We start from the raw sequence: 71,574 nt of genomic DNA, 5'->3' as shown, positions 1-71,574 counted from the left end.
GGGAAACAGAATTCATGGATATGGTCTTAATGTTGATCAACACCAGCTCATTGACCAAGCCAATGTGTTTTTTGTGAAACAAATCCATAATTTTGATCAGGTGATGGATCTACCGAAGTCTCAGTGTGGGTTAATAACACTGGTTACAAGATCATCAACCCAATTCGCCCAAGGTGCACCTCTGGGCTTTAGTGGCTGTTGGGGAGCTTTCTCCTAAAAACTAGTGGAATATAAAATACTTGAGAGAGAGAGAGAAAGAGAGAGAGAAAGATGGCACTAAAAAGTAAAAAACGAATATATATAATCTGAGAGTAAATGCAATATTCAAACACCAAGAGCACTATCGCCCAATCCTCATCATGGTGTGTACAAAAATGGAAGAAGAGGAGCAAAACAAAAGCACCTTTTCCACGAAACGGGGCTCTTGTCATCCTAAGAAGCAACATGGATAGGATTCCACGAGAACAATTGAGAGATATTTCACCCATACTTGCCCAATTTTCTCAAATTGGCATGACATGTCTCTGCCAAGGGGGAGCCAATCTCCTTCACACATGCCTCTTTCATGGTTGCTTTATCGATTTTCTCTACAAAACTCCATTAGCACACCGACCTCTCAAATTGACTCCTATCTGGGCCCATCAGATATGTCCCATATAAATCCATATATTCACTACCTTTAAATTAAATGCACATAGCTTCTTCTTTTCCCTTTCTCAAGTTCTTTTTTACTAAATGACACTAAACTGTGTTTTCATTCCCATTTCTGAAATGAGTGATTCCAATTTCTGATCTGCCAGCTATTCAAATTTTACCCCCCCCCCCAATGAGTCCAAAAAATAAACCGAACCAAATAACCAACCAGATATCTATGGAAGATGTTTATTTTGCATGGTATCATGTGGAAATCACTGTCATTCATAGGAGAAGTGAGAAACCTCAACCACAAATATCATGGGACCCCGTGTTATTACGGGGAATGCATACCAATATATAAGGGGGTTACGGGGAATGCATACCAGTATTTGCCTTTTGTGTATGTACAAACTTTTATATAAAACTAACTTGCTATATTTGACATCAAAAACATGAATGCTTTTGTTTTCATTTGTTTTTAAAATCGCAACATTAGAAAAAAAAAATGAAGACATGTTATTAAAATCTATTTTTGTTTTAGAAGATGGAAACACTTAAGGGATTTACTAGCTTTCAAAGACCAATACAAGATGCCCTATATCAGGCATCTTGTGTTGATATTTTTAAGGGAAAATTATAGGAAACTACAAGCCACACTGTATTTGGGGGTCATAATACTTAAGCTGTGTTTGGTTTGAAAGAAACTAAAGGAAATGGAAGGGATATCAAACAACACCCTTAAGGGCCCGAACTTTCACTTGCAACAGAGAAATATCATGTACTTTCAAATTCCAACACTCGAGTTCAGCCATTAGCAATCCCTCAGATAAGTGATGCCATGTGCATTTTCGAACATTTCTAAATCCTAAACTATCCTTATTTTTGGAGATCATTTTTGCCATCTTCCTTCAATCTCTATCTAATAAAATCCAAATTCTGAGCGTTCATCGTTTTTTCTCGCACTTACACAAACAGAGAATGGACAAAACATGGAACCCCAGTTATGCTGTTTAAAATCAGAAACGTGGGGTTCCATGTTCTGTCCAAACAGTATATTGATGGGCTTCAGTTATCCATGGCCATACTTTTTGAAGAGATTCTCCGTTTCCTGATTATTAGGGATTTTTCATCATTTTCTATTGTTATTCCCTTGTTCAGTTCGTGGGTGTTTGAGAAATTTAGGTACAGTGAACAGAAAATGAGAAAAATCACTAATTTGCTATAAATTGAGAAAGATCTTTACATTTAAATGGATATTCCTCTGTTTTCTTTTGGGATGATCACGATGTTTTCTATCTATGAGAAAGATCTCACGTCATTTACCTTATGGATGATAGGAATACGAGTTTATATTACAAAATACAAACTTGAAAAAGATTTCTTGGTTTGTATGTCCTATCTATGAGAGACATGCCAACAAGAACAATGTAAAGTGCACTCCTACTATCACATTTAATCAAACATCAATAGGCATTAAGCGATTAATGGAAAAGGAGCATAGTGTTCGAGTCTTTAAGCATTGGATACTTCTCGGTCACAAGTAAAAGATCGGTTCTTTTTTAAGTATCACTACCCCCTATTTTTTTCCCTTGACATCAACCACTTTCATTTTAAATGTAATTATGCACATCGGGCGGTTGACATATTATGTTCAAATAACTTGTTGATTTCTGATTTCTATAATAAGGATAGCAAAACTGTATTTCACAATGTACAGAACGAGCGAGGCGAAAAAGGTACCAGTATTGTATTAATAGCACCAAATTTACAATTTACATTGAGTTTGGAAAGGGCAACAGCCCAGAGAAGCAATAGTCATTCGGAATACCAGACCCTTCCTCAGCTAGCTACTGCTACCACCACATCATATATATTCCCAGAAGCAACCCAACCCCCCTTCCCCCTCCCAAAGAAAAAGAAAAAAAAAAAAAAGATGCAACTTCCCATAAAAAGTCTGATAACCCATATCATGGGCTCATGGCCATGGCCTCCAAGAAAATCGGAAGAAAAATCATAGGACTGCAAAGTTTTGAAAGCACCCAACACCTCTTCCAAGATCCAAGGGAGCCAAGTGTGATCTATTCAATCGCAGCTCCAGCAGCCCAACAATAATACACAATTACGACTGTACACGTAACCAATAAGCTTCCCTCTGGCATCTCTTTTGATCACCAGTAAACAGCTCCCAGTCCGCAAAAGACGCATGCACGCCTGAAAAATGAAAATGAAAGCCAGCAATTAATTCGATACTTACCATGCTGGCTTTCCATCTGACCACCATATACTTCTAAAGCACCTTTGATCAGCTCAGCATCGGTTCTTCAAGCTGTAGACGTCAAACTCAACCTGCCATAAATAACCAGACAAACGACCAAAACCGGACAGTATAAAGACAACACAGTACAAACACTCCCACCCCTCCCCCCCCCCCCCAAAAAAAAAAAAAAAAAAAAAATTATAGAGTTCAGGAATGCATGCCTTATCACCGATTTTGGCACAGGTTCTGAATTATTAACACCACTCCGAGCTTTTAGCACCATTCCAAGTGCAGCATTTGGCTTCAAGCAGAATGCAAGAGGAGCAATCAAAAGTCCACATGTCAGTACAGGGCAAAATTGTGTGCTTTCTATAAAATGCTAGGGCTTGAGGATTTATGGGGAACTGTGATAAGAATAAATTTTCGAATGGAGAAATGATGGTTGGAGTAGAGAGAGAATCCAAAACCTCCAGCTCCTCTGTCAAACTATTCTGAAATATCCCACTCCCGTCTAGGCACCCATTGTCCAAAAGTGATTCTGAGCCTGCCCCACATGGATCAACCTGCAAAGAGCCGTAGTTGTCACTTCCTTCAAAGCCCCAGTAGCAGTGCTCTCACCGCTACCTGCTACAGATTCTGATTGGACTTCCTCAGAGGAACTAACCTCACGTGCAGCATTTGGGATGCTATTATCTCCTAAACCAGCACCATCAGCATTTTCAGTGGCCAGTGATTGCTGCTCAAGTCTAACCATCTCCCTTTCATCCACAACGTCACCCCCTGCCCATGTAAGCCTTCTGCATACAGAATTAGCCTCACCATCCATTTGACATAAATCTTCTGTGGAAGGGGTAAGCGATTCCTGCCTTGAAATAGCTGAAACCTGTTTGTCCAAAATGTTGAGCTTCACATCCTTATTCTCTAGCGGCCTTCTGTTAGAACCAACAAGAGCAATCTCCATGTCACCTACCAATCCATTCCCACTGACCCCATCGCAGTTGGATTGATATGTTATGCCAGGTTTACTGTTCTCTTCACACGTGGGATGATGATCAGTCAGAAACGAAGACGAATTATCCATTGAGACTGGCTGCACATCATCCTGTGCAGTGTCCTTTTTTGTCCCCAACTTTCGGTCTGAAGATCCAGGGTGAGCATTCTTATCCAGAATTCCTGTTGTCAGAAACTCCACTCGACACTCAATAGTGCTGGACTGAGATGCTCCACCAGATCTGCTTCTACTAATTTCTGGAGAAAGAGAATCATGCCTTTGTGGGCTTAAGGAAGCCCGTTTATCTGGCTTTACACCACCATCTTCAAGATCTTTTTTCCTCTTGAGCCCTCTCTCCATTGATCCAGCCCTGGTCTCATCATCATCCCGAGATGATTTATCAGCCAACTGGCTTGAAATCCTAGATGGCCGAGGACGCCTATACCCATCTGGAAACACATATGAAGGAATCTGTTTTCTACGAACATGTGAAACATATATCTCCATCCCTGGTTTCCAAAACATGTACATGTTTACTGAATGCCTAAACTCGTCTACTGTCCCACGTATGTCAAATTGTTGGCCTTCTTGGACTCTCACCCCTTGTTTCCTTTGCAACCCCATAAAGAAAGCACAGTGCGAGCACTGTTTGGAAGTGTCAACATACTCATTTGGATACGGGTGACACTGCAACATCCCATATGTGTCCCGCTCTATCTGCAAGTGCAAATAATACATGGAGAACAAAGATGAGGAAAAAAACCTTCATTTCTTTCAACAAGTTCTTAATAATACTTCTGGGTCAACATTTATAATAATCCCTTGGTTCACAGTAAAGTTTCAGAAGATAGTATACCTTTAAAGTCAGCTGTCTCAGCCGAGACTCTACCCAACCTTTCCAAGTACGCAAATCATCCGCATCAGCTGCAACTATGTCAACCTGCAGATAGTTTTTATATGTTTCAAAGAAAAGATATGGTTCAAACAATGCACTCCACTGGGCTTTATTTAGCTCAATCTCCTGCACACAGAGCACCACAAGAAAATGGTATGAACAAACCGTTTGCACAACTAGAATGCACCAAACTAATTATTTTCTTACCTCACAGATCTTGTTACCAGTCTGAAATTGCTCCATCATAACTCGGAGGGTACTTGTTGAGACATTGTAGCTAGAGTTCATGCAAGGGTATGCAGGTGTAATAATTGGCATATGATGAGTACGATCACGAGGATTTTTACGAGGATCCCACACAGGAAACCCAAGTTCATCCTCCTCTATCGGGCACAGCATCACAGGATTTGGCCAACGCCATTGGGTATAAACCCTGAAAAAACGGGAAACCAGCATACTAGGAATTGCATTAGGATAGAGCTGGCAAACGCGGGCAACTAAAAGAGCCCAGTTCACACCACCAAGAAATCCAGTGACCTGAAGATTGCAGACAATAATGAACGATAAATCATAATTCATAAACTGATATATTGATAACAAGAAAAGCTGAAACAAAACCACTCACATTTGAATAAACCCCACGCCTTTTAGCCCACAATTTTAAACATCTTAGTGTGGTACGAAAATGCTACAGATTAGAAAAGAAGGCAGTTAGATAAGGAATAGAGTGCCTGCAAATTAGATTCCATGGACAAACAGCTGAAATTTTCACCTCAATATTTGGAACCAGGCGTAGAATCTGGTCTGCCACCCTGCAGCCATTGAGGCTTCGGACAGTTGGTTCATCAACATTGTATAACACTGATCTGTGTGAGATGTCCAAGTCCTGTACAAACAGTTAGTTCAACAAAAAATTGTACATCATCTATCTAACCTGTGAATCAAATATGTCCACAAATCAATTCCAGTTTATCACGGCATATCACCAATATCTAAACATACTGGGGTGACATTTGGAAGTCTGAAACATCGCCGCTTGTCTAAAACTAATTGGTTAAGTGGTTACCCCTCATTTAGTTTATTTTGTTTACTTTTGGTAGGCCTACTTATTCTGAAATTCTGCAATTATTAACAAGTGATCAGATTATCACTGATTAGTTGTTCTTTTTTTTCTTGATTAGTTTGTTCATAAAAGTGCTCATCCTGTGCTCCCATAATCTTAATCATTACTTATAAAAATGACAAGAATACCCCTCAACCGAAGTTCAAACAGAAACTACACCTGCCATTTTACAGTTTACTCAAGAACTCAACAAGTCTGACAAGATAATTAGAATGCAGAGATGTTTAAATTGTTTAACTTGTGGTGTTATATTACAAGAGAAGTTGTGCCAAGCACCTCATAATTCACATTAGGTTATTTTAGCAACCTAACCTTTTTTCTTAAAAGATAAAATAAAATCTATCAGAGAGAGAAAAGAATGAGTACAAGAAATGTGAAAATGGGCAGAAGTACCATCAAGGTTCAAAGTATCGATACAGGGTGATACGCCGGTAGGGCGTATAGGCCTGTATCAGTACTCCTTTTTTTAATTTTTTTCGAATCTGGTTCAGAGGGGCTGGTTTAAGGCTGGGCTACCCCCTGAACCACTTGCCGACCCAAAACACCCCCGAAAAACTCACCAAGATGTATATAAATTATTAGATATGCTCTTAAGAACGACAAACTATTCCAGGACACAAAATTGGCATCAGTGAAATTGAGGAATGCAAGGTGAGGTTAAGTTATAATCAGATTGCAGATAACAGATTCCAATTGCAAAAAGAGACATCACACATTTTAGTGGATACTAAGCATGCCCCATACCAAATAACTATGAGCATCCAAATGCAAAAAAAAGAAGTATTGCATGCAATAGGAATGTCGCTACGCATTGAAGTGATGCATAACAGACTGGCTCAAGATACCAAGCATGTCCTTTGCTAATAACAATGTGAATCCTGACATGAAAAAATAGTGCAAACATTTTTCTGAGAAAAAAAGATATTAATATATATATAAACAAATTTAAAATATAATACATATAAAACCAGTCACTAAAAGAAAGCAAAACATGGATGAAAATAGAGAGGGACATCTCTGTTTTTTTCTTTCTGAACCTTTCTTTTTCTTCACTTTCTTCTGAATTCATGCTATATGGAGAACCTATACCTTCCCTGGTCTAGAAGGCTATTAGAACAAAAGATGGCTAAGAATTTTAAAATTACTAGGCACTGTTTCATGACTGCAACAATTGAAATTAATAGCTTATCAGTTTGTCTTTTAGTGGCTAAAATGGTCATATAAAGAAATATTCAGAGGGTAGGTAAGTAGCAACCAAAACATGCCATTCAGCAATTAAAAAGCTAGAACCCTATTTTATGGATTATTCACCAAAAGATAAACTGATAGGCAATTCAGTCCAGCCTATTCAGCCATTATGAATAGGTACCTAAAGCTTTGTTAAAATAAAAATAAACAGTGAACAATAATAGAATATTACAGATTTGCATACACACACTAGTGCAAGGGGACGTGCTATGCATGTGTGCATGTGCAAGTAAATGGTGAAGTTAAAAATTGACACTATAATCAAATCTAACTTTTATGACTTGCACCAAAACCAGGAACTTGATTTCACATTCTAAAGGGAACTCAAACTATAAGTAACTTGATTTAGCTTTCTAAAGGGAGACAATGCAGGCCTTCCTCCAATGTTATGTCACATTTTTCTCCAAACCCAACTATGGAACTGAAACACCATCTTCAAGCTTCCAAAGACCATTACAATTCAAAAATTATTAATGAATTTCAAAGACCTAGATACTTTATACAGAACCAGGAAGGACAACATGGAAAAGAAAGAAAAAAGAAACAACAATTATCAAAAAAAAAGAAGAAACAACATAAGCATACAGAAAGACTAGTTCAGACTTACTTCTGGAACAACCAGACAAGAGATACTTGCATAAAGAAGATCGATTGAAATTCCTCGGAATTTGAATTTCATTACAGGGACATGAGCATCCGGAACCGGTTGCAGTTCAGTTACTTCTTCCATTCCAGCAAGGATACCATGCAAAATAATGAAGAAATCTTCCTGAAATAAGCAATACAACATTTAGTGCATTTCAAATCACCCAAAACAATGCCAGGATTCAACAAAACAAACAAACTAAAGATCAATAAGTTTATGACTAACCTCTCGATTGACATAAGATGGTCCTACACACAGTGTGTCTATGTCAGCCCCAGGACCATGTACCTACCATCATGGTAGAAAGAACATATTCATGAATACACAAGTTAAGCACAAGAAAGAACATCAATGTAAGAAAATAACAGTGTTAAATACTATGGCAGTTTTTGGCAGTGAAGCAACTGAGTGCCTAGAGACAGAAGCACGACTGAGTCAATATGAACTTTGTTATCCTACAATGAAAAACAAAGAAACGGAAGAAAATTTTGCTTGTATATAAAAACAGAATACATTATCATATATGTATGACAAGGAAAACATAAACACCAAAATACTAAAAGATTACACAAAAATAAAAGAAAACATAGAAAGAAAACCACTGCTGAGACAAAATCTTTGTCCCCAATTGTGCCCTATTCTTTTGGGGTTGTCTTTCTCCAATACCACTGCAATATCAAAATTGCCACCCCAGCTAACTTCCCCAGTTTCTCTTCTTGCCCTCAAACACTTATATAGGATAAGTCAGCACCATCTCTTTTTTACCAATAACAGAAAGTTTGTTGAATGATTAATAATGGTAATAACATCTCATCTTCCAACAGCTTTTCAAATAAAAAGATCTCATCTTCCAACAGTCCTAGGAAGTAGGAGCAAAGGACTGAGAGGTTACAAACAGCCAAAGGATGACATACAAACTCAAAAAGACCAAGACACAACGGTTGCATAATGGCACCTGGGCGGCTGGGCCTAACAATCCCCAGTCTAATTCAGGTTTATTGGTCCCTATTTTTGTTACGATATCTGCTGAACTGTTGGCAGACCTGGATATCCATTAGAACAAGCAGTTTAGATTGGCAACTAAAATTTATGCTTCTCTTAAAGGAAATATACTCCCAACGCCCTCAGAAGTAGAATGGGTCCAACCTAGAACCACTTTGCAGTCACTTTAAACCAACGTTTAAAATTTCGATACGTATCGGACCATATTGGCCAATACATGTTGTATCGGGGGCTTCCCGATATGCCCCTACAGGGAGTGTTTTGGGTCAGATCATGGTTCAGAGGGCAGACAGGCCTTAAACCGACCCCTCTGAACCAGATTTAAAAAAAAAAAAAAACTAAAAAAAGGGACAATGACCCTCTTGCTATAAACAAAAAACCCATACCATCCTCTTCTACAGGTCAGTTTTTTGCTCTCGTAGATTTGCTAAGAGCTCATCTCTTAATGAATTAGCCCCGCTGGACCAGAATAGCTCATCAAAAATTCAACATCATGATCTCTTAAACCCCCCCCACCAAAACACCAGATTGACCAGAGCGATAAGTCAAAACTATTTAGAGTATTATAAGTTTGAAGATAAATCAAACTACTTAGAATACTTAAAATGTAACTTCCTTATCACTCTTAGATATAGTTTATTTATGAATATCAATCTTAGTTACAGTTTTATGCAACAATTCAGCAAACCTATAGCATTTTATAGGTTTTCAAATTTGGAATCAAACAATCTAGTGCCATTGCAACTGACAATCAATTCACTGAAGATAGGCACAACCATAAAACATTTTTATAAGTGGGGTATGTGGTTTCTTAGTATGGTTTAACGCTAACATGTTTCATCATCAAAACACAAATAAATGAGCAATGCATGATTCAATTAGTTTCAAAAGCTAAACGCCAAGGGTGGGTAATGAAGGACTTTTTATTTAAACATGCATTCCAAATCATCATTTCTTAGGAAAGATGGCATCCCATTTGGTTTAACAGCTCAGGTTTACCGCATCATCCCTCAGCAAGGTGAAAACATTGCAGGTCATGTAGGGAAGTTCCCGATTTGGCCCAACCGGGGAACCTTTTTCTACTACAAAAATAAGAGTAAAATGTTAAGAATATAAAGATGTGTTGAATTCAATTTTATTACATAATAGTGTAATACTACAAACTTGTTACATCACCATCACCAACATAAAGATTCTCAGCCCAACTTGTTAAGATAACAAATTAGCAATAAATACATTATATGGAACCGAGTGGATGACTAGTGAACCTGCAAAAGTGAAAAGCACTAAAAGTACATTACATGACATTCATAACATATTAAAGCTACTGATACTTGTCATACAGAGGAGTTTTCTTCCATTTCAACTTCCCACTTTCAAATGAATCAGTCATTTGGCAATGCCAAGAGAACAAGCTGGCAGACTCACCTGCACACTCTGTCAAACTGAAAACCATCCAATGAGAGTATGCAAATCCCCCATCTAAATTCAAAAATACATCTACACTATCTATCTCTCAGTTTCTCCATCTCTTTTTTCATTAAGAACTCAGCTTTCAAGGGTTAAGTAAAGATCAAAATCAGGAAACAAAGGATAAATTGACTACCTAAATAATAGCTGATTTCTTCTCAGAATGATGGCTTCAAACTGAAATTTCAGAATAAAATATGTTGTCTAACAATGATACAAGATATACAACTGAAAAATCACAAGAAACACAAAACTTAAGATATAAGAATTAAACAAAAAAAAGTTCAGAACTAGTAATCCCCAACAACACAGTGTGAATATCACGGGTGTGCAGTTCCACTTTTGAAACATGAGGTTTACATGAACCATTGACAGTGCATTTTAGATGCTTCTACGTAAAACATATATAAATCTCATTCTTACCCCTAATCGATAAGACCCAAAAGTAAATATGACAGCATTTGCCTCTTCCACCATTTGATCTGTATAGCCCCTCTGGCGAGTTAATTGCTTCACCCAACCTTTTACAATCTAAAACGCAGGGGGGGAAACCATCACAAAAAAAATAAGCTACAATAGATTACAAGAAGGACAATATATCACTAAAAATTATGCAAAAGTGAATAAAAAATGCTGCAAGGAGAGAGAATAATATGTTAAGGCACTGTGAGAAATTTTTTGCATTCAAAACCTTTGCCCATGTCATATTTATAACATTTTACCATTTTCTGCCTTTTATTAATGAAAAAATAAATATTCTAACAAGTAAACTGTTTTTATCCCTTTCGATTAATTCACCTAACATTTTTCTCGTATTCTTTGGCCCTTTATCCACTTCCAGTTTTTCCACCTGACTAAACAAAACAATATTTCTTCCTTCAACAGAAAAATTAGCAATAAGAGTATAACATTACTACCCTTTATAGGTTATAGCTAAGAAACATTAGCAATAAGATATCTTCTTAAAAGGCAATTAAAATTATAAAATCGTTATTTTTTGTGTGAGAATTAAGAATTTAAGACCCGAACATGGACTTGCTTGGTCTTGCCTCAAGGGCCATGGCACAAAGGCAAGTCGTAAAATCAGGAATGTAATATGTTTTACATCACATTAGCTACTTGAAGTAATGCAATTGAGGAAAAAAAAAGATTGTGGGCTTTACATGCTTGAAAATGTTTTATATGTTTGATTTTATTTTTAAATTTTCATTTGAATATGCTTTACATGTTATATTTATGTATTTTAATTTTAGATAATAGGTTTTTAAACCATTAATTTTAAAATTTAAGTTCATACTTCTTATTAATATTATGTTTATTTTTTTATTTTTTGGCAATTTTTTGAATTTTCTGACCTTTATTTTATTTTTTTGGCAATTTTTTGTATTTATGTGCCTTGCTTCAAAAAGGCATGCGCCTCGCATTGCGCCTCGCACCTCGGGCGTAAGTTGGCCCTTACGCCTTGCGCTTTTAAAACACCGGAGGAAACATAGAACTTAGGTTATTTCTGTCATCTCACAACAGAAACACCGCATTTTCCCAAATCCTCACTGTTTAGAGATTGTTTTCACATTACCATCATTACTCTATTTTATCAAATCTCTCACTCTAGTACTGTTAGCTGAACCTGTGGATACATCTGATGGTCATTTTTCCATGACAGTCATTAGTTGCATTTTCTCACTTTTATGGAACCACGGTGTTTCTTATTACCAGTTCTACTGCATCCAAATTTATTAGCAGTTTAGGACCATACTAGTTTTTATTCAAAACCCAAAGCCCTAATGCAGCATAACATGCTTCCACATCTGAGCTACCACTACATGACTTCTATGCGTGCATGCCATCTTTTACAATAAGGAAATAACAAGTGGCCCTATTGATCAAAAATAAATAAATAAATAAATAACAAGTGGCCCTGTATCTCAGAAATTGTTAAATACCATTCTATACACAATGATTAATTCCGTATCTCCACCCAACTGTTCGGTACAATTTCCATTTGTTTCAGAAAACGAACTTTTTTTCTTATCCATAATAAGTTGTTGAAGAACTATATTCCACATTACGCACCTAAGAACGTAAAAACCTGATAGTTTGGCTTTTAAATTGAGAAAAGACCAATCTTTTTCGTAAGGTTAACAGGCCTGTACAAATAAAATAAAATAGTAAGTTGGTTACCTGATCAATCTGACCAAGAACTTCTTCCCTCTTAGCAGCTTCTTCCTTGCTCTCATAAAGTCCAACGTCAACCAAGAACTTGCAGGCAAGCAATAAAGTGTCAGAATGCGAACAGAAAGGCAAAGAATGCAATAGTTTACACTCTACAAAGAACCTAATGCACACCTTCTCTAATTCCAAGCTTCTCTGGATATCCGCCTCCGTTGGCCCAGCAACAGAGATCGGTTTCGTCACCCCATACTGCCTTACCGCTTGTGGGGGCGGAGAACCACTCAAACCCTCGGAATTCACCATCTCAATATCAAAGAAACACTATAGAGATGCCGATCAAAAGAACAAAACTGCTCGAAAGAAAACAGAGAAAATGGTACTAAAATCCCAAGGAAGAAAAAGGAAAAAAGAAAAAAGAACTGCCCCGGTTTCCAGACACGGAAGGAAGGAAGAGATCGAATCAAAAGTGTGAGCAAGAGCAAGCAATTTCACGTAAAAGACAGTATTTGGATCAGATCGATGAGGTCGGAACACCAATAGAAGACGAAAGTAAAGAAGGAAACCAAAAACCCATCAAGAAAAAGCCTTTCCTGAAGAACTTAAGCCAAGCTTGAAAGATCGAAACCCTAAAACCAAGAAAAAAATTAAAAAAAAATGAAATCGTTCCTTTGGGATCAAGAAGAAACAGCTATCACGACCCAATATAAAAGAAAATGTCGCACACACAGAAAGACTTCCCAGAAGTGATGATTGATGGAGAAAAAGGAAAAAAAAAAAAAAACTAGGACTCGGTGGAGTGAGTGAGAGGACAGATTTCTTATCTTTTTGACAAGCCTGAGAGATAGATAGAAAGACCTAATCTAAAACATTGAAAGAAACCCTAGATGACGAACGCCTCAATACCAGGAAAATAGATCCAAAGAGAGGGCGTAGAAACCCTAAAACCAGAGACGAAAGCGGTTTCGCGGGTTTCTGGTCGGTGGGTTTACAGGGAAATCAGTAAGAGAGAAAAAGAGAAGTCGGCAATAGTCAGGCGTTGGGGTGGGGGGTGGTGAGGGGGGTCACGCTCACGCGTTTATCCGGACAGGGAAGCTGGTTTTGGATTCTTTTCGGAGCAGTTTCGATGATTTTTCTTTCAAATTAAAAACAAAAAAAAAAGAAAAAAGCGTTATTTTAATCAAGGCGTGGGAGGGGAGATGGCAGATGGGAGTTGGTGTTGGGGTGTGAGTGGGATTGAGTTGTGGACCCTCTGGTTTTGGAAAGTCAAATTTCATTGCCAATTATTTCCTTGATTTTGTTTTCACGAGAACGAAAGTGATTTGAGCACATCACCTTAGGGTGGTGTTTGGTACGAATTCCCGAGAAAGCACCCCTCACTAATATTACAGCACGTTGCAGATGTGCATCAGGAGAGTCCGAATCTCCTGCCCGGACAACCTCTGCCCAGTCTACTCACGTGACATCGCAGTCACACATGAAGAACATTTCATCCTCCTGTATAGTTTCTAATTCACGGGATAGTGTGTTGTGGGTATACGTGGGATGTTTTTCATGTGTGGCTGCAATGTTATGTGAGTAGACATGGGCAGAGTTCTTATGGGCAGGTGATGTGGAGTCGCATTAGGAACATCTCCTCATAAATGATAAATTACAAGTATGAAAATGTCCCAGATGTGAGAATTCAAGAGATTGGTGTGAGGAGCAAATCCAAACTTAACAAAGACAGTGTCATGCATGGCTAAAACCAAAAATAAAGGCCTAAGTCCGAGTTTGCTCCTCAAAGAACGCTCATCACACCGATCACACAACAAGTCTCAATAGCACATCGGGAGCATCTCTCATATTTGTGTTATTATTCATAAGGCTGCATTTGGAAGCCTTGTGTAAATCCAAACTTAGCAAAGAGAGTGTCAGGCTGCATTTGGAACATCTCTCATATTTATGTCAGTTCGATTTTGTTGGTATGTGGAATGAGTGTAAATCAAGATCGGCATGAAACTCCACTCCGGTTTGATTTTGTATACGTTTGGATAGAGTGGAGTTTTATGTTATAAATCGCTGTAAAACTTCATTTAAAATAGAGTTTTACATCGACTATTGATGTAAATATTATATCAAGAAAATTGATGTAAAATTCCACTTTTCTTGTCACGCTTTTCAACATTTCAATACAAAACGTTATAGATGTACTCTTAAACTGATGATGTTTTACATCGGTTTTAAACACAACCGAAGGAAATGTTTCCAATACATGGAATTTGATGTGAGATAATTTTGTGAGGAGCAAATCCTGGTTCTTTGATTTATTGCTATGACCCCATTAGGATCTCAGTCATCTAATTCAAGGTGGGGCCACAACAATAAATCAAAGGTTTTGATTTTATTGTTAGTATCTTGGCTTAAATGAAAGTAACCTAAATGGAGAACATCTTTTTTCTATTTATTGCATTTTCGGTTTCATATATTATTAAGCAACAATAAACAAATGAGTTTTGGGTTATGTCTGCAATCCAATAACTCCTGAGTTCCAATGCATCAATCAAGTATAGACGGTTGTGGATAAAACTATCACAACAATGGATTCATCTTTTATGTGCCCCTTTAAAATATGATGTGCCTTAATCATTTCACTGATATTTTTATGGGCTTTGTGTGCTTGCACTTTTTTTACCCTTAGACCTTTGACAAATGATATATTACACAACACCTAATTTATTGTGATATTAGTAAATTATTTGTACAACTTTTGTGTCACGGTTTACCCTTTCATATTTGATTATATTATTTTGGAAAATTTTAGAATGTTTTCTCGTTTTTTTATGGTTCAGAAATGGAATCGTTCTGGCCACCAGTTTTTGGGTTAATGGTTCAATCATTTGTTTCGAATGGATGACTTATTTTGACAAAAAATAAAAAGAAAATTAAAAAAAATAGAAAACAATCAAAACGATTGAATGGGCCAATGGGTCGATAATTTGATTGCCCAGATCAATGAGATATTGACTTTTTCAACGGTTTTTTACCAAAAGACTGGATTTGGGATAAAACGGAACCGATTACCTAGACAGTTTCCAAACCGAACGGTCAAATTGTCCAGATCAATAGCAGTTCAAAAACCATGAATTTTCTTCTCTTCAAGCTTTTATCTAGAAATCATTGGTATATAAATGTTCAAAAAATAACAAAAGGCTGTAAGTAAAACTTAACGTTAAGATCTACTGAATTATCAAAATGGATAAATCCAGTGTTACCGTTCCTTCTATAACTCTATCAACCGAATCTTCACAAAATCACAAGCAATATTATAGTCAATGACAATTTGCCAAATTATACTCTCTCATATGTTATGTATTTTTTAAATAAAACGTATTCCGTATATATAAAGCAGATGTGGCTTAAAAAAGAAGAAAAACAAAGTAAAGCAGATACCTCGCTTCTATACGAGGCTTTGATGCATGTAAAATAGATATTGCAAAAGGAGGGGCCTCTCTCTCTGTGATACGGAAAACATATGATACAGAAAGAGTTTTGATCAATCAAAATTCATCCATGAATTTTGATAAATTTATGATTCTAGTTTATTCATCAGTTGTTTTTTTGGATATCCTATCTTTTTCATATTATAGTCGAACCTAAATCAAAAGGTTCTTATATGAAATACTGAAATCAAGACCCTACAATTGATCTGAGAGAATCGTCAAAGCAAAGCAGTCATCTGTCAAGAACAAAATCCTTGACAACAAAATGGAAGAAAAAGGAAGTCACAAGAAAAAAGGGCCAGAGACTGTCTGACTTTAAAGTAGTACTCAAGCAATCTCCTTCGGGAGAAAAGATCAAACCGAACTGCAATACCTATATGCAAATGAATCGAATTGTATTTGAATTTGATTTGTTTTTACATTCTAATTAGAACCGGATCATATCAATCACATATTTAGCGGATTTGAATCAAATTCGGATTATAATCTAATGTTAATTTAGACTAAAAATTATTAAAATATTATATGTTATTAATAAGATGATAGTTAAAAATGACTTTTAGATCAGATAGGGATAAGTCATATTTAATCCAATTATAAATAAACCGAATTTTGAATCACCTTTAATAGGATTGAATTCAAATTCGAATAATCATATACCATTTAATAGATATGATCGGATCTCCTACACGGAAATTGCATATTGACAGCATCTCCCCATAAATGCTAATATAGGGGAGATGTTTTCAATGTGCAACTTTAGTGTCCTGTGAGTATGTGGACAGGATCCGGATTGTTTGCATCCCTACCATTAACTTGATCTGCCAAGTTGCACCTCATTGGTGTTTTTGGGCTGGACTTAAACTGGGCTGTAGCCAGGTGTCCAACTCTCAAAGTTGGGTACGGTTGGCCTTCAAACATCATAGTTCTACCAACCTACAACCCACCGATATCTATGATATCTTGGTCAGTGAAAAGGTCAATCTGTCGCAAGAAGTCTCGAATTTTGCCATGGGCTTGATGTTATGGCTTTGAAAGTCTAATTAAATATCATTAACAAATTAAGTACGTGATAATGATCATTCCACCATGGTCACGGGGGCTTTCGGTCTAGTCTACAGGATGGATTTCCTATTTGGCTGACTGTGGATGAGACCGGTCTATGCTATATCATGGATCGGTCCCGTTCATACCCCAAATTTAGTAGTAACGATAAATTCTCATGGTTAGGATTTATTCATAGTTTACTTTGATCCCCTGCTTCACATTCTTCTTGAAATCTTATGACTTTTACTTCTCATTTTACTGTTGGAGGTCTTCATCATCCATCCAAATTCACAGCTCACCTAGACTCGTTTTAGTGGGTAGATAAATTAATTGAACATGATGCTCAGGTGGCCTCACATAGAGATTATACTACTCATCATCAACAGGTATGACTCCATGCATTACAAAGGCATGCTGAATTTCACAAGTAAGATATTATGTTGCTTGCATGTTATGGGTGCAACATATTTTGTACTCTTCTTCTTATATCTCTTATAATAGTGATTCTATTATTTTTATTTAAGTATTAGTTGTATGTGTGGTGGTTTATCTATGCACCATTTCAAGAAACTAGCTAACCAACATTTTGATGCTATGCTTGTCTTACAACTAGTATAAGAATTAATGGATTATTGATTTGCATAAATAGTTTGATGCTATGTTTATCTTGCAATAATTTGTTTTATCGTTTGTTTAAATATTACTTTTAATATTTTTATCAATAAACTATTAATTATTTTACTCAACTTTTTAATTTTTTATGTTTTTATTAATAAAATAATATTTTTAATATTTAAAAAATATATATATTTTATTATCGTTTTTAAATTAATATTAATTTGTTAATATTAATTTATTGAAGCCTTTTTTCAATATATTTATCATATACAATGTAAAAATTAAATGTGTAGATCATTCATAAAATGTATATAAAATACATGAAATCAAAAAGTATGGTGTCGATTGATCCATACCACACCTATAGAATGCCACTATGGGTGTGGACTTTGGTTTGTCCACAATTCAAAATAGTTATGGACTATGGTGTGGTGTGGGTTGATCCTACCACAGGGTGTGGGTGTGGATCAGTCCACACCCACCAATTTTTCAACCACACTACAAAACACCCCATTATTACTTGTTAGAAAATGATTTGTTACTTATTTTTACACATAAAGGGCAAAGCAATAATTCATTGAGTTCAGTCGTTATCACAACGAATTAAATTGAAAATAAGCTGTATATTTTTCAAGAGGCCAAACTAAACTAAATAGTTTATCGAATTGAAAATCGTAAGCATTAACAAAATAACACTATCAATGATGCTAAACAATACAATTTAATTTTGTACCTAGCAAAAGAGAAACTGATGTCCCCACGATAATGATAAATTGGAGACAAGAACACGTATTTCCTCCTCATATAATTGTCCTGACACCCACCTTACATCACTTGCAACTATGCATTAGGCTCAGTTTAGAAGGAGTATAAATTCAAATATGTACAATATAAATATATATATAATAATACAAAATATAAAATTTTGCACTCTATATATTTGTATTTACACTCCTTACAAGCTAAGCTTTAGGAACATTTCCTCGTGAATAAAAAAAAAAATAGTATGGAGATGTTTTCAATGTATTGCTGCAAGGTGGGTGTGAAAACCAATTTTATGAGGAAGATATTAGAACTCACGTTAGACAATGAATGCGAATGTAGAAAAAGGAATTATATCGGTGAGAACCAACCTCAAACCTGTTCCTAAGAAATGCTCCTATCACTGTCCCAAAACATTTCCCCATGGACACTGGATCTCCTGCCCATGAGAAATCTGCCCACGCCTACCCATAATACACGTGGGTAGGAGAGCCGGACTCCTCCCCATGAATGACAAGGGAGATGTTTCCAGTGTGTAATTCAGTGGCTTGTTGAGAGTGTTTTGTTGGTAGCAAACCCTACCCAAATCGAGTCATCAACCGTTGGAATGGGAGTGCTTTACCAGTAGCAGGTCCCTACATGTGAGAACCATGTACAACCATAGATAAGTAGACAACTAATTGAGGTTCCCTTAATTTGAAAGGGGCTAGAAGAGCTCGAGGTAAATAGAAATGATTTGAGCACTAATAGTTTAACAATGAATATGACTTTAAATAAAATGGATTGGTGAACAGGATTCATGTAGTTGAACCCATATAATTCGGGATAAAGAATGGATGATGATAATGAATTGTGGAAAACCAAAAATGAACTAAAAATGGATATGGCGGTAAATATAATGGATTGGTGAAAACAAGATTCATATAGGTGAACACATATAGTTTGGGATAAAGCATGGATGATGATGATGATAAATTGTGGAAAATCAAAATTGAACAATGTGTTTTGAGCAATTGGTAATAAAATTTTAAAAAATATTACAATATAAAGCCAAAAACTTTTAAGCCCCAAACCATAAAGTTTAAATTGGAGATTTGGGGCTTTAAAAGTGCATATCCTAAAGTTTATCCAAATGCAACATGATTTTTTTTTCTTGAAATTAAGCTTTACCCTTATTCCTAATGATATAAAATAATTGGCGGATGTTCACTTAGCTTCTTTGAGATTCTAAATAGAGTGCATAGCTTAATATATTAACAAGGAAATAAAACCATGCAATGCATGGAGTTCAATAGAAATTTGGTCCAATTTGGATTTTGACATTAGGTTGTGTTTAGATCAATGTCTATATTTATGGTTGATCTTGTGTTAGTCCTTAACCCAACACAACATGCGGTAGCCCATCCATCATCCCCTTAATCCTAGGTCTCTACTACAGCAAGTTAGAGATCCTACCAACTTAGCCACCACCAATTGGGAGTGAGGATATGTTATAAACATCTACTATTGGAGAGAGAGAGAGAGAAGTACTTCTATTATAGAAAGTAATAAGAGACTATATTGGAGAAACTTATGCTTTAAAGGGGTTTTTATGTGACTTCTTATATTTTAATAATTTAATTTGAAAATAAGTAACCACATGTCTGAGAAATGAGAGGAGGAGATAAATGCAAGCATTGAGGTGAGAGGAGGCGAATTCTATCTAATATAGATATAAATAGCATGTGATATTGGATACACTAATGAAAATCTCATTCAGTTCGAATGTTTGCTTCTTTTCCCTCTACATCACAATCATGTTCCTTTAACCTCTATATTTAGAACTAGAAGAAAATGATAGAGTTAGGAAAGAATTTTGTTGGAAAAGATACACAACAGTAGCATAAATTAGTATAAAAACAATCCCAGGACAACAAGAACCTTTTCCCTAAGTTTGTGTCAAAATGGATTTGCAAACAACAATGATAACAAATAAGCAATTCAGATAAGTAACAAAAAAATGCAAATGGTAGTCACCACACAATAGCACATAGAGTTTTTATGTGAAAAACCCAAAAATTCAAGAAAAACCACGGGACCTAAGGTCCGTAAAAGTCTTCTACTAATTCAGAAATTAATAGGTACAATAGTATTCTCTAGTTGCAATTAGAGGCTTACAAACATCAATGAAATAATCTTTAGCTCACAAGTACAACATTAACACCATCAAATGCAAGGTGAATACAATAAAAACAGAGGTTTAGATCTCACCAAGTTGTTATAAATCTAAACTAAGAAGTAGAAGAAGGAAGAATTAATAAATCTGAACTGGAGTGGGATTCTTAACTCCAGCACTTAATCTCATCAAGAACGAGATTGAAAACACATATGAACTTGGCATTGAATGAAGAGGAACCGGCTCTTTCTTCTCTTCTTTACAAAACTCAAAACCCAGAAAACCCTCAGTTCTTATCTTTCCGTTTCTCCTCATTCATGTCTTGCTACTGTGGTTAAGGTTACGAAAAATGAGACCCAAATCAGAAAAGGTGGGGAGCCTTTTTGGCTTCTATAATACGGCTCCTTTTGGGAGCATGAAAAGGTGGGGTGGGCCCCTAATATGGGCTGAACCCACACCAAACAAAATTTAAATCAGCATTATAACATGTTTGATAAAAACCAAATTTATTTTGCTACTCATTTCTATAAATAAACAATTATAAAAGTAAAACTTCTATCTAAAAAAAAGCTACTAAAATGGGTTGTCATGCCATGATATTTGCATAGGTTTTTGGGACTTTGTGCAAATGATTCATCAACTAGTGATGATGAAAGAAATGTTGTAGTATCATCAATAAGAAAAGAGGGTGGGCAAGACCAAATATACGCATAATGGATAGATAGCTAGGTAGAGCATGTGTAGCAACAAGATGAGTTATTTGATTGCCACCCATTGCCATTGGGGTAATCCTGCAATATAATGGGAGAATCGATATCGTGAGATGTATGTATGTCCTGAAATCAACAATCAAGGAAGGAAAATTAGGATATTAATCCTCCAACAGGGACTTAATCATCTCAATAATTAAAATTAATGTCCAAAGCAAAATTTTGAGACCCTCCCAACGAACCCGAGTTTCGTTTCGCATGTACAGAGGAAACTTGATGAGCTCACAATTGTGATCTCTGATCACCACACAATGGATGAACACCTACATCTGCATGAAGGGTGGAGTGGAGTAATGGGTCCAATGATGAATTTTTGTACAATCCACCTCATTAGCCCTCATCAAAAAGTTGACAAAAAGCCATGCATTCAGTGTGCAATCACTAGATGACAAGTGTTCCATGTCAGAAATAAGTGTATGGCCATGGGATATCTATTGTTCACTTGGAATTAATGAATCCAATTAATACAACATCTCACTCTCGCATGACCAGGGACCAGGTCACACCTTGGCCCTTGCCGTGCAATTAAATGTGCCACATAGTACATTTCACTAGAATATGGACACCCGACACTGTCGTCCTGGACAAAGGGGCTCATCCAAAGAAGACCAATAACTAAGGGTGGTTGGTTGAGTTTTAATCTCTGGATTATATTGTTCTGGTATTGGGGATAGCAGATGACATGTGTTCCATCACCTGTAGCCGGTAACCTGTAGGTGGTGTTACTGTTAATTACTTGGTCGCTATTTTTACATCATATTATCAATGTAAATATGCATTGGTTTATCATTTGTCAATACAAAAATTTAATATTGCTAAACACAGACAAAAGTGAATCAGAATACAAATTTACTCTGAACTGAGATTTACACTTCATTTACATCGTTTCTAAATGCAGCCTAGAGTGCAATTTGAGTTTAAGACCAAGATTGAGTTCGCCAACCCAAGTTAAATATACCAAACTTTGGTTAATAGATCTAACATGCTTCTAGAATTTGGGCACTGAGGAGTGACCAGTTTAAAAAGGTAAATTACGTATGTTGTGAGTTTCAGACTTTCAGCCTGTTACCCCTTAACCAAAGTCTATTAGATTCACTGTTTTGCGTTCAATTAGGATTTAGTTTTTCTCCTCACAAAGCATACCTTACATCAACTTCACAGCATGTTGCAGCCATGCATTATTGAGAATATCTCCACATGAATGACAATGTATAAATACAGAGATATTCTCGATGTACAATTGCAAGTGCTGTAAAATTATGTGCAACGCCCTCTGTGAGGAGCAAATCCAGATTTGCCCAATTTAGATTCGATGTATCTTAAAACAAACTATGCATGGCAAGCAAATGTTGGCCCCAAAAGGTCATAATTACACCGTATCCTGCCTACTACGCGAGGTGATGGTAATCCTTCAAAGCTTAAAAAAGATGGAGGGGTGAAAGTTGGGCCGCTGAACTTGAAGAATGTCAACTACATTATGATCTTTTTGGGCTCGGGCCCATTTATAATTTAACATATATTTAATCCAACTCAACTCAAGTTGCACCTCTACCTATAACTAATTGAACATGTTAATCCATGGTAGCATGGTACATGCCTCTTTTAATTCATTTACCATTTAGTAGGTATTTGGCATCGATGTTATTGCTTCAGAGATGTTTTTTGAGAAAACAGTGTTGTATGCATGAGGTCTGTTACATCGATTTCTCAGAAAATGACTCTTTTTTTTGTTTGGCATCGATGCTGTTAATGCTCAAGATGATATCACATTGATGCCACGTTATTGCACCGTTGGCAACAATAGGCTGTTTTCTGAAAAAACATCGAATTTGACATTTCTTCATACCACACTTTTCCGATTTTCTAATGTATGGTATGGAATAACGTTTTTTTTTTCTTGAAAAATAATGCCAAATAAAGGACCTTTTTTGAAGCACCATTTTTTCTGACATAGCACCAATGTGGTGCCGTTTTCACAGAAAATGACATCAATGCCAAGCACCGCCTTAATTGCTCTCTATATAATATATGACATGTTGATGGCTCCATATATAACCGCTTTTTATTTTCTGAAAATTTTATAAAAATCTTAACTATCCATTATGAAAAGTGAAACCAAAGGGTGGAGTTTCAGATTCCAAAGAAACAAAAGGGTAAATCCCTTGAACCTCCATAGATTTTCTGAAAAGGTCTTAAAATTCCCCTGAACTTTTAAACCTCTCCTGACTTTTTGGGGATAAAGGGACTTAGAGCCTTCCGTTACATAGTGGATAGAATATTAAATGTTTATTATACCCATACTAATTCCTCCAATCAAGTAAGTATATTTTTTCTAATTCTAACTTTACCCTTGAACTATTTAATACGTGTACATATATTTTAATCTTTCATTTTTTTACTGCATAAACAAACCCATTTTAAATAAAGAGAGGTTGAAGGGTATTTTTTATTTTTTTGGTTATAGGTTTAAGTGTATCAGTCATCAAACATTTGATGCTTTTATATGAGGGTAAAATTGATGTTATAATATGTTTATATCCATAGTATTAGCAATTGATGAGTTGATGTTAGAATTTTTAACAGTAAAGTAACAAAAGGGGTCAAAGTTTAGGAACATGTCAATGTTAAGAGGAGGTTTTAGGTCTTTTCAAAAAACTTAAGGGAGGTTTAAGGGATTTACCCAAACAAACAAAAAATATACAAATAATAACATTTAATTTACTACTTATTTTGGCAGCAAAGTTGTAACAGAAATTGTTGAGAAAGACAATTGTTATTTATTTTATTATCTTATACCGAAGATAATAGAAGGTTTTTAATTGCATTCTGATTTAAAGGACAATTTTGCCCATCTAATTTTGTGAGTACAGTAATTGATTTCCTAAACATTTTTTTGTTTGAGTAAATATTGCATTAAATGAACCTGATTTATTAGTAGATCTGTTCATGGGTTGGGTAGTCTGACGGCTTAGCCCGGCCCGTTATTTTTTGGGTTTGAACAAAATTGTAGGCTCGTGGGTTCGGACTTGGGCTTTAAATACTAGGCCCAATCATTTCTCAAATAAGCCTGGCCTGGGCCCGATCTCGGCCCAATATTATTACATATAATAAGAAAGTACTTATGTTATATATAATAAATATATAATATATATTTGTTTCTTAAATTATTAATAAATACTAATTTACTATTAGGAAATACAAATTAGTTTATTAAATTATTACTAATTAATATAATATTAGTTTATAAAGTACATTGAAAAGAAGACATTTTGTGTATAGATCGGGCTTTGGGCTTTATATAAGGGTCGGGCTCATACCCAAGTTCTAGGCCCAATGGTCGGGCCGGGATCGGGTTTGCACATTTTCTGTTGATAAAGAGGCAAAGCCCGGCCCATGAACAGGTCTTTTTATTAGTATGTGAGTGTTGATGCTTTTAATAAATCTAGGACATTAAATAGTATTATTTAAAAAATTTTGGGTAAATTGTTGAAACCTCCCCTGCATTTTCTAGTTGAGTTTCATTAGGCTTGAACTCGACTCAAAGTTCAGTTTAGACTAAGCTGAATCGAACTTTTCACAAACTAAACTCGAATAACTCATGAAAAGATCGATTTATTTCCACCCTTACCTGCAGTGGCTTCTAGTATAGGCCCCATATGGAAAACCAGGAAGATTTCCAACCCAGACAAATCAAACTTTAATGCTTTAGACAAATAAAAAGGAATTACTTTTTAAGGATTTGAAAGAAGATTTCCAATCTAGTTTCGCAAATGCATGGGAAGCCTCGTTTGAGCTTCTCGAACACCAGACAAACTTGACTAGTCTCTTGGAACACATCTGGAGATTTCCTGGTGAATCTCTTTAGCTCCCCCATTGAGACAAGAGGCAAGTTGCAAATAGTCTGATCCAAAGATAATCCTGTATAAGTTTCATTCAAAAGAAAAATTAGCCGCTTCCAACATAGCTTTTGCTTCAACAAGAAGGGGAGAAGAGGCTTGGAACTGGTATGAACCTCACCCCAACACACACCCGTAAGATCTCTGACTACAATGTTAAAAGAAGCCTTATTTGGGCTTAAAAACCCATTGTTTGTATTTATTTTCCAAAAATCTTCATCTCACGAAATCCAAAAATAAGGAATAGAGAACATCTCTAACCCTGGAACAAACGACTGTGAACGGAGTTGATTACAATCAAAGGGTTAGTATCCATCTGAACAAACACAAAAGAATTCCCATCTTTCCATATTTCTCAAAGCATAATGCAAATGTTTGAAATTAAATCACACAGTTTGGTTTTCCCAAGCTTTCTAAAATAAATTGGAACCAATTATCAAACGATGGAAAGTTTCTTTCTTGTTTTGGATTTAGCCTAATGCGTGAACCCAACCAAATGCACTAGTACAAATGTATTTAATATAGTAGGCCGAAGAAGATAAGCCTCTATTTTGCATATTGACTTTAACATTTATACTGTTTGTACAACATCTCGAGATAAATTACCTCACTTTTAGCTCAATCTAAAGACTCCAAATTAAATTCCATAATTTCTTATCTAAGCTAGGCTGTGTTTAGTTGCAGTGCAATTTTATTTGCACTAGTACAAATGTATGAGAGTGCAAATGAAAAAAATATAAATTTTTATTTATTTTTGTTTTGGGTTTTATTTTATTCTTCTTCATGTTTTAATTTACTTCATTTGTAATGCAATCAAACAAAATAAATTAAAATTTGAAACAAAATAAATCAGAATTTATACTCAAATCATCTACACTGCCACGATTTTATATCAGTACAAATTTATTTACATTACAACCAAACACAGCCTAGGAGGCATACGCCCAGAAGCACCTTCACCCTAGCACCCTTTTGCTACAAAGTTTGCTGACTTTATTGTAAAATACCTTTCTTATTACCTGTCCATATCACTTTATCATCCCACCCATTGGCTGACATGTCAATATAGAGGATTTTCCGTGCAATGTAGGGAGAGAAAAACTGTTTACCATATTCCAATTCCAATATTCATTGCCTTGGGTCTATTAAGTCAATTACCATTAAATTTGTAGAGGAAGCAAGTCTAGGACCGTAGGGCTTGAAGCCTTCCACATTTGGAATCAAAGGACTATCGCATATATTAATTTTTTTACCCTTGTTAATTTTTCAAACAATTCTTTTTTCAAGAATTTGCCTCCCGTCCATCATCACACTTTTCAAACCCCAAGATGGTTTACTTCCCATTTTTGCATGAAAGAAAGAATCATTTGAGAAAAATTTTGTTTTGAGTGTTCAAGCCCACATGTTGGATGAGTCATTACAAAGCATGGTAATCGGATCGGACCAGATGGTGGGACTGAAAAAATCGGGAACCGGTCAGGTGGTGATCAGTTCCATTTTATCTCAGAACCGTTATTTTGTCAAAAACCGTTAATTTGGTCAGCAAACCGCTGATTCGGGCGATCGAACTGTTCAACAGTTTGGCCATTTTTTAATTTTTTGTTAGAATGGATCATCTGTTCGGTTCAAACGGTAGGACCATTCAACTCGAAAACCAGATTCCTGACTGATTCATTATCCGATTCAGTTTTAGAAACCTTGTTACAAAGCCTTCAAACTAACGTGGCTAACAAAGCCAAATTAAAAACTTGCAGGTCTCTAAAACCAACGCCTCCATTGTTCTCGTTGTTACACACTTTATCCCAATGAACCCATCTATTTTTTTTCCTTTTTTTTTTCATAATCTCCCTACCAAAAACCTTTTTACATTTTTCATCAAGTCACAAATATGTTTTAGAAGTAAAAAACATAAAAAGCAATTGGCAGGACCACGGTCGAATTTGACAACTGCTTTTCCTGCTTGGAATAGAAGTTTGCCTCTTCACCCTTTAATCTTGTTTGTTACTCTCTCAATCAATTAAGTATTCGAAAATTTGTTTTTTCTTTTTCTTCCAATATAAGGGAAAGGTCCCAAATAAACAGAAGGTCTTTCAACTTTCTTAAAATGAAGGCAAGTGATAACTAATCTTTTAAGCCTTGCATGCATGTTTGAATTGAAAAAAACCTCACATTTATTATATTTCATGTGTTGGCTTGAGGCCTTTTCGTAGCACCCAATGGAACACTTTCTTCTTTAGGGTTCATTTTAGAAGTGAGATAAGATGGTTTAGAATATTAGAGCTTGTCTATAGACATTAATTTTGGAAATATCTTTCATTTCAACTTTATGGTTTAGAATATTAGAAAATACATTTAAGTACAAGACAAAAAGATAAGATGAGAGAGGGCCTCTTTGTGTGAGGCCCCTTTGGGGAAAGATTTTTTAGAAGGAAAGCCATTGGCTAGGATTTGGTGGGAAAAATGAAAAGACACATTTCATGATCTAGTTAATCTATTTTCTTCCAAACACTAAATTTTTCATGGTCCTTTTTTTTTTAGAAAATCCAACTCAACCTATCATAAGCTTTGCTTACATCTAACTTAACTACCATGAAACCACTGGATGCCTTGTGATTCATATACTCGGTGTTTGGAACCGGTGTCGTTGCTCCAGAAAATGGTGATACATTAGTGCCACGTTGAAAAAATCGATGTTTTAGGATACACCAATATGTTTGGAACCATTTTTCTATAAAAAATGGTGCTCCAAGCCACGCCTTGAAAATCGAAAAGGTGTGGTTTGGAACAATGCTGAATTCGATGTTTTCTCAAATTGGGGCTTGTTGCTGCCAACGACAATATGATGTGGTAGTGAAGTGGACTTCCTATAATGGGTACCAATGCTTTAAACAGATATGGAGTACTGGTACCAAACAGAATGTGTTGCTGTTGCTCTAGGAAACGTCCTACCTGACAACAATGTTTTCAAACAAAAAAAAAAGATACCGTTTTCTCAGAAAATGGTACTTCTAGCCCACACATATACAACACGGTTTTCTAACTGCAACATCGATTCCAAACATATACATTGTATGTCACTTCACACACAAGTAGGAAGTTGTACGATATTACCCTTTTTAGAATAAAAGCACTTTGGCTGATAGAGATAATTCTATTTAGGGAAAATCCCCGATTATTATCCTGTACTTTGGGCCTATTGCCACTTTGGTCCTGAACTTTAAAATGTGACAATTCAGTATCCAAGCTTTTAAAACGTGACAATCCAATACCTACCGTTAACTAGTTATTAACCAGCCGTTAAGTGGCATTTGAAAAAGCCACAAATGCCCTTCAAGTGTTATTTAATTTTCTCAACTATCTAAACAGTTAACAACAAATTAACAGTCCCAAATCTTTGCCTTTTCCATTCAAAAAAGTTGGGATCACGTTTGAGTGGGTATTATGATCCCAACTTTCTTGAATAGGAGAGGCAAGGATCTGGAATTGTTAATTTTTTGTCAATGTTTGGATAGTTGATAAATTTTGATAAATAAAATTAGATGACACTCGAAGGACATTTATGTCTTTTTCGAATTCCATTTAATGGCTGGTTAGCAACTAGTTAACAGCATGTATTGGATTGTTATGTTTTGAAAGTTCAGGTATTAAATTGTCGCATTTTAAAGTTTAAGGACCAAAGTAGCACTAGCCCAAATTACAGGATACTAATCAGAAATTTTCCTTTATATTTAAGAAAAGCTTCAATTTATTAATCAAGACTTTTATAATTTTATATTTTATAACCTATGTTGCAAAGACCGATTGGTATAAACTCAGCTAAATTTTTAACTTAAGAGTTCTATAAATTGATTTAAACTTTTGGGTTAAGACCTCATCCTTAAAAAGCACTCCACCCACATCTCCTTTAGGCCCAAGTCCCAATATTGTTGGAAGAACAAACATTTATATCCATCTTTAGCAACTTTTAAAATCTTAATACGAATCATCCCAACGGCCCAACCTAAAATAATCTCGGACTTTCATGCTCCATTGGAAGGGCGGGACCGCATCTTGCATAGGCACCTGCCGTGGAATCGAGTAGGATCATATAAATTTACAGAAACGTCCCTATTTACTATTATTCCTTTTTTTACTACAAATTATTATTATGGGTTAATACCCGTACCGAGGTCCGAGACGATTGATATTCCCATAACAATTTAAACGAGTTCAGATTTGCTGAAGATCAACGACCAAATCCTCTTAATGGCTGGGCTTTAATGGCTGTGGTTCACTATCTACCATGGTGTTTAGGTCGAGTATGAATTTTCGGTATTTTAAGTTGGAGGAAAAAAGGGTAATTTTATTCGTATTTCAAGTGGCTGAAAACAGAAAATGGAGAAATTGTTTTTGCAAATCACAGATCACAAATAGAAAAAATAATTTACCAAAACAATAGAAATAGAAAAATAAGAGGGGTGACTTCATAAGATGAGCATAAAAACTGAATAGATTCACGAGATTGTCAGCGGCTGAGAACAGTGAGGTATCTTTCTTATTTTTTTGAGGACACGTCGCTCCAGAAAGCTAGTGTGATACAGTAATTATACAGAGAAAGAGAGAGGTGGAGAGCTTTTCTAGTTTCTTAGTGGTCAAAGCAAATTAAAAATCGATTTTTTTTTCTTTTACCCTTTTCTCTTTTTGAATTTAAGGAAGTAGTTACTCGCTCCCACTGATATGATTTCTATTATTTAAAGGGTCACTGTGCTTGGATCTGGCTGTAATTTCCATTTGTTTGTTCAGTTTGAGTTTCAAGCTTTTATTCTTGGACCCCTGTTTTCTTCTGTGACATCTTTTTGTCCTGTAATGCAGTTCTTCACGAGGTGTTGACAGGTTTCTATTTTTCAAAAATCTCCTTTCTTTATCCTTTTTTTTTACTATTCTTATTATCAACTTTGCTGTTTCTTTTTTTTTTATAGTTTTCCTCGCTTGTTTACTCAGTTCAATGTCTGTGCAACATGGAAAGATCCTCTAGAGCTTTAACACAGTTTTCCTTTCAAACCTTTACCTGTAATTGTATTTCGCCCCTTACTGTTTTCTCCATCTGTTGGGCCTATTGAGGGTATCTCTCCATTTGTTCGGTTCTTCTCATTGATCGGGAAATGGGGAGAGCGACAAGATGGCTGAGGGGCTTGTTAGGGTTGAAGAAAGATAAGGACCATAAAGACAATTCCAACGCCGGCGACCGGAAAGATAAGAGAAGGTGGAGTTTTGGGAAGTCAGGGAGGGATGCGGTGTCTACGAGCCAGATCCCAGCTATTATCCCGCCCAATGTACCTTCGGTAGATGCTGCCTGGCTGAGGTCTTATTACAGCCAGACCGAGAAGGAGCAGAACAAGCACGCAATTGCTGTGGCTGCGGCGACGGCTGCCGCAGCTGATGCTGCCGTTGCTGCTGCGCAGGCGGCGGCGGCCGTTGTGAGGCTCACGAGCCAGGGAAGAGGGATGACGTTTGGTGGAAGGCGGGAAAACTTGGCCGCTGCGAAGATTCAGACTGTTTTCCGGGGGTATTTGGTGAGTGGGTTTTTTATTTCTTTGGAGATTTTCCCCTTATCTTTTGATTCTTACAATGGGAATTGTTTGCTCTCTCGACTGAGGATTTAGTTTGACTGATCTTATTCTGCTTCATTATTGGTTAGCTGAATCTGGGTCAAGCAATGGTTATTAGTATTTAGGTACACTCTTCTTTGTTTGAATTTGTAAATTGTCCAGTTCTTCGTTTATCTGCTTTTTTTATTGTTCTCTTCTTCTTTGACTTTAGTTCCAAGTTTGGAGGTTGTTTATTCAAATTTGGGCTGATTGATTTCCTTTTCCTGTATTACTTTCGTTTGCTCACATTGTCGCAACTAATCAGACCATATTCGACTGATCTTAATTCCTTTAATCTGTTAAAGCACTAGTGGCTAATTCTCTAGTTCTTTTTCTCCTAGCCTACTTCAGTAATTAGATTTCATCAGAGTTCATCATTTGTTTCTGTTCGAAACTGTTTCAGGCAAGAAAGGCTCTTCGAGCTTTAAAGGGTCTGGTTAAGTTACAGGCACTTGTTAGAGGTTACCTCGTTCGTAAGCAGGCTGCTGCGACTCTTCACAGTATGCAAGCTCTTATAAGAGCTCAGGCCACCGTCCGATCCCAGAAAGCTCGTACTCTCCACAACAGAGAACACATATCTCAGCCAGAAACCCGACCACCGCGCAAATCTATTGTAAGAATCTTGGGGGGAGTTTTGATTTACAAAGTCCGACACTGTTAGCACATTTGGTACATTAGTAAACATTTCTTCTCAATTCTCGTGTCTTCTCATTTTCAGGAAAGATTCGATGAAACAAGAAGCGAGCACACTGCATCTTTTCACAGTCGGAGGCTATCGGCATCTATTGATCCTGCCACCACCACCTTCGAAGAGAGCCCAAAGATTGTCGAAATCGATACAGTAAGACCCAAGTCGAGATTCCGTAGAACCAACACCTCGATGTCGGAGTGCGGCGAAGACCCAACTTATCAAACGGTCTCCTCTCCCCTTCCATGCCAGATTCCTGCTCGTCTCTCTATACCGGATTGCCGTAATTTCCAGGACTTCGACTGGAGCTTCACCGGCGACGAATGTAGGTTCTCCACCGCACAGAGCACCCCTCGGTTTGTAAATTCCGGTGGGTCCAATGCACCCGTTACTCCTGCTAAGAGCGTGTGCGGCGATAGCTTCTTCCGGGGACACTCAAACTTCCCTAACTACATGGCAGACACACAGTCGTTCAAGGCAAAGGTGAGGTCATACAGTGCTCCAAAGCAAAGGCCAGAGCCGGGTCCCAGGAAGAGGCTTTCACTGAACGAAATGGTGGAGTCAAGAGCTAGTCTGAGTGGAGTTCGAATGCAGCGTTCCTGTTCTCAAGTCCAGGAAGCTTTCAATTTTAAGAATGCTGTAATGGGCAGGTTAGATAGATCTGCCGAATTTGTTAGGGAAACAGAGAGGGATTACTACTTTCAAAGGAGATGGTGAAGTGGGAGATGAAAAGATGAAGATGATAATCTGTCCATTTTTTCTTTTTTTTTCCCTTGTATGTTCTAAACTCTTTTCTGTGTAACCTGTATGAAATATGAAATTATGCGACTATAACACAAAAAAAGTGTTTTGTATATTCACAAATGAGATCTGATTTGAATTTCTTTGTATTTGAACAATGAAGGCAATTATGATGATGACTTTATTGTTTACAGAGGTGGAAGTGGAACCGTGTTTGGAAGGAAGAAGAATCTTTTGATCCTGTCAAATTGTTAAGAATCTGTACCAGAGTCCAGTCGATTCCCTTTGGAATTCGAGCATCTCTTGTTTCATGTTGTTACCATTGGAAAAGGTTGGAGAGAATAATCGATTTGCACAAACGTTCAGTCACTGTAAGTGCAATAGAGTTAAACTGTGAAAATGTCATAACTTAAAAGAAAAAGTGGGGGATGTGTTCTCTGCATTTGGATCATTGGGTGGTGGTGAAATGTAGTGTAATTACCTATCCAATAATAGCGGAGAGGCGAGGGCCATTTTGCTGAACTCAAGACTCGATTAATCTTGGCCGGGTTCCTGATGGGGGAATGGGGATATCTCCAGTCTCCACCCTCTCTACAAATTTGGGCTCGACCTGATTTTTCATGTCGTGGTCTGCCATCTCGACCAGCTGGCAAAATCCAACATGTGGCTTGTCTGCAAAATCCAAAGGCTCAAGGATTTTGATTTAGATTGGTACAGAATATTATTTGGAAAAGGAGGGCCTACACTAAAAAAAAATTTTAATTTTTGAAATTTTAGGGTCCATTTGGTTAATATTTGCGCTAAAGGTTTGAGCAGCCATATTAATATTCCTTAGAATATATTTATACACAACTGAGCTCAAGTCTTTTTGTGCATAAAAAATTTGGGACAGGATAGTATAAGTGCTAAAAAATAATGTGATATTAATGTTATATATTTTGGGTATAATCCTATATGTGCACTCATTGCATTTAAAATTTGGAAAACACTAACTTCGATTATTGCAATAAAATGACCTAAGTTTGTTGTATTGCCAAATTTTGCTATTTTAGGTTATTAATAGCATAAACAGTGAGTGGGAGGAAAACATTTTTTTTTTGGAATTTGGATTTGCTCTTCTTAGAGTGCTCCACGAACCAACCTCACGATCACAGCACATTGGGGATATCTCTGGTACTTATATATTATCATTCATGGAGCAGACTCTGTGACGAACATTCTATGAGGAGCAGACCCAGATTTGTTTTTGGATTCCAAATTGCTGATTGCCCTTGTTAGAAAATAACAAAAGTGAGAAAACTCTTCGTCTACCTCAAACCCTCTTCTCTATGTGCAACGCCCCCTTCCATTGTTATGACAGAAAATTGAAACATACTTTTCTTTGATCACTTCAAACAAATTTAATATTATTCTCTTTCAACTTTGTTTTCCATCTCATAGCCCTTCATTCTTAGGCCCCGTTCGTTTTTTGGCAAGTTACTTATCCAGGTAAATGAAGTTGCTTGGGTAAGTTTTTCCTAGGAAACACTTATTTAGGTAAGTGCATTTGCCCATGTTCTTTTATTTTTCACATAAATAAGGCAATGACTATTTTAGCCATAAAAATCCATTATTAAAATAGTCATTTTTGTCTCATTCAAATGTTGGCAACTTCCCTCCTAAGTGGAAAAGTTATTTATTCACCTAGGAGATGGGTATCGCCTAGGAAAATAAACTTTCTCGGGTCCCCACATAAATCTGAAAAAAGAACATGGGATTTTTGGTCAATGGGAACCAAAATCCCATTGACCAACTTTTCCCCCTCTCAAAATCCGAAAAAAGAACGCCCCCTTAAAGTCATTAACATCACTAGTTCATAAGGGAAATTAGAATCGTATCCCATTGCTCTAATGTATCTCCATTGTTTTCAAAAACTCAAAAAAAGGATAAAATATGTTAAATTACCAAAATACTCGCATTAATTTTCCTTATTTTCTTTTCCTTGTCATTTTCTCTTAAATCCTAATTGACCCAAAAATATCTCCATTTTCTTCATATGAAACATGCTAAAATAAAAATAATTATTTCACTAGAATAAAAAAACAAATTTCTTTAAATTCTTAATTCATTTAAGTGATGTGAATGTCTCTCTTCATCTTAAAATATAAAAATTATCCGCTCCCTTATCTAATAAATTAAGAAAAATTAAAGGAAACCTTAAATTTATATCACTTAGAAAGAAACCTCTATCATTTCATCTGAATAATGAACCCAACTAAAAATCTGCAAGACTACAAGGATAAGAGAAATTCAATATTATATTTAGAAAATAGGTCACATTATAAATTGTTAAAATAAATAAAAAAGGATGGTTTGGGAATTTTAAAAACATTAGGCAGTCAAATAAAAATCTTTTTCAAAGTTACCCGACGAAATTCTACAAAAGGAGGTATTTATTGCAAGGTGAAAGTTCAGGGGATCTTTGTCACAAATAAAAGTTCAGATTAGGGTAATTCTCACTAACCCCATAGTAGAGGGAAATCTTTGTTGCAATGAAAGATCGGGGGTAGTTGTCATTGACCCCATAGTATGAGGGTACTTTGTAATTGACCCTAAAAAATGTCAAGTTCTCTCGGCACTCTCAGTCTTTGCTTGATTTATGAATTTATCCAGCTGCTCCTGTCATCACAAGACTAATATCTAAATTGACAAAAATGGTCTTAGTTAGAGGAAAAATGACAAAAATGATATTAATCTCAGAAGACTAATATCTAATTCCTTCTCATCCGGTTACTAGGGGAGGATTTGAGCCGAATACTTGGCTCGCTAAAACTGTGTTAGGCTCGAGCTCAGATCGGCTCAAAGCTCGCAAATTTGAGCTCGACTACAAGCCAAGTTTTTTCTAAAAAATAAAAAAATATACATATAAAAATAATTTTAATATTTTACTAGGGGTGTTCACGGGTCGGGTTGTGTCATTTTCTTCAACCGACCTGACCTAGTTGGTTTACTTATTGACTAAACCGAAACCGACCGACCCTGAAACAAAACTGACCCAAACATGAAGGGTCGGTTTATCAGTTTATATACATGCATTTGCACGTGACAATATCTCCAAGACAAAACTATTTACAATTCATGGGCAGTTTTTGAACAGTTATAAGTGGACAGTTTTTGGAGTTAGAGTAAAGGACATATATGCCATTTTTTATGTCCGTTGTATGTTGCTTAGATAAGGGGTAAAAATGTCTAATGAAAAGTCCAAAAAATGGGGCAATTTGCTCTTTTATTAGAAGTGTAAAACTAATTTTTATTTTATTAAACTAAAATATCTATTTATGTTTCAGTTTATTTCTTTTTGGTTTTTATGTAAAATCAAAATATATATTTAAATCGATTAGTTTTTTATGCAAAACTGTTTTTTTTTGTCAATATATATTTAAATTTATACAAAACTGAATTAAATATTGTACCATTGTTTTATATTTTTATTGGTTTTACGTTTTTAGTTTTTATCATAAATAACCATTTTTTTTCAATGTTCAAACAAACACAAATAACATATATCAACCTTTAACATATAGGGTAGGACTAATTAATAATTACTTATGAAGTTAAACATATAGGATCGGTTTAGTTGTATGAAAATCGAAACCGAACCGAGTTGTCGGTTATTTTTTTATACAAACCGAAACCGACCAACTCGGGTTGGGTTGGGTTGGTTTCGTCGGTTTGACATTTAATGTGAACACCCCTATATTTTACATACAAAAAATTAAGAATTATAAATTTTTTTTATTATTATACATATCAAAAATAAAAAATATACATATAAAATGTTTTATTTTACATACAAAAAATTATTTACTATTATACATAAAAAATAAAAATATTATATATAAAATAAAAACTATTATTACATATATTTATATGTATGTATGTTTATAATAAAAAATATTTATTTATTATATTAAGCTTGCGAGCCTCACAAGCCAAGCTGTACTGAACTCGAACTTGACTCAATTAGCAAATAAGCCTATATATCAAGCTTGAACTTGACTCAAAGCTCAATTTAAACCGAATCAAAATGAGCTTTTCACGAACCGAGCTCGAATAGCTAGTCAAAAGCTCTTCTCGTGGCCACCAGGGTTCAGAATACAATTTCATATACTCATATTGTTGTATGGATAAACAGTAGTGAAGCTTTTGCCAAGTGCAGAGTTACAGTGCCTCGGCTATAGACTATAGATGAAGCCGCTTGTATCGACTTGAAATTCGATAAATAAATATGAAAGAAAAGAAATTCGATAAATAGATAATATTTTATTTTATCGAAGAAATTGTCAAAAAAGAGAAATCGAAAGCTCTTGCTAGTTGCTACGATCGAGATAATTGGGTGGGTGGTGAAGTCATATGTGTTACTGGTATCGCCCACTGGGTTCTGCATTCGTCATTTTAGAAAAGAGAGATTTACGGCAGTATTATTATAATATTTATTGTAAAAGCTAACATGATAAATATTATTAACTTTACGAAGATTTAGAGGGCTACGGTTTTTTAGGTTACCAATACCCATAATTAAAGCAAATCAAGGCGTAGTTTTCTAATTCAATTTTAATGAGTTTGAATTTTGAAAGGTTGGGGATTGCAGTGGATTAACTCTTTTCTTTTTTCTTTTTTTTTAACTTTTTTAATTCCATGGACTTCAAAAAAGTTAGGATCGGAACGGAACGGAAACATAAACAGTCAAACAGATTAAACAGAAGAGAAGATACCAATTTGACCTCCGTAACCGTAACCGTAAGCCGTAAGCCCGTAACAGAAACAGAATGAGAATGGCGTCGTTTCCGAGTCTGACGATACAGGAGCAGTGACTTATGGCGGGAAGGCCCAGTTCCAAAAATTTTCATTCTACGTGGAAAAGGAAAACGACACCACTGCTTCTGCTCTTTGCCATTCTATTCCAAATTCCAAATTCCAAACACAAGTGCCCAAAAACTGGAATAAAGGTACTCTGATTAACTTTACGATTTCTTTTATCCTCAATATTCCTGATTCCTGAATGCGCGCGGAGAGAGGTGGGGAGGGAGCTGAGTTACAGAATCAGAATGGTCTTCGATCGTCTTCATTCTTTCCTCACTCTTCAGTCTTCACCTTTTGTTTTTTTAAACTACCGCATAAAAGAATCGATCGAACGCACTACCTTTCCGATTCCGAAAGCCATTCCAAATGAAGCAAAATTATTATTGACTACCTACTTCTGCTGTATCTATAAATATAACAAGTAAAGACTAAAAACAATACTTTACACTGCTGATTAGTTAACTAATGAGGAGACATGTATTAATATAAATTAGAATTTGATCCACTCAGATCCGTCAATGAAGGTCAGTGAAGTAAAAGGCTTGGCCTCAGCGTCGGTGAGTTCTCTTGACCATGAAACTCTTCCCGCGAAACTTGCTCCGGGTCCCGTGCATTTGTATTGTCCATAGAATACAGTCCTACAACAATAGTTAATTAACAAACTGCAGGGGTTTATCTGAAAGGTCTGAATGATTTGGACAGAATTGAAGCTTGCACCCTTTTCTTTAGGTTAGTATAAAACTATGGCGACATTTGGTAGGTCTGTGAATTCCGACTCCTGCACTCGACGTTTCAAGCTCATGTTAGACTGTTCAGAGTCTGGCAAAGGGGAACTCAGAACTCAGAACTCAGAAGTGGCCTTCTGCTTCAGGTCGGCCCCACTCAGAAGTCAGGTGTTGGTGGCGGCCACGATGGGGCGGTGGTGGTGCCAGGAACCTCAATTAAATATGCTTGCTTCTTTATGATTTTTTTTTTTTTTATTTGCACTTGTTGAGAAGTAACTATTACTAATAAGAGATGGCATGAGAGAGAGAGAGAGAGAGAGATGAGACGTACATTTGTCTGTTAGGGTCTCCCCAGTTATACCAGCCTTTGGGAATGATAATATTGTCCATATAGGTATAGGCAAAGACGACCCTGGAGAAGGTACCCCATGCCCTCCCAAGATAGAGAGCTCCTGAGCCAGTGACTCTACAGTTGACAAATGAAAACCCAGTGTCTTCTAGGAGGCTCATCCTGCTTTGGGCAGTCACAGCTCCATATTTCTGAGCTATTGCGTGCACATTACATCCCTGTCAAGTAACAAACGTGACCATAACAACCATTAATAGAATAGTAACTCTCTCATTGGCCTTGGCCCTTGGGCATTTATAATGCCCTTTCCATTTCAAATACACACACATGTCATAACAAAAATGCCTACAAATGCACTTAAATTAGGTTTAATTAGGTATTCATATTGGTATCAATGTATGGCATCCCCAGGCCCCAGGCCCCAGGCCCCAGCTCATCATCTGCATCTTTAAGTTGGGCTTGAACCCATTTGGGCCGTAGCACACAATTTATTATGGATGGAAGATGCTCACATGGGTTGGGCTCAAAATATAAAACAATTCAAGCCAGTTGGCCTAGACTTGTGAAAAGTTGGTGGGTGTGGCCTGTGGCTGTGGGTCAAGGTCCAGAAATTGCATATTCGATAACACTAATTGAGGAGCTGTCCTTTCATTAATATTTTATTAGTAATGAAACTGATTAGGTATTAATGGTCTCTATACAAAAAACAAAGTATCAAACTTTATTGCCGGGTCTCTCACTTTTTAACTAAAAGCAATTGCACAAACAAACGACTTGTCATATTCCGGTTGTTAGTTAAAAAAAAAAATAAAAAACAAAATAGATGATTTCTTTTCAAGTTAAGAGATTATGCTAGAAAGTGAGAATCTGATATTACAGGATCGATTGATACAGTTAGAAAAGACATGAACTCATGAACATAGAGAGTAATGATGCAAAAAATATGAGAGACTAACCTCAAACAGTGAGAGACCATTGCCAAAGATGAAATCCACAGAGCCTTCAATGTAGCAGTCTTTGTAGTAGTGTCTACCTAGATGATCATAGAGTGTATCCTGTGCGCCGAAGAATTTACAGCCCCAGAACGCTGCCGTATCTCCGGAAATTCTGAATGCTACTGCTTGCTTTCCAATTGCTCCCGGTGGCGGTAGGGGTGTTGTGTTCTGCACCACATATTCATTCTCTCAGAGAGAGAGAGAGAGAGAGAGATTTCGGGGTGGTGTGGTGTGGGGAGAGGTTAATCTTAATGGAGTTTATATATATAAATCTATTAAAGTCCTTTAGTTTTACCTTAAAAGTAATGTTCTTAGCTATGAAATAAGGGGAATTCACGGCAAAAGTTGCAGAATTGAAGGTACCAATGGGCCGTCCATTCGGCCCAGGTGTTTGAGCTGTGTCTCCCCATTGGACAATTGTTTTATCCGCTCCTGCTCCTTCTATGGTTATGAAGGATTTCAATGGTGGTATATTCACTTTCTCCCTACAAGTTTCATATCATGGAATCAAACCCAAGTTAGATTTTACCAGTAGTTAGAATAGAACACAAAGAAACAGAACAAGAAAAAAAATGTAAATATTGTATTTGAGCCAGACCCGTTCTCATGGTATTTGATCAGATATCAGATACGTAAGGACAGAGCAACAAACAAATGCATGCAAATGGCTCCGTTCCATGAAACTCCAGTGTTTTCAAAATTTTCAATCATATTGAAAAAGAAAAGAATCAATCCCATCAGAATTAATATAGACAAAGTTTCAACTCTCATGATCAATGAGTGGAAGCAAGCTCGATCAATTGGCATAAAACAAAACAAAAGAATCAAAACGCAGTTTAAAACTGTATACGGAATCAAGAACTCAGTACTCACGTATAGACTCCGGCATTGACCTTGATAACAACCCTCACAAGGTTAACGGATGGAAGTGAATCAATGGCATCTTGAATCGATGTAAAATCTCCGGCAGCCGGGTTTTTATGAACAGTAAGAGTATAAGAAGGGAAGAGTTTGTTCTTTGCTGTGGAGAAGAGAGAGTGTCTGAGGCTTCCAACAAATGTGACCCATTTCATGAATTGTTGTTCTGCTAACTGGGTATTTGTCATATTGGTCGATAAGTTCGAACCTGCCGACTTCCTTGGTCGGATACCTTTGGTATGGCACAGTGTTTGGCTTGAATTTATGAGAAGAAGGACAACAATACACCAAGTATGTTGAGAAGTCGGCATTGAGATGGAGAGCTGGGAGGTCGGAAGGAGAAGAAGAAATGACTAGTGTGTGAGAATTAGAGTTTGGTTCATGAAGAGCATTTTATAAGCTTAATTTGTCTCTTCTTTTAGGTGGAATATTGACAGATGTTCAAGGCCGACCTCCAGTTTGAGAATACCGGCTACAAGCCTACAACCTTAGTTGATAAGACAAGAAAGCAGGTGGTGTTTATTAGTTGTTCTCCGCTTTTGTTTTGGTTTTGGGTGGTGGCTGACTGGGTGGCTGTGAGGGGGTCGGTCTCTCCATGTTTGTGTGTGGAGGTGAATATATTCGCATTGGATCATGGGGACGGTTCCGCACTTATTATAATATCAAATTCAAACCATGCGCTTACATGCTTTTCCCTCAAGACTGTCAATGGTGGATAGCCTAGAGTAAGCATCAAGTGATGATCATCGACCTGGTCGAATTGTTTCGTTCTGTGCACGTCTACAGAAATGGAGTCAGCCGGGCTCTTAATGTAAATTGTGGAAGTCTGGGTGTTTTAGGTCCAATATAAGGATTTACAAGGGAATCTTATTTGTAAATGATTCAAATGAAAACGATTAGTTTTATTTATTATTGTTAAGCCCAAGAGGCTCCACCAGATCATCAATTTATATTCCAACAATTCTAGAACAAACTAGTCCCCTGACATGTGTGAACAACCGTGTATATGAGACCACACAGTAAGTAGTGTTGTTCGGTTCACATATAGTTTAAAAAAGTGGTATACTAACAATCCCTTTGAAAATGTTTTTTTTTTTTTTTGAGCCACATAATGTAAAACAATCTGTTAAACTCATGATTCTATGATTCAGGTATACATGTACTTTGCTTAATTTTTGATTCTATGATCATCAAATGGAGAACACTATAAGGCGAAAACCGACCGCCAAGTGGTAGCATGTTGGGGGGCGGGGCGGAATTGTCAATTGACGAGATGACCTGGTCCTAACGAGCTATGAGCTGACTTGGATCTAATGAGCTGATCTGACACTAATTCATAACAAGCACAATTAACACGTGGTTGAGTTGATCAGCACATCAATGACAGTGCATTCAATATATGCATACTACCTATCATGTGTACACAACATGTCAACCGAGGGCGTGACAAGTGGACTGAGCTCCAACCACATGTGACAATAAACGTGTTAGTTCTTAGATGAAACCCCTTTTCTATAAATAGGTGAGTCCCCCATTCACTTGGACACAATTGAACATGGTAGTACGCTACTATTAACAAGGCATGCCAAACACCTGCCACCGCCATCTCCAGTTACAGAGATGGTTCCGACAAAGAGAGCAGTGGCGGTTCTGCCCCAGCAGAGGTGATGACACCCGAACTGGCAGAAGCACAGAAGTAATCATACACGACCTGACAGAAGCTTAGGAGTGAGTGCGCGAAGTGGTTTTAAAAGGCTCTCTACCCCCCAAGAACAAGGTATGTGAACTTTGCGCCATCTGGTTTTATCTTGCCTTTGACAAAATACTAACTTGAGCTTCAGAGCATACTCATCGGGTTCTTCCCCGGAGATTACTCTCTTTCCCCTTCGTTTCAGGCACCTTCTGCACCAGCCCGAGGCAAGATCCTTGACAGCTAGGACCCGCCGGATTGCGCACCATCAATTGACGCCGTCTGTGGGAACGCTTCTAAAAGCTTCCCTCTAAAACTCTCATAACCTCTTTTTTCCAAAAAACCCCAACACTCATGGCTTCTTCTAGCAATGCCGGACGTGGCACGGAGATGAACACCACCGAGGAACAACTTCAAGCCCCCGTGGTGTGCATCGGACAGTTCACCATCTCCCTTCCGGTGGATGGGACCCCCAGCCTGAATGCGCCACGAACAGTGGCGCCCGTAAACCTTTCCGCCATGAACGCCCCCTTTCCTCTCCCTGTCGAAACAACCTTTAATGAACCAACTGCTGTCCCCCTGGCGACCAGTTCGAACCAGTTGGACGACCTGATGCAATGCATGCGGGCAATGCAAGCCCAAATGCAACAATTCCAGCAACATCAACTCTAGTAGCATCAAGTACTGCATCACATCTCTCAGTATCACTATCAGCAGCAGTTCACCCAACTGCCTCTGAACCAACCACTGCTTCCACCTCGGCACCCTGCTCCAAAGCTGGTTAAGCCCTCCCCTCAGGGTGGACGCCATCACCGAGGAGAAGCCTCCCAACTTCAGAACCCCCACAAGAGTCAGGCCTCATCCCCGGGCCGAGGAGAAAGAAAAATCACCCCCGCCTCGTAGCTCGCCGACAGGTCGGGAACCTCGCCCGCCAAGTCAGTATCTCGGCATTCCAAGTCTGAGCTCCCGCTGACAGAAAATCGATTCAGCGCCCTAGCAGCAGACTACCAACAGTCCGGGCCCATCGGGCTCGGCAACACAGAGGCCAGCAGCGCCAGTACCAGGCCCACTCAGCAACGAAGGCGCCGGCGAAGTTGCCGAACTTCCACCCGTGTCCTACCCGAGCTCAGAGCTAAAGAAGAGACAAGCTCGAACGAGGTAAAATTTGCCCCTATTCTCTCAGTTCCTTCCCCCCTCTCATCAGAACTCCTTGCAGTCCCCATGCCCAGAGACTTCAAGCTCCCTCCTCTAGACAAGTATGATGGGTCCTTTGACCCCAACGACCACGTCGATGCCTTCCAGTGGGTGGCCCGCACTTGGTACAGGAACCTGGCCCCGGGGTCAATAAGAAGCTAGACCCAGTTCGTGCAGGTCTTCACCGCACACTTCGTTACCAGCAAGCGGTGCCCCAGAACCGAGGAAAGCATCTTCGGAGTAGTCCAGAGGGAAGGAGAGTCCATCCGGGGCTACATCAAGCGGTTCAATGACGCGTGCTTGCAGATACCGCGATTGGACCCCACGGTGTAGCTCGCGGCGGCCAAGAGAGGAGTAACACACAAGGAGTTCAAATGGCACATGGTAGCTAACCAGCCCACGACCATGGCCGAATTTTTCAAGCTCGCGGATAAGTCCATGAGAACAGAGGAAGAGATCAACCAAAGGACCGAAAGCGGGATCGAGAAAAGGAAGAGGGAAGGCGAGCCCTCCAACCCAATTGACAGAAGAAAAAACCCAACCCGGGAGACGAAGCCGAGCCAGCTATTCCGAGCTCCCTTTGCAGCTCGGACGTACTACACACCGTTAAACACGAGGCGGACCGAGATCTTGATGGCGATCAAAGATGCCCCATACATAAAATGGCCACCTCGTCTAAAGGGGAACCCAAACGAGAGAAATAAAAACTTGTACTGTAGTTTCCATAGAGATCACGGTCATAGTACCGAACAGTGTAATAATCTCCGGGACGAGATAGAAGGACTCATCCGTCGCGGATACTTGAGAAATTTTGTACAGCATAATAATAATAATAATAATAATAACAATAAGGCAGGTCGGCAAGGAAAGCACGGAAGGGATGCCCCCGAATCCAGCAGCAGGCCAGCCGAACCGTTGCAACGACAGCCTCCGGAAGAGAGGCCAGTTCGAAGAACCATCCATGTGATAGTGGGAGGTTCGGTGGTAGCAGGTTGTACTTCGGCAGCGGACCGGACGTCAGTTCGCAAAGCAGCCCGAGAAGAACAGAACCCTCCATAGAGGCTGAAGACTGAACAACCGATCTTCTTCATGGAAGACGATGTGCGAGGGGTCCACTACCCCCACGATGACGCGCTTGTCATAAAACTAAGGATCAACGACTTTGAGGTCAGGCGCGTACTTGTGGATTCGGGCAGCTCGGCAGACATCCTCTTCAAGTTGGCGTTTGACCAGCTGCAGTTGCAGAGAAGCAAGTTGAAGCCCGCGAACACTCCTCTGGTGGGCTTCAGCGGAGAGGAAGTCAGGCCCCTTGGGAAAATGACAGTACCTGTGGAAGTCAGCACATGGCCTTGTGTGGTCAGACTTAACCACGATTTCCTGGTGGTCGCGACCCCCTCCCCATACAATGCCATAATAAGGCAGCCAATTACACATATCCTACGGGCAGTGGTCTCCACCTACTATTTGGCAATGAAGTTCCCTACAGACTTCGGTGTGGGGGTAGCGCAGGGCGACCAACTTGAGTCCCGCAAGTGTTATGTTGCTGCCCTGAAGGGAAAAACCAAGGCGGCCGACGACCTCGATCTAGAGCGGCCTACAGAGCAGGGCGAGGAACGAGCTTCGCCCACAGAGGAAACGATCACAATCCCAACTTTGGCTACGGACCCAGCTCGAACACTACAGATCAGTGCTTCCGTCAAGGAACCTCTACGAACCGAACTAGTGAGTTTCTTACTTCAAAATTTAGATATTTTTGCATGGTCCGCGGCCGATATGCCCGGTATTAACCCCAGCCTTATAACTCACAAACTTAATACTGACCCTGTAGTCAGACCCATTAGACAGAAGAAACACAACTTAGCCCCGGAGCGCTGGAGGGCGGTCGACGAGGAGGTCGAAAAGCTCCTTGCAGCAGACCTCATAAGGGAAGTTCATTACCCTAGCTGGGTAGCCAACCCAGTGCTGGTGAAAAAGGCAAACGGCAAGTGGCGCATGTGCGTCGACTACACCGACCTGAACCGAGCTTACCCGAAAGACTGTTTCCCCCTCCCCAGAATTGACCGCCTAGTGGACGCGACCTCGGAACATAAGTTGCTAAGCTTCTTGGATGCCTACTCGGGCTACAACTAAATCAGGATGGATCAGTCCGATGAGGAAAAAACCGGCTTCATAACCGAGTTCGGCCTGTACTGCTACAAGGTCATGCCCTTCGGACTGAAGAATGCTGGGGCGACCTTCCAAAGACTTGTGAATAAACTGTTTCAGTCCTTATTTGGCACGGAAATAGAATGTTATGTAGACGACATGGTTGTCAAAACGCAATTTTCACAGGAATTAATACAAGACTTAAATTCTGCGTCAATTTAGCATGAAACTAAACCCAAACAAGTGTGGGTTCCTAGGGTACATTGTCAACCGGGTAAGTTCCTAGGGTACATTGTCAACCGGCACGGTATTGTGGCCAACCTGGACAAGATAAATGTCATCCTAGATATGAGACCACCCCGAAAAGTAAAAGAGGTTCAGAGGCTAAATGGCCGCATAGCCGCTTTGAGCCGCTTCATGTCCAAGTCGGAAGACCGCTGTCTGCCTTTCTTTAAAGCAATCAAAGGCAAAGGGTTCGAATGGACCCGAGACTGCCAGCTCGCGTTCGACGAGCTAAAAAACTACCTCGCTAGTGTGCCGATCTTAACCCGGCTCGAGGAGGGCAAGGTCTTAGAACTGTATCTCTCGGCAAGGGACAAGGTGGTCAGTTCGGTACTAATAAAAGAAGTAGATCGGGTCCAACAACCTATCTATTATGTTAGTAAAATTCTGCAGGGAGCAGAGACGAGATACCTGTAGATAGAAAAGCTAGCATACGCACTAGTAATTGCAGCTTGGAAATTCCGCCCATATTTCCAGGCTCACATTGTCATCGTCTTGACTGAGAAACCTCTAAGGCAAGTCTTACTCAAGCCCGAGGTTTCCGGTCGGCTGATGAAGTGGGCCATTGAGCTCAGCGAGTACGACCTCCAATATAAGCCACGATCTGCTATTAAGGCCCAAGCCTTAGCAGATTTTATCGCTGAGTGCACGTTCAGCCTCGAAGTCCCTAGGCCGGTTGAGCCCGAGATCCCTAGTTCGGGTGAGCCCGGAGCTCCCAAGCTAATAGAGTATGAACCCCGTGAAGTAGCAGCCAGTGTGGCATCTCTCCTAGTTATGCCAAACGCGAACTGGGATGAGGAGCCCTGGATCCTTCACGTAGATGGCTCCTCGAACCAGCAGGGTAGTGGGGCTGGAATAGTGCTACGCGGCCCGGGTGGCACGAAATTGGAATACGCGCTACGCTTTGTGTTCACGGCATCCAACAATGAGGCGGAGTATGAGGCATTGATAGCCGGGCTGAACCTAGCACAAAAGGTAAGAGCAAAACATATAGTTATTTGCAGCGATTCCTAGCTTGTGGTCAACCAGGTTACGAGCGAATACGAAGCACGCGAGCGGACTATGATCGCCTACTTGGCAAAAGTAAAGGAGGCTCTGCTCAACTTCCAATCATACTTGATCAGGCAAATACCGAGGACAGTGAACACTAAGGCTGACGCCCTGTCCTGGTTAGCCAGCACGAGTCACAGCACCATGAGAACCGTGTACATAGAGGACTTACCTCGGCCTAGCATTCTCGGTAGGGCAGAGGAGGTCGCTCCCGTCCTTGAAGCAGAGCCGAGCTGGATCGACCCACTCACGAGCTTCTTACTAGATGGAACTCTCCCTGCGGACCGCAATGCAGCCAGGAGGGTGCAGCGCCAGACAGCCAAATATGTCATAATATACGAACGGCTGTACCGATGGTCCTACACGCTCCCTACTTGTGTTGCTTGCGACCTACCGAAGCCGAGATCGTACTTCGCGACACTCATGAAGGCCTATGCGGTGGACACTTCAGGGGCAGAGCCTTCGCCCAAAAGACACTTCGACAAGGGTACTACTGGCCAACAATGAAGGCAGAGGCCGTCGAGCTCGTCAGGAAATGCGATAAGTGTCAGAATCATGCCAATATCCACCATCAGCCTGTTGCCGACTTCAAGTACCTCACCAGTCCATGGCCCTTTGCGCAATGGGGCATCGACCTCCTGGGGCCATTCCCGCCGGCAATAGGTGGGAGGAAGTTCCTAGTGATGGCGGTAGATTACTTCACAAAGTGGATAGAAGCTGAACCTCTGGCAACAGTTACAGCCTGAAACGTACAGAACTTCTATTGAAAGAACATAGTATGTCGCTTTGAGTTACCTCGGGTACTGATCTCCGACAATGGCAAGAAGTTCGAGGATATCAAGTTCCAGGAATGGTGCCAAGATATGGGAATTCGGCAAAACTTCACATCGGTCGCACACCCGCAGGCAAACGGTCAAACAGAAGTAATGAATAGAGCTATCCTCCATGGACTGAAAGCGCGACTTGACCGAGATAAAGGGTTGTGGGCGGATGAGCTACCAAGTGTTTTATGGGCTCACCGAACTACGGAAAAAACCGCCACGGGAGAGACCCCCTTTAACCTCACCTACGGCACTGAAGCGGTAATCCCGGCGGAGATCGAAGTACCTACACTACGATTAGAAGCATATGACGATCAGACAAACGGAGACAAGTTACGTACCAACCTCGACCTACTGGACGAGGTAAGAGACATCGCGTACATCCGGACAGCAGCTTACCAGCAAAAAGTAGCTCGGTACTACAATGCTAGAGTAAAGAAGTGGAACTTCCGCGTCGGCGACCTGGTTCTCCGTAAGATCATGGCACCCGAACCCGGTGTGGGCAAACTTGGACCAAATTGGGAAGGGCCCTACAGAGTAAAGAGAGCGATCGGGGGGCATACGAGCTCGAAACCTTAGAGGGCAAACAAGTACCCCGAGCGTGGAATGTCGTTAACTTAAGGCAATAATACCTATAGACCACCAAGCGAAGTGGATAAAGTCGCTACCAGAGCTTAGGGGCTAGGATGCCGAGCTAACAAAAAACCTCGGCATAGGCAAGCAAAGGCAAAAAGTGCCAACCAAAGGCTCAGACAAAGTGCTGACAATGAACTAATTGGGGCATCGGCATCTCAGAGGCTAAGTATTAACACCAAAACAGGCCACACGAGTGCCGTAACCCGGGCAAAAAAAAAAAAAAAAACAGATCGGGCATATGGTCAGTTCGGAAAATACGGTCAGTTCGGGAGAAAGAGCAACCAACACTTAACCAAAAGAAAGTCATTCCATTGCAAAATAAGGGAGTGTACATTTCCAAAAAATATATATATATATATACATATCGAGCTCACAGGCCCGGAGGCACTTCGTCATCATCAGAAGCCACTTCAACAACACCCGAAGGACCTGCCTCATCCTCAGAGTCCGGTTTAGCGTCTGCAGCGTTGGCCATCTCCTGAGTAATGCGTGAAGTGTTTATAGCGCTGATATCGAGCTCGGGGTACGTATTCCGGATCATCCACCGGCTTAGTTTAAAGCCCATTCTGTACGAGCCCACCATCAGGTCATCAAAGCGCGACGAGGCGATGTATTCATCAACGGCCTTCTTCTTGGCATCCTCGATGCCTTGAGAAAAGATCAGTGTCCTCTCCCTAATGTCTTGAAGGTATTCAACCTGATGCTGCAAATCCAGCCTCAGGTCCGTCATATGCTTCACCACAACTCCCATGGCCTCGATATTTCTCTAAGACCTCGCCAGCCTGGCCTGAGCAGCATGAGAAGCCGCCTCAGCAGCACGGGAAGCCTCTTTGGCAGCTCGCACCTGCCTCGAGCTCCTTTCCACTTGGGCCGCCAAGGCATGGATAGAAGAATTCACCTACCAAAAGGAAAGATAAATCAAAAGAACGATAGCAAGAAAGATAAAAGCAAAGAGCCCGACAAGAAAATCGTTGCATTACCACCATGGCATGAGTGACAGCACGACAAGCCACCTGGTTCAGAGGGAGCTCGGTCCATGCCGCGACCTCCTCAGGATAAATGGCCTCCCTACTCTTCTAAAGAGCGTAGTTCGGCAACAACACGCTCCTGAACACGCCTTGGTTTCCCGAGCCTGAAGGCACAACTCGGGTATAAGCGAACTAAGAGTAAGCGGGAGCCCCCGTGTAAGTAGCCTCGGCATAAGGGGCCCCTGCTGCTTCTTGTACTGGAGGGGCCATCTCGGGCTCCCTAGGCGGATCCACTGACGGATAGTCTGGTCCCTCGGGCTTCGCATCTCGGGGCAGTTCGGCACGAGTTCGCTTCCTCCTCTTCATGGCGTGAAACAGATTCCCACCACAAGTCTTCTCTGAGTCCATCACACCTGCAAAAACAAATCGGCATCAGGAAAACGAAAGAACAAAGCAAAACAAAAGGTAAGCCTCTGAGTAAGGAACCTACCCGAACTCAGACCGGCCTCGATGAGCTTGGCTTCCGTCAAATAATGGTGGCATTTTAGCCCAAGCCGTGCCCATTCCCGGAGGCCCTTCGCCGTCTCCTTATCAAGCGTAACATCGGCATCAGGGGCAGCCATCCCCCACCTGGTTTGGAACGGCTACCCAATGCACTTTGCACCCCGAAGTAGTCCTGTTTCCACGCCGGGACCTTGTTGGGGAGATCGTGTAAAAGCTTAAAACCCGGGCGAGGAGACAGGTAATACGCCCGCCTACGCCCGGGAAGGGGACCCGTTTGCTTCTTAAGCATCAGAATGGAAGAAAAAATCTCCAAGTCTAAGGGAAAGATTTGTTCGCAAAATAGGGAGATTGTCCCCACCAAGTTACGAAAGAATTCGGTTGAAGCTGGCCGACAGTAACGCCGAAGTGGTTCATGACCTCGACTATAAGGGGGTGGAAAGGCAAGAGCAACCTAGCATAGAGCTGCTCCCGGAATATCACGATCTCATCAGGACCGTGTTCCCAAGGGAAACTGCCCGAGGGTATAAAATAGGTGTACTCCCTAGGCAAGTTAAACTGGGTAATGAGAGAGTGAAGCCCCTCAGGCGTCATGGTCGAGGGCCCAAACTTGTCTAACGTCCGACCTCGATGAGAGGAGGACGCCAAACTACCCGAGGCGACTCGGCCTATGGGTTCGAACTCTTCCTCGAACTCTACCTCAAGTTCGCTAGGACTGTCGGGGGATGCAACTCGGTTTGTAGAACCTGCATCTGACCCCGTTGAAGAACTGTTTGAGCTATCCGAGCTAGACATCGGAAGGAGAAGATGGATTCTAGGAAAGTACTCACCCGGAAAAAGGCTTGAACGGACTACGGGAACTTGAACGCGAGCTAAAGGCTTGAATGCGAGCTAAAGGCTTGGACGCGAGCTCAAGGAGCAAAACGCAAGAGTGACAAAGCGGCTGGGGTCCCCCACTATTTATACCCACAGTAGCCCAAAATCAACGGTTCTGATCAAAGCAAATCCATCGGCCCGCAGTCACGCCGACCACACGTTTCCTGAGACTGAGACGTGACTGGCCGCACGTCTCCTGACGTGACTGGCCGCACGTCTTTTGAAACTAAAAGAGCGCCAGCACACGTCGCCTCGCATCTAAGGCGGCAGCGGCGCGTTTTTTCAAATTTGAAAAGATGCCCGCTGTCGCGTCTCCCAGCGGCGCGCTTTTTAAATTTTGAAATAAGCGCATGCTGTCACGTTTGTCAGCATTTATAGACGGATTGGCATGTTTTCCCGACTTTTTGGCGTTCAAGAATCCTGGAAGAATCCTGACAAATGCACACTTCGCGCTATCAATCAAAACCAATTCGAAGTACGAGACACATCCACCCGCCACCTCGCGAACTCCCCGTGCCAAGGCAAGTCCCTTTGCACGAGGAGTGGGGGGCAATTGATGAAGAAAGATTTGGCCCAACCTCGTAACCACTCAACACGTGGCAAAGGCAACAGCTCGGCACAACAGCACGCCCAAGGCGCGAGCTCCGAAAGGAGGAACCAGCGGTCCGAACTCCCTACAAGGAGCCCGAACTCCCCGTAAGGAGTCCGAGCTCTCCCTTAGACCCCGAACCCTACCAACACAAAGGGCAACAACCCGAACTGGCCTGCCTCATGGCAGTTCGGGCCACACCTCTATCCGAACTCAAGACTTAACCTCACACACCACTCCAGCACTTCGCCTCCAGGACACCGAACTAAACAAACCGCACCGTATCTGACACCGAAGGAGTCCGTATCCAGGGGCGGCACACCTGACTGACTTGGGATCTGATGCTTGACAGTTGCACTTCAACGGCCACCTGCCACCGCCATCTCCAATTACAGAGACGGCTCCGACAAAGAGAGCAGTGGCGGTTCTGCCCCAGCAGAGGTGATGACACCCGAATTGGCAGAAGCACAGAAGTAATCATACCCGACTTAACAGAAGCTTAGGAGTGAGTGCGCGAAGTGGTTTTAAAAGGCTCTCTACCCCCCAAGAAAAATGTATGTAAACTTTGCGCCATCTGGTTTTATCTTGCCTTTGAGAAAATACTAACTTAAGCTTCGGAGCATACTCACCGGGTTCTTCCCCGGAGATTACTCTCTTTCCCCTTCGTTTCAGGCACCTTCTGCTCCAGTCCGAGGCAAGATCTTTGACAGGTAGGACCCGCCAGATTGCGCACCATCACAACTGATAACAATACAAGTGGTAACGAATCAGCCGGCCGGCATTCATCAAAATTCACCGACAGAGGCAAAATTGTAATTTTCTTTCGATGTAGGCAATTTCTGTAAAATGGGCCCTCGCCTGTTGCAATATTGGTTGCAGCAGATAACGATCACATGCAAAACACTATTTCTCCGATAATGGATGTTTCAGTTTGATAGGTTAAGAGAATAATTAACAAAATGAATGCTTTAGGGAAGTTAAATTCATGCACAGTGAACACAGTGAAGGAGGTATTTAAAACTTGAAAAGAAATAAAGTCCTTCTATATCGAAAGATAAAGAAAAGAATCAAAGATGGTTCATATTGCCCATCATCTATATACCTGTACAAACAAATGATCAGACTATGGCTGTGAATGGGTCGGGCAGAGCCTACAGAACCCAACACAACCAACCCAATTATATATATTGGTTTCGCGTCTGCATCACCTGTTACAATGGGTCAGTATCGACTTGGATGTTCTGAACTGATTAAGACCTGAACCGAATATTTGTGTCAATGGGAATGGCTGTCAATATGATGATCTGTTACTCCATTTGATTACTCATTTTGAATGTTAAAATCTGTATCCTTATACATATATTATAAAATTTCTTAATTTTTATTTTATTAACAATAGAGTGGAGTTGGAGTAAATCCATATCATATCTGAATCTATCCGATGCTTTGGATTTCCAGATCAAAGTCAAATAGGAAATTTCAATATATGTATCTGAATTGGGCCCAATTGCAACACTTTGTATATATAGGTTTCTTTGCCTTTTCTTTTCTTTTTTTACCTTTTCCTTCAAATCATACATAGCCTAAAGGCTTGATTTTAAAGGAATACATACAAATACAAATATGTAGTGCAAAACCTTATATTTTGTATTATTTTATAGTACTTGTATCTTTTGTTAGGACTCAGTTTGAAAGGAGTATAAATACTAATGTCTAGGGTGGAAAACCTTGTATGTCATGTATTTGTATTGTAATTTTAAGCATTTTCATATCTTTTGTGCCCAAATTTAAGCTTAATCACCCATCTGATTTGAGATTGGTTGATCTAAATTCTTTTCTTTATAAAGATCTTTGAGTTCCTTCCAAAATCTAAGGAGAAGACAAAAGAGTCCAAAAGAATTAGCATTCATGTTATCCACTCCTTGGTTAATAATTTTATAGGACTTGATATGTTGGGAATGATGCAATGGACAATGTAACCTGTACGGTTACAAAAAGAAAGACAATATAATGTGGGCCTGGCCGCCTGGGCATAGGCTATAGTCTTTATCATATGGGCAAAGCCCAACCCATGATCACCTCTACACATAATCATTTGCATCGCATTTTAGGTCATGCATGCCATTCGCCATTTGCACCTAGTATAGGTGCCAAAAGCATTTCCAATAATAGCTTCACAGCTAGGGGTGTTCATATGGGCTAGGTTTTGTGTTCATTGATCGGGGTTTGCAAGTAAGAGTAACTAGGGTGTGGTATTTCAGTTCGAGGATAGCAATGAAGCATGCAAAACCAAGCCCCGTTCCCTCCCATTGTCATTCCTACATACCGAATCAAATTTTGAAAAAACTGCAAATCAAAATCAAACCCAAACCAATTGACTAATCAGTTGATTGGTTTGGTTTGGTTTTTGACCGGTTTAGTTATTTAATTTTTTTAGTCTTTTATATTAATAATATATATCATAAATAAATATATAACCATATAATATATTATATATTATAAATGACATATATATATATATATATATATTGTAAAAATATATGATGTTGAAAAAACACTATATCGGAAAGGCTTTGACCAAGTTTTGTTATAAGTTTCCCTCGTATCATATCTTTCCGGCATCACAATCCAATTCATATAAATAAGAAATTTACCCACACCTATTCACAAGATACTACAGCTTAGCTTTACATGGGATGCATCTCTACATGAATGGCAACATGCAGATGTTCTCAATGTGCGGTTATAGTTAGTGATACGGTGATCCGAAGTTTCGAACCGATAAATATATACCGGTCGGTTCGATTAATTGGGTATTTCAGTTTTTGAGAAGCATCCTCAATTCCTGATTGTCACTTCTTTCTCTCTATACGATCCCAACCACGTTGACTGTTAAGATGTTTTATTGGTAGTGGTTGTCCCACTGGATCATCATCATCCCTTCATTTAATGGCGCTTAAGTCAATAATCTGGCCTAGTTGCCTTCATTATTGTTTGGGAGCGTATAGAGTGCAAGCGCAGGCGCTCCGCCCTCGCGAGTCTGGTCCAGGCCTCCGGGGCCAATTGAACGAGATGAATTTTGCCGCCAACTACTGTATCTCAACGGTCAAATAATAGTTCAAATTTCGAACGCTTACCACTTACCATGTCCAACGCACATTTCCCTCTCTCCTGTCCCGCGTAGGCTTCTTCTGCTGGATGACATTTCGCTTCTCTCACACACGGACACAATCAAACGGATGGTTTTATTCCTAAGAAGAACCTCCCATTCACCACCACAACACAATCAGACCTTCTTCAATTCCGAAAATCTCATCATCTGGTAAACTTGCTCTTTAACTCTCCTTCTTTTTCTTCCCTTGTGCTATCTTGTTTTCTGCCTTTGTTGCTTCAGCTTTTCCCTATACTGGATTTCGTTTAAATTTGGTTTCTTTATTGTTAATCTTTTCTTGGATGTCAGCTCTGCAACAAAATATCTGTTATTTGAAAGAGGGCGGAGAGATTAACGAGAATAACGAAAGCTTTCGCCAAATTGGATTCCAATTCACAGAACCCGAATATATTGGCTGCGAACAACTTCATGTCGCCGACGACTTCCGCTGCTTTAAAGGCTTCTTTACCAAGAAAGAAGATCTTGGCCGAGAGGAATGATCACTCTGGACCGTTATCCTCCGTTTCTCATGTCCTGCAAACCCCTCATGTTGATGCCGAAACCCCTCCTGCAGGTTCGGATTTCGGTAGTCGCATTGGCTATTCGTCCCGGAATGCGAACTTCTCGTCTAGGGCTTCTGAATTAGATGAATATCAACAGAATGCTTTTGTTCCTGAATCGTCTTCCCAGCCGTACGATCCCTTAACAAATTACCTCTCGCCAAGGCCCAAGTTCCTTCGGTACAGACCAAACAAGCGGCTTGAAAAATATATCCGCAGACGGAATGAACCGGTAAAAGCCAAAGATGAGTTCGGAGGCAATCGATATGCTTCGTTTGAAACCCAGAAACCGATCGAAGGTGAAGCATCCATTGACGCGTACGCTTCTATATCCTCCCCGTCCTCCACTTCTTCTTCGCGAGAGGGTTCTGTTAAGCAAGAACAAGGGTCGAATCTTAGCACTGAAAAATTGGGGCCTAGGCCACCGTCAGATGAAGATAATAACGGAAGGGAGGAGAGAGATGAGAATGTTAATGAGTTAGAATTCGAAGAAAGGTACGGGCATTTCAATGAGGTACTTAAATCTCTGCTTCTCTTTGGAGTTGTGATCCTTTCTACCTTGTACATATCTTCTATGAACTCTCCCACACCTCCCCCTCTTGTTCAAGCTTTACAAGATTTCAAAGTATGCTACCAGAAGATCCAGCGCCATCTACTCCAAGTTGCTGCAGAGAATTTTAGATTGGATAGTAATTTTATATACCGAAAACAAGAAAATGCTCTGGGCATCATCCAACCCAATGAGAGAGTTAGTGACGTGTATAATGAGAAGGAAAGGATTTTTGAACAGGGTTTGCAAACAAGGTGGGAGATAACTGGTAAGAAGGATGGAGTGTCCAACCAACAAGGTAGACAAACTAGACAGGTTTCAGACAATGAATCGGAGGAAGTAGGGGAGATTTCTGAACCTTTTCCAGCTTGTGAAGCCCAAGTCATGTCGAGTTGGGTGGACCAGCAAAATACAGCTTTTTCTATTTCCGGTCTTTCAGAGGAAGAGCTGAATTTAGAGAAAGATGACCTTAATGCTGCTGAATTAGTTTCTGAAATGGAAAAACCAAAGGATGTAACCAATGCAGAAGCAACCGGAAGAGACACCCATCAGGGCATTGGGGAAGAAATGGTGGTTGAGAATACAATGGAGGAAGCAAAGGATATTCCTGGTGGGATGCATGGAAATGTTGCACCACAGTGTAGAGAACATGCTATCTTCAACTCCCCTGGAATTGACGAAAAGTCTAAGCATAAGCATGTTAAACCTGTGAAAGTTGACTCGGTTTTTAAATTTGCTCTTCTGACTTCTGTGGGCTTGGTATCTACTCTTTTGGGAGTTCTCCATCTCAAGCATAGGAAGACCTTTCCAAAGGATTCTGCATCTTCTGGATTAATGATAGTAGATAACCGAAGTTCACCATCTCCCAGGACAGAAGAAGAGAAAATCAATAAGGTTGATTCTTATGTCAGTATTTCACCTTCAGTTCATTCCGAGGGGAAAGCCTCCAAAGAAATCAATCAAGGTAGTGCACCGACAGTGGAGTTGCTGGAAGAGTTTGTAGTGGAGGAGCTCAGTAATTCTATCAAGGGCTGCAGTATGAAATCCCAGAGGATAGAAGGCGAAGGAAGCCACTTTTCTATGTCTCAAGGGAGGCAGATCCCTTCATCTAAGCTGGGAGATCTCAGTAGCTCTCTCAGGAGCTGTGGTCTGAAGCCCCAGAATGTTGAAGGTATAGAAAGCAACTTCTCTGTCTCTCAAGAGAAGCGATCAAGGAGGCGGATTCCTTCATCTCCTAAGCAGGCATTCCAAACTCTTTCCGAGTTCTCAGCCACAGAGTCCCCTTCATTTGGAAGCTATACTGCTCAGGAGGTTGTGGTGAAGAAAGAGGTAAGAACTTTATTGCTATTTGTTTTCCGTGTACCGGCTATTCTATGTTTTCTGGTCATATACTTCTGATTGCTCTTTTTCTGTCACAATTTGGTTAGACTATGAAGAAGCAGGAACACATTCAATTATTCACGCCACCTCCATCATCTAATTAGTAATTATGCCTACAATATGATTCTCGGCTAAGAAGGGAGTGGAGAAGTGAAAGTTCCGTTTTGCATTATTCATTACACTAATTTTGGAATGGATCCTGAACTAATGAATACAAATATTTAATTGTTCCTTTTGTACATGCTTCTCTATGCCGATACGTCCATGTATGTACATGTATATTGATGTGCATATGCTATCTTTAATGCATAATAAGTCTACTCAAAAGAAAGTTAAAAAGTTTATTATCATATTAACAATATAATGTTATCACATAATCAACAATGTTATTCTATTATATAACAGAAAACCAATTAAATGTTATGGCAGAGCATCAATATCACATAATAGTACTTGAATAACGTAATATCTAAAACATTATGCACCAAAGCATCTAAATGCTTTACAATGTAACATCACCCTTTATGGATGTTTTTGGTGTCCATATCATGGCTTTCTTTTCCCAATATATGATGACATTATCAAATGACTAGGACATCATTTTATTTTCTTTCTTTTTTCTTCAGATTAGGTCGTCCTATATATTTTGCCGACCAATATAGTACTACTGAAAATACAAACTAACTCGTTGAACAACTAGTTTTGCTTGTTGCACTTGAAGCATCTTGAGACAAGATAAATATCAAACTCATGATTCCTATTATGATAGATTTTATGGATCCTTTACTTATTTTAGTTTGAAATTGCATCTTAGTTGGTTGAAAAACAATTTTCACATTGTCTCATCATTTATTCTTTAAGATGACCTGATTTACTACAACAACTAGTCGCTCTTGTTATAATTTGCTTGATTTGTATGCATGAATAGGAGGGTAGGAATGGAGATGAGGTGATGAAGATTATCACAACTCCCGTGAGGCGATCAAGTCGAATACGCAACCGTGCAGTCATGTCACCCTGAATTTAATTACAAGCTGACCTTAGGAAGTATTCTTCTGAACACTGATGATTCAGAAAAAAAGCTTCCTGTTTCATCATGTTATTACTATCCTCTGCTATGTTTTCTTGATGTAGAATTAAGCTGCTTTTCTAACATCTCTCAAGTGGCTTGTATATTTTTTTGAAAGAAATCAGTCATTGGTTAATCATTATTATTCAAACACCGGCCATTGTCTTTTTCATTCTACAATTTTCAATCTGTCCCTAACAACAGCAGATTCATAAATCTTAAATTCTTAGATATTTCCTTATCATTGTCATTGTCATCATCTGTCACCGTCGGTTCTTTGTCAGCACTGTCTTGTCACCATTCTACATGTTCTACTTATCAGTTTTATTATGTTACCGCTAAGAATATGCAAGGTTGGAAAGCTATGTGGAACCTTCCAAAGCATAATACAGTGTCATATGTACTCATACCGACCATTCTGTCTTCTCTATGCTTCCCTTTTGACTTTATCTCACTTCTTTACACAAGGGAAAGACATTTGGTTACTAAAATTATTTACTTACAGTGTTGATTAGGGCACATCCCAATTTTCATAAAGGACCACATATCTTGTGGAGAGACAATAGGTGCCCCTATTAAAGTATGTAGGTTCGTAAGGGTGTCTCTCTTTTCAAAACATCACATATGGTCTATTCACTGGGGGTGTGCCCTATTTATAAAGAATGGGATAAGCTTTCATCATAACTTATTTCTTTCTTTATTATCATCATCAGCAGCAACAGTCATTATATTGGTTTTATTGGTATGGCTTGTCCTATTATATTGTTATTTCAAAATAATAAACAAGTAGGCAGTTAGTGTTTTCTTTAAGTGATCCTGGCTTTGGAAGGCCACCTTGCCCTTTATATACTACATTTTCATGGAGTACTCTTTGAAAATGTCCAAGGAAATCCCATTTAGAATTTAAAAGAAAAAGATTAGAAAGAGAGAAAAAATAACCTCTTATCTGTAATGTAATACTGATAGGTTGGCCAGTTTTCTAGTGATGCTCCTGTATTGAAGTTTAGTCCTTGCAGGCCTAACTTCCATTATCAATTTTAGTCCTTAATTACTCCTCAGCTGTTTCCAAAATCACATTCTGTAGTTAAAAGCTTCGTGTAGGTTAAACAGCAAGGAGAATTCAACTACTGCGTAAACCCAACTGTGTTTATTGACAAATCAGTCATATATGGACCTTTTTAGTGTTAAAGACGCTGTCACAGTAGCCAGTAGATTCATATTGATTTACTACTTCAGTCTTCAGCTTCTCAAACAAGTAGGAAGCCGTTAAGGAAGTGAAGCACTTCCTTCTGTCATATCTACAATATTGGAATGTGCTTTTGTGGCTTCGCTGAGTGTGGTGCGACATTCCAGCACTTTGCAATGCCGCCAAGTGACATGAGAGTTGGGGTGGGCAAAAATCACAAAGGATAGAATGGTCTTTCAGAGGAGCAGATGCAATGCAATAGGGGATTAATGGCTTGAAGGCTCTTCAGAGGAGTGGAGGCACCTGAATTTCCGGTTTGGAACCAAACTTCTGTGAACACAACAGAGAGTCTACAACTGTGATAGATAAGAGCAAATGAATGACTAGGATTTATACCTGTAAAATTATCAAATTGCAGCTATAATAAAAAAACAACAAAGAAAAGCTTGGTGGAGACCTGATTGTAAACTCTGTTTTCTGGGAGTTATCAAATTGTAGACGGAATGGGATACGCGTACTCAATTACAAGACAAAGATATTGCATCCAATGGGATGAAAGAATTGGAGTCTGGACGACAAAGTATTCCTACCAGTCAGATAACTGTCAAATTCGTGAAGTTTTTGACTGATTCTATAAAATAAAAACAGATGAAAGAAAGCGAAGAAAGGTTTTGTCTGCACCAACTTTGGCCATACAAAAAAGAAAACAATTTACAGGGCTACTAGTGCTAGTGCTAACCAATGGCGTCAAACCCTCGTTTGTCATTAGTCATTAGTCATTACCAATTACAAAACAAATATGAATTTAATTCAAAAACACAGGTAGGTTAGGTTAACAATTATTAGAGAGCTGCATCTCGTCTATATAAGTATGATACGAGCGAGCGATAACACCACATATCTGGAACCTTGTGTTATCAAGCCATGTGGTTCTGCAACCACATTTGTCTGTCCAGGTGGGCTCTCCTCCTAAGCCATGTCCATCCCAGATGTGTGCTATCAGATGAGAGCGCTTTTTGCCTTCAAGCTTAAAGAGCAATCCAGGCATTTTTCGCTTTTGCGCTTAAAAGTAGAAAGAAATCTTCCGAGTTCAAAATACACAGAACAGAGACTGAGACACAACCACACCCAACTTAATATGACATCCTTACAGGAGAGACGCTCAATGCCCACAAAACCATCTATGTTTAGAATCAACTCCACCGCCACCGCGCTACTCATAGCCACCACCTCTCTCTCGATCCTCCTCTTCATCATCACTTCCCCGCCCCCACCTCCCAAATCGTCCTATTACTCTCTATACATTTCCAAGTCCCTCTCTGACAACGCCACCATATCACAGCACCTCTTCGCCCTCACCCGCCGACCCCATGTCGCCGGCTCCGAGGCCAACGCCGAAGCCGCCGCTTACGTCCTTTCCACCTTCAATTCCTACAATCTCCGATCACATATCGTATCCTATGACGTGTCCCTCACGTACCCTCTATCGAGGACCTTAAAACTGACACGCCCACCACCGGACCCAGCAACTACATTCGACCTCCGTCAGGAAATATACCCCGGCGACCCGTATCCCGACGTGGCGAACGAAGTTCTACCCACCTTCCACGCGTACGCCAAATCGGGTACTGCAGCGGGATTTGCTGCGTACGTGAATTATGGACGCGTGGAGGATTACGTGACATTGAAAGAAATGGGAGTTAATGTATCGGGTGCTGTAGTTTTGGCCAGGTACGGCGAGATATACCGAGGCGACATCGTAGAGAATGCATACGAAGCAGGCGCCGTTGGGGTAGTAGTGTTTACTGATAGGAAGGACTACGGCGGAGGAGCAAGTCATAGGTGGTTTCCGGATGACAAATGGATGCCTCCAAGTGGGGTCCAGGTGGGCACCGTGTACGGTGGCGCCGGTGATCCTACGACGCCGGGGTGGCCTAGTACTAGTCCTTGTGAGAGGCTGTCCAATAATGAAGTTGAGAGGCGAGGAGATGTCCCGCTTATACCGTCCTTACCCGTATCGGCAGCGGATGGTGATATAATCATGAGATCCATCGGTGGACAAGTAGCAAATGATGATTGGCAGGGCAGCGCAGATGCACCGCTTTACAGGGTTGGAACTGGGCCTGGTTTTCTGAATCTCAGCTACACTGTAAGTGACTGAAAATTGTAGTACTCAAAAGATGACCGAAGTTAGCAATTATTATATGCTTTAGTTGCATTTTCCAGAGATGTAGCAGGAAATGCTTTCCTGTTCGGATTGCCTCAGAGCTCAGGGATCATCAATATCCCCTCCTGGTCTGAGCAGAGTAGTCATTAAAAGCTTGGCATTTTACTCAATCGGGGATTTTGATTTAATTTTCAGGGAAATCAAATCATAGCTACTATCCAAAATGTTATTGGTGTGATCGAAGGTGCAGAAGAACCCGATCGGTATGCTTTGATATCATTCAAAAACATCATTTCTGATTACCTAGTTTCTTTCCATGCCTTCCACATGGCATAGTTAATAAAATATAAAAAAACGACATCAATTAGGCTCCTTTTGACAATTTAATTATTGACAAATTACATGCTGCCTGCTGGTTGCTTCTTATCTGTCTGTCCGTGTCATTCAACTCATCACCTCCTGTCATTTGCCTCTGATTTTTGTCCTTTGTTTCCTGCATTGATTTTCACATATTTGGTTACTGGAAATATTCTCGATATTATGGTTTGGATCCTCTGAACATTAGAACTAGTTCTAGGTTCACCACGCCTTGAAAAAATTGGGTATAGGAGAAAATTCAGGCCGAGCAGAGGGCTTTGATCCTCAGATATGGGTGAAGATTGGATAGCTAAAAGTCTGTAGCCAGTCGATTTGTTGTGTTATGGCTGTGGTCCATCCAAAACAGCTATCCACATACTGAATTATCATATCAGTTAGTTATGAACCATGTGACTGGTATGGAAGGTAAGGTACAAAGCGGATTTTACTGCTTAACAATCTGGTAAATTGTTAATATGCCATCAACAATACTACATAGTTATGAATCATCAAAAGCAGACATTATGTTGTTGTGCTCTGGAGATTTTGATTCTAAATTAGGGTAAATTATCATAATCTTCTTTGTACCTTTAGGTGCGTACTGTGTAGATCAATGTAAATTGCCTTACACACTTCCATGACAACCACTTTCTATTTATCATTATCATCTATGTTAGCTATACCTTTTATCTATTTAATAAAGAAAACAATGAGATTGTGAGTAGTAGTAACCTTAACTACACCCGACTTACAGAATTCAGTTCCTAATTTACCTCAAAATATTCATTTTGTCTTCCTCACATGATGGTTATTACATATAGATTTGTTATTTTGGGTAACCACCGAGATGCTTGGACCTTTGGTGCAGTCGACCCTAACAGTGGAACTGCAGCATTACTAGAGGTGATTTTGGATTTAAAGGTTTTGTTGCAAATTGGTTGTTGTTATGCAAACGACCACTATGTTCTACTCCTAAAACAATCAATATGTTCAATTATCAATTTATGCTTATATTTTTTGAAGTGTAGATAGCTCGAAGACTAGGGAAGCTACAGAAGAAAGGGTGGAAACCTAGACGAACAATTGTCTTGTGCAATTGGGATGCTGAGGAGTATGGCTTGGTCTCTCCCTTGACTTCCGTCTCTTTTTGATCTGCATACACACCACAAACTCATGCTTAAATACATATCATTTACACTTGGCACATGTAAACAGTCCAGAATTTTGCAGGTAGGGTCAACAGAATGGGTTGAAGAGAATAGGGAAATGCTAGCTTCAAGGGTTGTTGCTTATTTGAATGCCGATTGTGCAGTCTCTGGCTCAGGATTTCATGCCTCTGCGACTCCTCAGCTTGATGAACTACTCAAACAAATCACTCAACAGGTAGTATCAGACATTTGTAGAAGCATAAGCAATATGATGCACATACATTAACATAATTGAACATAAATAAATATTTATAATTTGGACTTGTGAATAAACAATGGCAACAGTGTTTGCAATTGCAAAATCAACAAGAGCTATGGTAGCAGTATGAATGATAGCAGTAATACTACTAGGTGTTGATGTTTGTACTGTTTTTTTCTCTCACTTCACATGATCAAACTCTTGGTTGTTTCATAGGTTCATGACCCAGATAATTCTTCACAAACAGTATATGGATCATGGATCGGTACAAGGGATTCCCCAGTGGTAAGCATTTGCCCTATGGGTATAACTTCATCTGTGATATAAGTTCAATAAATACCTTAAAGAAAAGAGATGAATATGGTTCTCGGGGTAGAAATGTGGGAAAAAGGTGTTGGTGGCTTAGTTGGTATAGTCTGGAGGAGTCAAACTCCAGACCCAGGATTGTATCCTGCCTTCATAGTTACAAAATATTAAGTATTAACTACTGAACCTTGGGACTCATTTCCCATCCATAAAGAAAAGAAGGAAAAAATAATCATATGTACAGTAGATGTTTCCCGTAGTTCATAATAAGTCAGCAAGTTACAACTCAAATGAGTTTTATACATCTCATCAGCTCGTTAATGATTAAATCTTCTCCTACCATAGATTGGGAGGCTAGGATCCGGTGGTTCAGATTATGCAGCTTTTGTCCAGCATGTTGGAGTTCCATCTGTGGACATGTTCTTTGGGGGAGGTACTTATCACCTTTCTTGTTGCAAGTTTCTCTTTATTTATTCTGTTTGACAGAAATAAATAAATAAATATCAAAAGTTTTCATTGGTAGAAATGCTGCATGGACCTTAAGATGCCTCTTTCTGACAAGCTTTGCATGTTCCCACCCTTATTTGCAAAAAAAAAAAAAAAAGAAAAGAAAGAAAAGAAAAGAAGAGAAAGGAGAAATAGAAAAGAACCATCCTGCAAACATGAAGGTAATTTGACACTATACTCTCAGGAGAGATGTCTTTCCTCTTAGGTTGCTTAATGCAGAAGATAATTTATAATATTTGAATTAATTCCAACCAGATCTTAAACTTAACAGAAAATGGTTCAAACAAGAATTTAATAGAACAAGCAGAAGCTCCAGGCATTAGTGCATTCATGCTAAAGAATATCAAAATGAATTGCAACCTTTTCTTCATTGTGTCATTTCATCTATGGCAAGCCAAATGGCAATATAATCAACTAACAGAAAACCTGAATGGTTATTTCCAAGATCTTTTTCCATTCTGCCTTTGGTTTTAGGCACATTATATTTCCATTTTGTCTTGGACTGGAATATAGATAGCTTTTATGTGTGTGTGTGTATCACTTTCTTTCTAATTTATTTAATAAACTAAATTGAAGGGGGGAGTCTTATCTACTTAAATAAGATGCTGCAGGGTACATACCATATGTATTCTCTACACACATATGACATGAAGAAATAAATGGAATGCAGACCACAAAATTAGCTACCTTTCTGAAAACATTATCTAGTAGGATCTATTTCTGGAGTAACCATTTCTTTCCCACCTTATTCTGAAGAAAGAAGGTATTCTATGTTGACATGCTTCTTTTTACTTCTGGAAGACAGGACTATTGGCAAATTGACCTCATGGACCTCATGGACCTATATTGTGATAACAAGGGCTCTAATTCCTATTGTGTTTGAACTCTCCCTAAGCTCTTCATTTAGCAAAAAAGGGAAGCCCAGTGCACGAGGCTTCCACCGATGCGGTTTCTGGGGAGGGACAGATGTATGCAGCCTTACCCCTGCTTAAACAGAGATGCTGTTTCCAAGATTTGAACCATGGTCACCCCGATCGCAATAGAGAAACCCACCTGTTGCATCAAGTTCCACCCTCAAGTTCTTCATTTAGCAATATACTTGAAAATAGTTCCACCTTTTCTTGACTTCCTCATCTTTCACGAAAGCTCTTCCATTGTCACTCTTATACATCTAACATGATTTAGATTCTTACTTTCATCTCTCTTTCCATTTGCAAGTTCTACACAATGTTTTAAAATGCGGAGGCGTGATGCGAGGCGTTCCACTACCTAGAGGCATTAAGCATAGTTCAGAACACAAGAGGGTAAGCCTCCCAAACACAAAGTGGTGTAAGCCTCCTTAAGAGGAGGGGGTTAGGAGGAAGAAAGAGGAAGGGGGGATCTCATTTTTTCTTTATTTTTAATAAAAATATTTTATATTAAGAAAAAGATGCGTAACATTAGTTGAAAGGGCTGCATCAAAAAGGGGGGCAAAGCCCCCCAGCTGAAGGGGCAGGAGGCAAACCACTTTCTTTCCCCTTAGCTTTTCTTCCCTTTCCTTTCCTTTTCTTTCCTTTTCTCTTTTTTTTTTTTCTTCTCTTTCTTTTTCTTTCCCTTTCCTTTCTTTTCCTTTCCTTTTTTTCTTCTTTTCTTATTTTTCCCTATCTTTTTATATAAGATGTGCATGAGGCGTACGCCTCTAGCATGCCTCATGAAAAAAGCATATGGGGTGTATGCCTCTTGCACCTGAGGCATACACCTCAGAGGTATCAGCGCCTCTGGCATACGCCTCAGGGCGTTTTGGGAGCTCCTTGCCTAGAGGCGCGCCTCTAGGCGTACGCCTCCCACGCCTTTTAAAACACTGGTTCTATATACATTGTGTTCTTCCTCCCTCATAAGTGAAGTTCATAACAGATCTTATTTAGCTTCAGTTACCATTTCCTTGTCTCCTATTTGATCATTAAGTGTTCATCTTTCTTTTAAGGTATTTTATTATTTTCTTGAGAAATTGTAGGCATTGTCACTGTGTAAAGTGTGTATGTGTGTATTTATATTTATAATATAAACCAGCAAGCATATAGTACAACAGCCCTCTAGCCTCAAATATATATTTATATATTTTCAAGGAACTTGTTTGGGTATTGGTCATTCCTAGAGTTATCTTTTGTTATCAAGTTTCCGAACTTTGTACTTCTTGCATTCTGTGTTTACTTTAATTTAATGCTATGCTTTTTCTATTCATAACAACAAAAATGTTTTCAAAGTCAAATCTCCCTTTGTTTGTTTATTCATATTCATATTCCACATTAATATAAGCCATTGCATGTTGTTACATGTTAAGATCCTTTCCCTACATGATCATTTAAGTTGCCTCTTTCAAGCAATTTTTCACCATTTAAGAAGCCATGTATTATCCAAATTCTTTTGGAATTGTTTCTAAATGTTTCCATCTAATCTTATTTAAGGTCTCTATCCATTAATTGCATTTGCTAGTTCCTCTCTTACAACAAATCTAATCAAAATTATCCTGTTTATTATTTTCTGAGCATATGAAATTTCATTGTTTATATTTTGTCACTACCCCATTTCTGTCTTTTATTTCTTCTGTGTACCATAGTTTACATCCCATTAATTTTCTTAGCATTTTCCTTTTCCATCAAGTCTCTTCCAAACTCACTATTCTCTTTCTTCTGTTACTAATTTCATGCTTGTACCTGCCAAAATTCCTAAGTTACAGATTGCTAGGTGAATATTTGTTTCTTGGACTTGCTTACATATCCAAAATGGTGGCGAAATCATTCCCCCCTTCTTGAGTGACTAAATATTCTGCAAGATATTGTTCCTTGATGATGATGTGTAGCTTACCCTCACTCATTTCTCACGAAATGGGTTAGATAAAGTACATTGCTTACATGCGACACCCTAACATGAGCTTAAAACAACAAATTCAGGATTTTGCCAAAGTTTTATGTTGTCTAACAGCCTGAGTCAACCATCCTTTATCAAGGCTTGAACTAGTCAATTCAAGACAAGCTAAAAACTAGAAGAAGTGCTTAATCTATTTATATTTCTTTAATTGTGAACCTTCTAATACAAGCATGAGAAGAAGAGATGTTGACCATGTTCTTTGTTACCCTAGCCACTTCCCTTTTTACTACCATTAATAGCTTCAACCGTCATTTCTTTAGTCATGGGCTTATTCCAAAGTAATAAAGAGGTTTCAACTGTTATACATATATCATTGCTGGTATGTAGTGATGAGCCTTTGGTATTTGCATCTGCAGAAATATATGGTTTGTGATCTATGTATCATTATATTTTGAGCTGAATCTGCTGGTTACATATTTTCTACTTGCTAGCTGCATTCCTGGATCCCCAATAGTGGTTCACCACATGTCCTAGACCTGTGTGAATACAGACCATGTACATAGTTGTCAAGGCGACAAGGCGCCCTTGGAGGCTCACCTCGCCCAGTCGCCTAGCAGTTTTGTATTGTGTCTTATAAAATACTTTTAAACTGTTACTTTTTTGAGATTATAATTATAAAATAGACATTATTAAACAAAAACATTCATTTTTTTGTGTTTATAAACTAATTTCTTTTTATTATTTTTTTATTTGTTAGGGTTTAATCAACACAAACATTGCTAACTGCTGTATTGAACACTCAAAGACTTCAGAATTTGAACCAATAAGTAAGGGAAAAACTTAAAGTTTTGTCTAATCAACACATTTCTTCCTCCACGTCTTCTTCTTCTTCTTCTTCTTCCGCCTTTTCTTTTTTTCTTTTCCTATAACAAAAATAGGGGTTCAGTCCTCTTATTTGTTGAATTTTCTTTTCTTTCTTCTTTTTCTTCTCATAAATATGTTGATTTTCTAGACATAAACATGAAGTTTATAATTTTCTTATGAAAATTATGGATAGTTATTAAGGAAAGATGGTTATGGAACCTAGGGAACTACCTAGGATATGTATTTTTCACTTAAAAAAATCCATTGCCTAGGTGACTAGGCGACAAGGCGCCCCCCTGTCGCCTAGCCTCGCCTTGGCGCCTTAAAAACTATGACCATGTGTTTCACCCGCATTTACATATAGATGTTCACGATTCTACCACATTTTCACAATTCCCTCATTCAAGTGAGAAAATATAGAACAACTTTCACACAGCCTGCATTTACATGGTCAGAGGATAGCTGGCACATTTCTTTTTGGTGATCTAGTTAACATGCAACTAACCTTTCTTAGTATAGTTGGATAGCTGATTAATGTAAGTCTGTACCTGATGCAGCATACCCTGTCTACCACTCAATGTACGATGCTTTTGTTTGGATGGAGAAATTTGGTGACCCAATGTTCCATAGGCATGTAGCAGGTATTTCTTGTATTTATTAAGGATTTATTCATTGTTCAATTCTGACAACAAATGGCAATACCATATTCATTGTTCATATTTCTGGATTGCAGTGAAGTGACTTGATATATCTAGTAATATGCTAAAAATAGATTCAGTGTACATCAATACTGTAGGGCTGACACCCCTTTCCCATTCAATTAAAGACGGGATCATAATGGTTTGATATGTTAATTGAACTCCAAATGCTTACCTTATTTAGTCAGTTTAACGATTTGGAAAAAATATCGAAGGGCTATACCCAAATAGCATTCCAAAAGATATTACCACTTTGATTTGATTAGTCCTATTTGTAAAACCATAGCCCCTGACTTTCTTATATTCACTTTTTCTAAAACAGTGGCAAGCATCTGGGGATTACTTGCTCTTAAACTTGCCGATGAGGAATTCTTGCCTTTTAATTATCTTTCCTATGCATGTGAGCTGCAGGTAGATAAACACTTCTATCAGTCTGTCTACTTCTCCGTCTTGTATATGTTGAGTGTATTGAGAGATATATGGATGGATTATTGAAGTATGGCTAAGTCATTCCCACTATTGTTATATATGCGCACAAAGTTGCCTTTGTGCATAAGTTCACTGCATAACCATGCATGAGATATGCACTCAAATTCAGCTAACATGATGTAATAAAATGCAACTGATAGAGTCTCAAATAACAGAAAAGTGCAAAAGAAATAGAAGATGAGGTTTCTGGAAAAGGTGTCACTGTCATTCCATTGTACAAGTCCATTGGCAAACTCAAGAAAGCAGCAACCAAAATCAAAAGCCAAATAAAGGTACTAAATAAGCTTCTCTAAGACAATTGATAAAGACATGTTTTAGCAAGTTTGGTTATTGAATAATGGTAATATCAATATATCATGCTTTAGGCATTAGAAGAAAGCAGTGGTTGGAGTTCAATGTGGAAGAAGGACCCCATCAAAGTGAGAGAGCTCAATGACAGGTTAATGATGGCAGAGCGAGCATTTACAGACAAAGATGGACTGTTTGGAAGACCATGGTATAAGCATTTGGTATGTATTTCCTCCACTAAAGTACTCAAAATTTTACAACATTGCAACCCCTCTCTTTGGACCTTAATGCAAGAATTATCATCCAATTAATGAATATGCATTTTTTGTGAAAAATATTCGAATAGACCAAAATTTGACCATTATTATAAATTTAGCAGATCTACGGTCCATCAAAGCATGATGATTACGGATCTAAATCATTTCCGGGGATAGATGATGCCATTGAAAAGGCTAAAAGCTTGAACACATTAGAAGCATGGCGGTTTGTACAGCATGAAGTTTGGAGGGCCTCTAGAGTTGTCACACATGCATCACTTGTCCTAAGTGGTGAATTCACATGAATGAGTTCTATGATCATCTCATGCATTTTATTATAGAAATGCAATCTTCTACGGATTCTACTAACTTTTATCAGTCGTTTTTATGGTTATAATTTTAATTGAAATCGTTCATTGAGCTAACAAAAAGGTCAGGTTCATGTTCATCATTAGCTGTTTCTTTTTACAATCTTGTCCTGATCGAAGGAGCAAGTATTGGTATGCAGCGATGCAGCATGCTTTGTTGGGTCTTAAATATACAAAGCTAACTTCTGAGTCCTGACCAGTACTGTCCAACTCGGACTGGACACAAAATCATTTTGGTCATTCCATTAGTTGAGAACACTGCTTATATAATTCATGGTTGAGTTCTAACTTAAAACAACCCAACCATCCGTTGAAGTCCGAGTTTGAGAACACTGCTTCTAATTATGGAATCGTAATTTAACATGCTCTTGGTCACTTATGATGAGTTTAACACTCCTGACCTAACATTTACATTCTTGATAATGTTTCATTCTCTGTGAGAGCTACTAATTAATGTTGGACTAGAAATTTAGAATTCATTAGAGCAGAACAAAGGAATGTTGCAGAGCAAAGGCTATCTTCTAATCCCAACTGTCATTGGATGATTATGTCATCAGTGTAGGGATTACTGACATTGTCTTCTTACTTTTTAGTTGTTACCCATCTTGAACAGTGATGCCAAAACCTTGCAGCAGCCTTAATCCCTGATGTCAATAAGGAAAAAGAAATTTCTGATGTCGCATCATGGTGCTAGTCAAGTTCTTTTTTTTTTTCTTTGTTCTGTAAAACAGAAATATTTCCAAACCCATAGATCATTTACCGGATCAGTGGTAGAAGTTAGACCGATCAGATCAAAAGTCAAGAAAAAGATAGTAATGGAATCAGCATTCAGAGAGGTCTCTCTCCCTGACATGTTCCATGAAATATAGAAGCTCTTGATCCTTCCTATCCAACTACTCAAGGAGAGGACTATATATATTCATCTCCTGACTTGACCTGCTGCAAACACCAATTACCTGTTACTCTGATAAAAATCCTCCGGTGCTATTTGCATCATGATATGTGATCCTTTTCTTGTTTTCCCTTGCTGTGTTTCCCTACCTTTCCTTTCGGACCAAACACAGCCTTATAAAATGCCTCCCAGAAAACTCTGTTACCGTCGTACATAAAAATGAGCCATCCATACATTTACGTTTCGCTTTACCTTGTTACCCATAAACAGCAGGATAAGGGCCGGATAAGGTGTCACGGGCTCACAGGATACAGAACTTACACCAACAATCGAAATATACAACAAGATAATAATAGGCATATAGATCCCCTGATTATCTTTACTTCCATACCTTGATTGCACACCACTACTGCTTGATATCAAGAGTCTCTGAAGGCAGAGAGAGAGAGTGTAGCACGACGGCAACCTGCAGTGAACCCCAAATAAATTTGGATTCATTCTACTCTGCGCTTGATTTCGATTTCAATTTCAGTGAACTGCGAGCTGTTTAGATTCAACAGACAGCAAACTAGAAAACAAAGGCAAGGACTTTGAGGTTAGGGCTTAGGGGTGTTCTTTCCTCCTACGAGATGTGGGTAGAGTCATGCGAACCCCTCCAACTCCAATCCAGATTGCTTATTTTACCAAATTGCCCCTCAATCGATCACCATTGTTACATGTAGTCTATACCATAACATATCAGCGATCAAGGATATTATGTCCTACCAATCCATCCATCCAACGGTTTTAGCTCAAAGAGGATAACATCGTATCAATCTCTGGTGCTCTCTTTTGTACATTAATGATTCTCGGTTTTCTTCTGGTTCTGGACTGGAGTCTATTTATTATTTTATTTCCAATTTTCCATTATTAGGCACAAGAGTGAACCCATCGTTATCCCGTCCAAACTCCGCAAGTCCGCATTCGAGTAATGGTTATACTGGATGGATAGATCAAGAGAATATCCAGAGTGCCCCTAGGGTTCGCTCAAATCGTGAATCATCTTCGATCAGATGGTTAGGGCCATTAGAGGACACGACCAACGGAAAGATAAGCTCAGAATTCAGAAGCGGAAAAAAAAAAGACAACAGAAAAATAGGAAAGAAGAAGAAAATTCGTACGAAGAGTAGCAGCTGCAGATGGAACAATATTTACACATAAATTCTGAAACAGAAAGACTAAACAGTAACATCAGGCAGTGGCACTAACGTCCGCTGGATCTTCAAAATTGGGATCCTTGAAATCCACAGCTTCCTTCTCGAACCCAATCTCGGCATGCGAGTATCCATCACCGGACCATGTGAACTTGCCGCCATGGCCTCCCTTCTTCGGCGATCCGTTCATTCCGGTCGCCGATTTCCGATCCTTCCGAACGCCTTGGGTGGCTT

The 71,574-nt window shown here is 39.2% G+C and overlaps 5 protein-coding genes across 15 annotated transcripts; 3 read left to right on the top strand and 2 right to left on the bottom strand.

The window, feature by feature from the left end:
- Positions 1 to 2,360: 2,360 nt before the first annotated feature.
- LOC104592040 (nuclear poly(A) polymerase 4-like) lies at positions 2,361 to 13,538 on the bottom strand. Its single transcript, XM_088893343.1, is given in 14 exon segments — positions 2,361 to 2,847; positions 2,933 to 2,991; positions 2,994 to 3,194; positions 3,361 to 3,489; positions 3,492 to 4,601; positions 4,741 to 4,905; positions 4,987 to 5,316; positions 5,405 to 5,467; positions 5,552 to 5,665; positions 7,758 to 7,919; positions 8,022 to 8,084; positions 10,692 to 10,799; positions 12,450 to 12,527; positions 12,615 to 13,538. Coding segments are annotated over 13 exon segments (2,700 nt in total). The 5' UTR covers positions 12,744 to 13,538; the 3' UTR covers positions 2,361 to 2,847; positions 2,933 to 2,943.
- Positions 13,539 to 29,829: 16,291 nt separating this feature from the next.
- On the top strand, positions 29,830 to 32,365 carry LOC104592039 (protein IQ-domain 26-like). Its single transcript, XM_010251180.3, has 3 exons — positions 29,830 to 30,719; positions 31,198 to 31,407; positions 31,513 to 32,365. Exons 1-3 carry the CDS (start codon positions 30,309 to 30,311, stop codon positions 32,197 to 32,199), a joined length of 1,308 nt encoding a protein of 435 aa, XP_010249482.1. The 5' UTR covers positions 29,830 to 30,308; the 3' UTR covers positions 32,200 to 32,365.
- Positions 32,366 to 37,201: 4,836 nt separating this feature from the next.
- LOC104592038 (putative pectinesterase 53) lies at positions 37,202 to 40,522 on the bottom strand. The gene is made up of 5 exons (XM_010251179.3): positions 40,008 to 40,522; positions 39,430 to 39,619; positions 39,096 to 39,302; positions 38,122 to 38,357; positions 37,202 to 37,703 (listed from the first exon to the last, which is right to left on the bottom strand). Exons 1-5 carry the CDS (start codon positions 40,361 to 40,363, stop codon positions 37,556 to 37,558), a joined length of 1,137 nt encoding a protein of 378 aa, XP_010249481.1. The 5' UTR covers positions 40,364 to 40,522; the 3' UTR covers positions 37,202 to 37,555.
- Positions 40,523 to 53,513: 12,991 nt separating this feature from the next.
- LOC104592037 (uncharacterized) lies at positions 53,514 to 57,755 on the top strand. Its single transcript, XM_010251178.3, has 3 exons — positions 53,514 to 54,126; positions 54,265 to 56,394; positions 57,374 to 57,755. The coding sequence occupies exons 2-3, from the start codon at positions 54,385 to 54,387 to the stop codon at positions 57,464 to 57,466; spliced, it is 2,103 nt and encodes a 700-aa protein (XP_010249480.1). The 5' UTR covers positions 53,514 to 54,126; positions 54,265 to 54,384; the 3' UTR covers positions 57,467 to 57,755.
- A 1,821-nt stretch (positions 57,756 to 59,576) lies between these two features.
- Positions 59,577 to 69,318, top strand: LOC104592036 (Peptidase M28 family protein). 11 transcript variants are annotated; one of them, XR_016079365.1, is made up of 13 exons: positions 59,579 to 60,849; positions 61,063 to 61,130; positions 62,046 to 62,127; positions 62,253 to 62,345; positions 62,440 to 62,607; positions 62,848 to 62,916; positions 63,283 to 63,370; positions 64,663 to 64,748; positions 67,713 to 67,796; positions 68,176 to 68,264; positions 68,498 to 68,614; positions 68,708 to 68,851; positions 69,010 to 69,318. XR_016079365.1 is itself a non-coding variant. In XM_010251177.3 (12 exons), exons 1-12 carry the CDS (start codon positions 59,677 to 59,679, stop codon positions 69,190 to 69,192), a joined length of 2,343 nt encoding a protein of 780 aa, XP_010249479.1. In that variant the 5' UTR covers positions 59,585 to 59,676; the 3' UTR covers positions 69,193 to 69,318. The 11 variants fall into 11 exon arrangements, 4 of the variants coding, with proteins under 4 accessions (XP_088748910.1, XP_088748909.1, XP_010249479.1 ...); XR_016079368.1 differs by having other exon boundaries at positions 59,582 to 60,849; positions 62,455 to 62,607; XR_016079364.1 differs by lacking the exon at positions 64,663 to 64,748 and having other exon boundaries at positions 59,580 to 60,849; positions 62,455 to 62,607; positions 68,483 to 68,614.
- Positions 69,319 to 71,574: the final 2,256 nt, after the last annotated feature.

The sequence above is a fragment of the Nelumbo nucifera genome, chromosome 8 (genome assembly GCF_055504915.1).
Source record: "Nelumbo nucifera cultivar China Antique chromosome 8, China Antique-T2T, whole genome shotgun sequence".
NCBI classification, from domain to species: Eukaryota; Viridiplantae; Streptophyta; class Magnoliopsida; order Proteales; family Nelumbonaceae; genus Nelumbo; species Nelumbo nucifera.
This window is presented reverse-complemented; position numbering and strand designations above follow the sequence as displayed.

What these genes read in the sequence shown, in the direction of transcription:
- LOC104592037 (XM_010251178.3), top strand. Translation starts at nt 54,385, where the DNA reads ATGTCGCCGACGACTTCCGCTGCTTTAAAGGCTTCTTTACCAAGAAAG. An exon ending in AGGTTGTGGTGAAGAAAGAG is followed by an intron (nt 56,395 to 57,373) that starts GTAAGAACTTTA and finishes ATGCATGAATAG; the next exon opens with GAGGGTAGGAATGGAGATGA.
- LOC104592039 (XM_010251180.3), top strand. Translation starts at nt 30,309, where the DNA reads ATGGGGAGAGCGACAAGATGGCTGAGGGGCTTGTTAGGGTTGAAGAAA. An exon ending in CTGTTTTCCGGGGGTATTTG is followed by an intron (nt 30,720 to 31,197) that starts GTGAGTGGGTTT and finishes AAACTGTTTCAG; the next exon opens with GCAAGAAAGGCTCTTCGAGC. An exon ending in GACCACCGCGCAAATCTATT is followed by an intron (nt 31,408 to 31,512) that starts GTAAGAATCTTG and finishes TCTCATTTTCAG; the next exon opens with GAAAGATTCGATGAAACAAG.
- LOC104592036 (XM_088892782.1), top strand. Translation starts at nt 59,677, where the DNA reads ATGTCCATCCCAGATGTGTGCTATCAGATGAGAGCGCTTTTTGCCTTC. An exon ending in TTCTGAATCTCAGCTACACT is followed by an intron (nt 60,850 to 61,062) that starts GTAAGTGACTGA and finishes TTTAATTTTCAG; the next exon opens with GGAAATCAAATCATAGCTAC. An exon ending in GGTGCAGAAGAACCCGATCG is followed by an intron (nt 61,131 to 62,045) that starts GTATGCTTTGAT and finishes TATTACATATAG; the next exon opens with ATTTGTTATTTTGGGTAACC.
- LOC104592038 (XM_010251179.3), bottom strand. Translation starts at nt 40,363, where the DNA reads ATGCCGACTTCTCAACATACTTGGTGTATTGTTGTCCTTCTTCTCATA. An exon ending in GTCAATGCCGGAGTCTATAC is followed by an intron (nt 39,620 to 40,007) that starts GTGAGTACTGAG and finishes TGAAACTTGTAG; the next exon opens with GGAGAAAGTGAATATACCAC. An exon ending in ATGGTCTCTCACTGTTTGAG is followed by an intron (nt 38,358 to 39,095) that starts GTTAGTCTCTCA and finishes GTTACTTGACAG; the next exon opens with GGATGTAATGTGCACGCAAT.